Genomic DNA, 72,089 nt, shown 5'->3' with positions numbered 1-72,089 from the left:
TGTCCATCGTAACACCAGATACTGTGATAACCTGCGGGTAAGAAGACAGAGTTACCTGGCTAAGCTGCCCGTGATAATACCAGATACCTGGCTAACTTGCTGGCAATTGGATCAGTCACCTATCGAATCTGTCCATCGTAAGACCAGATACTATGATAACCTGCGGGTAATACGACAGAGTTACCTGGCTAAGCTGCCCGTGATGAGACCAGATACCTGGCTAACTTGCCGGCAATTGGATCAGTCACTTAGCGAACCTGTCCATCGTAACACCAGATACTGTGATAACCTGCGGGTAATAAGACAGAGTTACCTGGCTAAGCTGCCCGTGATAATACCAGATACCTGGCTAACTTGCTGGCAATTGGATCAGTCACCTATCGAATCTGTCCATCGTAAGACCAGATACTATGATAACCTGCGGGTAATAAGACCAGATTCCTGGCTAACTTTCCGGTAATCAGGTTAGTCACCTATCGAATCTGTCCATCGTAAGACCAGATACTGTGACAAATTTCTGGTAATGACACCAGATACCTGGCTAACTTGCTGGCAATTGGATGAGTCACCTATCGAATCTGTCCATCGTAAGGCCAGATACTATGATAACCTGTGGGTAATAAGACAGAGTTACCTGGCTAAGCTGCCCGTGATAATACCAGATACCTGGCTAACTTGCTGGCAATTGGATTAGTCACCTAGCGAACCTGCCCATCGTAAGACCAGATACTATGATAACCTGCGGGTAATAAGACCAGATTCCTGGCTAACTTTCCGGTAATCAGGTTAGTCACCTAGCGAACCTGTCCATCATAAGACCAGACACCGTGACAAATTTCTGGTAATGACACCAGATTCCTGGCTAACTTTCTGGTCATTAGACCAGTCACCTAGCGAACCTGCCCATCATAAAGACCTGACAAGGTGGTAACTTGCGGGTAATAAGACCTGGCTAAGACCCAATACCTGGCTTGCCTGTGGCGAAGACAGATTTTCCTGGCTAACCTGATGATAATAAGAGCGGACACCTGGCTAGCCTGTGGCGATGAAGGCAGAGTTACCTGGCTAACGTGATGATAATAAGAGCAGTTAACCGGCTAACCTGATGATAAGAGCAGTAATCTGGCTAACCTGATGATAATAAGACCAATTACTTGCAGATTTGTGATTCGTGAGGTTCGAAACACTGAGGTGGTGCCGCAGAGATCCTGGATTTTGATCTGGGTTTCCCAAGTGTGATGGTCTCAGCGCGAAAGCCAACGACTTCATATATTAGGAAGCCACTGGGAATAATGCCACTTTGAAATCATCTACATTGACAAACTCATTTATTTACAACTGCCCTGTTGTTGTTGTGTTTAGTTTGTTGTCTTTCCCCCCGCATCTCCGATTAGCGCGGTTGCTTACGTACGTTGCAAAAGAAGTTCAACATACATAGACTACACTATACACTACATACTACACTATGCTACACACTACACTATACACAACTATACACTACACTAGTATGCACTACACCACGACACTGAATTGAAAACTCACGTCTTTAGAGCTGCTGCTTGTTGTCGTTGTGTTTAGTTGTAGTTTGCGTCTCTCTCTCATCATCGTCGTCACGGTGGCTAGGAGATGTTAACTACCTCGCCTGGTATACAGGAGGTCGTGGGTTTGATCCCGACCCTGACGATGCCTGCTGCTGTAGATTTGGAGTTTGGTGGCGTGAAATTTTCCTCCGGGTTCCTCCGGTTTTTTTCCTTCCACATTTACAATCAACGTCTCGACGCGTTTAGAGTTCGTTGTCCGCTGCTATAACTTTCCATGCGATGATGATGAAAAGCCGCCACTTTCGTTTGCGCTGCTATCATTTGTGATAGCCCAGCGTCGCTTCTGAAGAAGAGCGACGACACAGCAGCTCACTTGGGGGCCTTTCGCCTGGCGAAATGAAATAAAAACAATAGTTTATAGTTTCCATAGTTTAACTGCTTGCATTACAATCTTGATTTGAAGCTTTTGTGACTGCAGGAATCCATACTCTTTGGTTCTTTCGGTAAAGCCAAGCAGGTAGAAAAATAATAGATCAGGACGTTTCGATCGCAACACAAGCAATCGTCATCAGGTGGGACAGTCTCACTCTTTGTATTTTTTTCCGGTAAAGTCACGTATAAATAAGAAATAGTAAAATAACATAATAGCGTACGACGTTTCGGTTGCAACACAAGCAGCCATCATCAGGTACAGAAGAGATAAATTTACGAGAGAGGGGAAACACATAACCCCAGATGTATACACAGACACCCAAGTAGGGGGAACTAACACAGATACAACAGGGGACACAGAGAGAGAAGCACACCAAATCAAGTCAGGTGGAACAGTCGTTTGTTTTTTTTTGCTGTGGTTGTCCCACCTGATGACGAGTGCTTGTGTTGCGATCGGAACGCCGTGATCTATTATGTTTCTACCTACGTGACTTTACCAAGAGAACCAAAGAGCATGCTTGCATTACCGTGCGTTGCCTCTCTCAGATTCTCAATTGGCTGGGAAGGAAGCGCTCACAGCGCCACAGTTCCTGAACATCAACAGAGCGATAGGTGAGTGACACTGCCGGGCATCTGTTGGGGAAAAAAAGAGCTTCATAGCTCATCGGATTTCTCCAGGATGGTGAAAGATAAAGATCGCGATTCTGAATGCTCTCTCAGTGACACACAAAGACAAAGATCCCCCCCCCTTCCCGTATAGCCTTAACAGACTTTTGGGGCAAGTGCTGTTAGCGAACTCCTATGAATGCTGGAACTGTGATAACACGAGGGGGTGGGTGGCCAGCACCACCATGCCTGGCCGCCTTTGTCTCCCCCAGTGCCACCACACACACACTCATTCATTAATTCACTCACTCATTCACTCACTCATTCACCCACCCTCCCACTCACCAACTCATTCACAGACAAAGCTCCCCCATCCGTTATAGCCTTAACAGACTTTTGGGGCAAGTGCTGTTAGCGAACGCCTATGAATGCCGGAACAGTGATAACACGAGGGGGTGGGTGGCCAGCACCACCATCCCTGGCCGCCTTTGTCTCCCCCAGTGCCACCACACACACACACTCATTCATTAATTCACTCGTTTACTCACTCAATCACTCACCCTCCCACTCACCAACTCATATACAAAGGTCCCCACCCGTATAGCCGTCACAGACAACAAACAGTTGTAAAGAAATGAGTTTGTCCATCTAGATGATTATTTAATAGTTGCATAGCTTCGGCGGCTTCCTAATAACGGAAGGAAGAGTGGATAGCAGTGCATAGTGTAGTGTATAGGAGTGTATAGTCGTGTACAGGAGTGTATAGTGTAGTGTATAGGAGTGTATAGTGTAGTGTATAGTGTAGTGTATAGGATTGTATAGTGTAATGTATAGGAGTGTATCGTGTAGTGTATAGGAGTGTATAGTCGTGTATAGAGGTGTATAGTAGTGCATAGTGTAGTGTATAGTGTAGTGTATAGTAGTGTACAGTGTAGCGTATAGTAGTGTAGTGTATAGGAGTGTACAGTAGTGTATTGTGTAGTGCATAATAGTGTATAGTATGGTGTATAGTAATGTAGTGTATATTAGAGTATAGTGTAGTGTATAGTAGTTTAGTGTATAGTAGTGTATAGTGTAGTGTATAGTAGTGTAGTGTATAGTGTAGTGTATAGTGTAGTGTATAGTAGTGTAGTGTATAGTGTAGTGTATAGTAGTGTAGTGCATAGTAGTGTATAGTGTAGTGTATAGTAGTGTAGTGTATAGTAGTGTAGTGTATAGTAGTGTATAGTGTAGTGTATAGTAATGTAGTGTATGGTAGTAAAGTGTATAGTAGTGTATAGTGTAGTGTATAGTAGTGTAGTGTATAGTGTAGTGTATAGTGTAGTGTATAGTAGTGTAGTGTATAGTGTAGTGTATAGTAGTGTAGTGTATAGTAGTGTATAGTGTAGTGTATAGTAATGTAGTGTATGGTAGTAAAGTGTATAGTAGTGTATAGTGTAGTGTATAGTAGTTTAGTGTATAGTAGTGTAGTGTATAGTAGTGTAGTGTATAGTGTAGTGTATAGTAGTATAGTGTATAGTAGTTTAGTGTATAGTAGTTTAGTGTATAGTAATGTAGTGTATAGTAGAGTATAGTATAGTGTATAGTAGTTGAGTGTATAGTAGTGTATAGTGTAGTGTAAAGTAGTGTAGTGTATAGTAGTGTAGTGTATAGTAGTGTAGTGTATAGTAGTGTATAGTGTAGTGTATAGTAGTTGAGTGTATAGTAGTGTATAGTGTAGTGTATAGTAGTGTAGTGTATAGTAGTGTATAGTAGTGTAGTGTATAGTAGTGTATAGTGTAGTGTATCTAGCATCTAAAAGCGCGCGATGCCGGTGACCGTCTTTGTTCGATGTCTTAGCGAGGTTGATGACTGCCCGAGTTGGCGTAACGACGGCTCCGTGCCCGTCCCTCTGTCCGTGTGCCTTGCAGCTGACTACGACGAGAATGCCGTGGAAGACGTGGTGAGTGGTCATCGTCATCATTGTCGTCATCATCATCGTCATCGTCGTCACGATCCATGGGGCAGAGAGCCCCCTAGTAGTAGGAGTGGTTGTTGTCCACTGCTACACTTTATATATTTGTTGTTTCCACTTTCCTCTCTGTCCGTTTTAGAGTGCCAATTTGACTCAAGTAGTCGCCACATCATAACGGTGTATTGTAGAGTTTAGTGTATTGTAGTGTAAAGTAGTATATAGTGTCATGTATAATCGTGTAGTGTATAGTATAGTGAATAGCATAGTGTATAGCTTAGTGTAAAGTGCAGTGTATAGCATTGAGTAAAATAGTGTATAGTGTAGTGTTTCGTACTACATAGTGTAGTGTAATAGTGTATATAGTGTAGTGTATCATCATCAGCATCATGATCCACGGGCAGATAGCCCCAGAGTCGTAGGAGTGGTTGTTGTTCACTGCTACATTTCGTCATTTGTTGTTTCTATCTTGACTTAAGGCTTCCGTGACTGCAGGAATTCATATTCGTGGGTCTTTCGGTAAAGTCGCGCTTGTGTTGCGATCGAAACGTCGTTTTTGTTATTTTTTTGTTATTTTGTTGTTTCCACTTTCCCCTCTCTGTCCTGTGGTGCCAATATGGCTGGAGTAGTGCGTCACGTCTTTTCCGGCCACCACTCTCTCGTATCAGTGTCGTCGTCATGCTATGACTCTGCTAGAGTCTTCCTCTCTTCTCTAGTTTCCTTTAAAAAAACACACGTTTCAAGTTTCAAGTTTCATTTATTAGGTATAGCCCTGTGAGCCACGCGGCTCTTAAGTCGGGTGCAACCGCAACAAACAAAATTTTGAACACAGAACATCTTAAAGGTGACAACGCGTAACAGAAACATCCTGGAATAAACCAGCAAATATTCCACGCAAAAAAAAACTTATTAAAACGCTGTGTGCAAGAATCAATGTGGTGCAAGCCAACAACAACAACCATAAGACAATTTAGATTTACCATATGTTTTCGAATCACCAAAACAAAGCTATAAAAACAATGTACCAATAGTAATCATAGGAACTGTGATTTTAAATTTAACAATAAATGATATACATAACACGTACGACGTGTTGTCCTCCCAACAACAACAACACACTTTAAAAATGCTTCTGTTGTCCATCCTACTACACACGAGTCTCCAAATGCAGTGGACGCTTTAACACTTCAGGAGCTTGCGATCGGGCACATCCTGCCTGATTGTGAGCTTTTTGGTTGTTAAATGAGACCTTTTTGTCAGTATCAAAGCATGAGAAAATAAGAAAAGGTTTTACCCTTTCCGGCAATAAAACAGGTGTGTTAAGATGTTAAAACACCAAACTCAAACCTTTTCCAAGGAATCATGTCACTGCATTAACCACATATAATTGTGGCGAACATACAAACAAAAAACATGCTCTGGTAAGGTACAGGATGCATTGTCTTTGAAACTGATTGGCCTACGCCAGAGACAGGCCTTCTTTAGGGCCTAGTCTCACCAGTGTCAGACCGGAGGACAACGCCAAAAGGCGAACAGTACAAAGACAATGCCACGATCAGAGAGAGCGAACGAGAGAACGAGCGAGAGAGCGAGCGAGAGAGCGAGAGCGAATGAGAGAGCGAAAGCGAGCGAGAGAGCAAGCGTGTGCACCTCGCCCATTGAGGTTTCAAACGCCGTGGCCATCCAATGGGGACCCGTCGAGAGAAAGAGATTTGAGTCCCTCTTCGAGGAGCCGGCATCACTGGGCCTCGCTCGCAGTAGATTTCCAGGGTTGCCTTGCTGGGCTAAATCCCACCCCCACCCCCCAACCTGCAACCAACACCAAGGGGTGGGGTGTCTCTGCAAGTGGGGGCCAGAGACTTGCCACTTACAATTTAGAAGGCTGACCAACAACAAAACGTTCCGACGGGAACACGTGGAAAGGCACCGTAGCTGGCTTCTCTCGTCCTGTGTCCCCTCCCGCCCGTTCCGCTCTCGACCTCTCCTAGTCCCCCCCCCCCATCCTTGTGTGCAATCCACCGCTTCCTCTCCGTTTCCCTACTTTTCTACCGCTGCAACTGGGACGAACTTCCCCTCCACGTGAAGCGAGAGGCGACCCTCTTCTCTCTCTCTCTCTATCCCCGTCAAGTTTCCGCTCCTCCCTCAAGACCCCCACACCTCTTCTCCCTGGCCCCATCCTTCCCCTCCATCCCTAGGTACCCACTGCAATTCCCCTACCCACTAAACCTCCCTCCCTCCCAATACCCCCCATTCATATTCACTGCATCACCTTTAGCTACCCTCATTGTACCACTTGGGTTTAGGGTCTTCTTCTTCTGCTTGTTCTTTCGCATGGATTGATAGCAGCAGATTAAAGATGCAATCGTCGACGGTGTTATCCGCTCAATTGTCTGTTATAGATGCAGAGTGGATCTCGCGCCTTCCTCCATCAAAGGAGTGAAGACGACAGCCAGCGGAGTGTTTATGACGCGGGCCGCCAAATCTTTGACGGAGCCACTCGTGTCGATCGTGCGGCCGCATCGGCCACGCGCCCCCCCCCCTCCCCAGTCCTCATTCGGTTTGACGGTCGACCATTGGTGGCGTGTAAGGTTGAACCCCGTGGAGGTTCGTTGGTGGTAGGGTCGCCGTACGAGACGTTTACGTTTTTGACATCGGCGCGCAGACTCGATTCCACCTCTCGCCTGCATTCGTATGTTTGCGGAGCGAGGCCGCTGCTGCGATCCAGAAGGGGGTGGCGTGACCTTGGGCGAACGGGCGGCACCGGGTTCACGTGCCGATGTGTCGGTGGGTGCGGGTTAAGGAGAATGTTTTGGTACTCCCGGACGGCCGCTGTTTCTTCTCATTGTGCCACTCTTGTCAAGCGTCTTGGATGAAGGCGCTCTATAAATATGAGATAAGAACACTGCCACCACCACGACCGCCACCGCGGGAGACCACGATCTAGAGCTGAGTCAAACAAAACCAACGCAAAAAAAATAACCCGGCGAGCCGAGTTCGATTCCCGCTCACGACGAGCAACAGCGACGAATATTTTCGACCGGTTACCTGTGCCTACCTCCCCTTGGTCGACTACAGCCTCAAAGGAGTACCCGGTGTGGTGGGTTAATAGCATCGCCAATGGGGAGACGAAGGCGGCCGGGCGTGGTGCTAGTCACCCCACCCCCTTGTGTGTCACAGTGTCGGCCTTCATAGGCGCTGCTACTCGCTAACAGCACCTGCCCCAACAGTCTGTTAAGGCTACACGGGCGGTGATCTTTGTCTTTGTTTATTGTTTCAGCCCGAACCTCGGGACAAACCTCAACCTTTCTCCTTCCGAATTCCCAAGTACCTCAAGATGATGTCTCGTGCCCGCAAGAGTGATGGAGGTAACAACATGGCATCCTCATCATCATCATCATCATCGTCGTCATCGTCATCATGAACATGACAGATGCACATGCTGTCCGATATCACCCTTGTCGAGGATGGTAATCAACTTTAAGACCAAATCTCCGTTGAGATGACTGCCTCGATGGGCCGCTGACTGCTGTTAACTGTCTGGGCTCAGCGGCACCAGCAAGGGGTTGAGGTTGGTTGTATGCCTTCATTGGCCAGATAAATAACAAATGAAGCTCGCGGCAGAGCATCGCTATGTATGTTTTATTTCATACTCTTTGGTTTCTTCCGGTAAAGTCACGCAGGTAGAAAAATAATAGACCGCGACGTTTTGATCGCAACACAAGCGATCGTCATCAGGTGGGACAACCGCTGCAGAAGAAAACTGCTGAAGTAGGCGAGAGATCATCTGCCGTGGCACGAGGTTATATAGTGTAGGCCTCGGCAGTAGGGGGGGAGGGGGAGAGAGAAGTGGGGGGGGGTGGGGGGAAGGAGGCGGGGCAGGAAGTGGACCAGGAAGTGGATCACCGCGGCAGCACCCAGGTCACTGGAGTGAGTGGATCACCGCAGCAGCACCCAGGTTACTGGAGTGAGTGGATCACCGCGGCAGCACCCAGGTCACTGGAGTGAGTGGATCACCGCAGCAGCACCCAGGTCACTGGAGTGAGTGGATCACCGCAGTAGCACCCAGGTCACTGGGAGTGAGTGGATCACCGCAGCAGCACCCAGGTCACTGGGAGTGAGTGGATCACCGCAGCAGCACCCAGGTCACTGGAGTGAGTGGATCACCGCGGCAGCACCCAGGTCACTGGAGTGAGTGGATCACCGCGGCAGCACCCAGGTCACTGGAGTGAGTGGATCACCGCGGCAGCACCCAGGTCACTGCAGTGGCACTGGAGAGATTGGCGGCACCAGGTGTAAGGCCCCAACTGAGCTGCTGTGTGGTAGCTCTTTATAGACAAGCGACTTGGCTATCACAAATGGTAGCAGCGAAAGGAAGTGGCAGTGGCAGCTTTTCATCATCATCATCATCATCACGTGGACATTTATAGCAGCAGCCAAATACTTTAAACGCGTGGTGACGTTGATTCCAAATGTGGAGGGGAAGAACCGGAGGACCCGAAGAAAAATCCACGAGACCATGGGGAGAGAGAGACACGCAGACTCCAAATCTACAGCAGCAGGCATCGGCAGGGTCGGGATAGAACCCACGACCTCCTGCACACCAGGCTAGGTAGTTAACATCTCATAGCCACCGTGATGGTGATGATGAGAGAGAGACACGCAGACTCCAAATCTACAGCAGCAGGCGTCGTCAGGGTCGGGATCGAATCCACGAACCTCCTGCACACCAGGCGAGGTAGTTAACATCTCCTAACACGGCAAAAATTAGGCCACACGTGTGCAGTTCTTTTGGAGCTGGTGGTCTGCGCAAGGCCGAGAGAGAGTTTGCGTGCACGCAATGCCGCGCATATGTTCTGCATGTTCTTTTTTAATTCTAATGATCACTTTGACACGTAGGAGGCTTTCGCGACCAATATCGACTATAAGTCGTGATTACTGGCGAAAAGTCGTACTCAGATTGTAAATTTCGATTTAAAGCTTTCGTGACTGCAAGGATTCATCTTCTTTGGTTCTTTCGGTAAAGTCACATAGAATGAGAATAAAATAATAAATTGATAAAATAAAATAACACAATAATATTCTCACGACGTTTCGGCCACAACACAAGCGGCCTTCATCAGGTGAAGGGACGAGACTGTCTGGTAGGACAGCGCTGGAGTGAAAAAAGCCACGTTCAGATCACGACCTTTAAGCTGTGTCAGAAGAAACAAAGCGCCTTGACAAAGGAATTAGCATATCATTTAGCATTGAAATGGCCGAGTGATTAGCTTGTGACTGGTCACAGAAATGGATTTGCTCTCCAACACACGCAACCCGGTTAGTGCTGTAACGAATTGGCCACGTTCTGTTCACGTGACAGACTTCACTAATTGTCTGTGTCACGGGGTGGCTGGTTTAACGACACCACATTTATATTTACGCGATCTAACCCAGCAAAACCTCTATTATGAGTAATATTTCATAATATAGGGATAGTTGGGTTCGATCGCGTCAATAACAATGTGGTGTCGTGGAACCCGCCACCACCCGACTCAGCCCAATTAGTTCCTGTGTTCAGCACTAACCGACTGTATGTTGCAGAGTAAACCCGCAGCAACATTTACGATTCGAGTGCCGCAACGTTTCGCTGGTGATTAACACAACCAGCATCATCGGGCGATTTCGCCAAAATTGGCAAAATCGATGCAATTAGCAGACACAAGCAATAACGGAACCAAACATGACGACATTATCACTAACAGCACCACCAGCACCATCATCATTAGCATCATTATCATAATTATTACCGGCAGTAATCATCATCATCTGCAGGAATCATCATCAGCACCGTCATCATCATCACCAGCAGTAATCATCATCATGGGACCTCCCTTGCCAGTATCAAAATTTAAGAATAGGTTTGACCCTTTCGCCTTTTGGCGCTGTCCTCTGGTCTAACAGCGTTTGAGACGAGGCTCTAAAGAAAGCCGTCTCTGGTGTGGACCAATCAGTTTCAAAGACAATGCATCATCATCATCATCTACTGTCAGAGCATGATTTTTGTCTGCATGCTCACCACAAGTATATGTGGTGAATGCAGATATGATTCCTTGTAAAAGGTTTCCAGTTTGGTGTTTTAACATCTTAACAGCTCTACTCTTTGGTTCTTTCGGCAAAGTAGACTGATGACGGACGCTTGTTGTGTTGCGCCCGAAACGTCACGTGATTTATTTTATATCTAAGTGACTTTACCGAAAGAACCAAAGAGTATGGGATTCCTGCAGTCACGAAAGCTTCAAATCAACATTAACACAACCCCTGTTTTATTGCCAGAAAGGGTAAAACCTCTTCTTATGGTAATCATCATCACCAGCAGTAATCATCATCAGCAGCAGTAATCATTATCAGCAGCAGTAATCATCAGCAGCAGTAATCATCAGCAGTAATCATCAGCAGCAGCAGTAATCATCAGCAGCAGTAATCATCATCAGCAGCAGTAATCATCAGCAGTAATAATCATCATCAGCAGTAATCATCATCATAATCAGCAATCATCATCACCAGTAGTAATCATCATCATCATCACCAGCAGTAATCATCATCACCAGCAGTAATCATCACCAGCAGTAATCATCATCACCAGCAGTAATCATCATCACCAGCAGTAATCATCAGCAGCAGCAGTAATCAGCAGCAGCAGTAATCATCACCAGCAGCAGCAATCATCATCAGCAGCAGTAATCATCATCATCATCAGCAGCAGTAATCATCATCCCCAGCAGTAATCATCACCAGCAGAAATAGTCACATTATTATAGACTGGCTAGATCACTGACCAGCTGGCACGTGTGACTTTACTCCTTGCAGCCTGCTTTTGGAAATACTGCGTCTGAAGACTCAGAGAGCCAGACCAGCAACGTGGACAGAAGATGGGAGAAGACACGACGCCTCTGCTGATACACAAAGACACCCGCACACATGCACGCACACACAAATACATACACACAAATACATACATACACACAAATATATACATTCACACAAATATATACATACACACAAACAACAGCAACTGGTATTTGCCTCAAAGTGGTGATGACATCGCTTTGGTGATTGTGCTAAGCTAGGTGCACACACCCACACACACTACATGCATACATACAAACACACATACACACATACTCTACATACATACACACACATACTCTACATACGTACAAACACGCTCACACACACACACAATCACGCACACCAACATACACACATACAGACACAAAGACCCCCATGCATATAATGTACACCAATCCAAGAAGTGCTCACAAGTGATGCCATCACATCTACCCCTCTAAGTAAGGAACGAAACAGGATTTCTACACAAATCTGGCTGTCGCCTGATGGAGCTAGTTGTAATTACTGGCGAAACGTCGTACTCAGATTGTAAATGTTGTGGCTTGGCTCTCCAACACACAACTGGTTAGTGCTGTACTAGTAACGAATTGTCACGTTCTGTTTACGTGACAAACCCCTTACTGATTGGCTGTGTGTGGTGGTGGTGGTAGTAGTGGGTTTAACGACACAACATTTATATATTTACGCGATCTAACCTGGAAAAAAAAAATCTGTATTTCACTACTACTATACGTTATTCACTACATTACTGCTATACACTACTAAACACTGTACACTACTATACACAATACACTACTACTATACATTATACACTACACTACAACTATACAATACTACTACTACACACTATATACTAAACTACTACTATACACTACTATACATTATACACTATAACTATATACTATTATAGCTGTCAATCCATACGATTTACCCCGTATTCTTGTACAGGGAAATTGAGTATTCAGGTCAAGACCACATACAGCCGTTTCAATACGGGCAACAAAAATAATAATGTGTCTATTTCATCATGAGACCTCCTTTGGCAGTAGCAAAGCATAATAATAGGTTTTTAACCCTTTTAATCTGGCAACATAACTGATAACTGTTTTTTTTTTACAAGAGATCATGTTTTGCATTAACCACAATACCTGCGGTCAAAATTCAAACAAAAAAACAACTCTGATAATGACTGCATCTGTTGCCAGATAAAAAAAGGGTAAAACAAACCCCTATTATTATATTTTGCTACTGGCAAAGGAGATCTCATAATGTAAATGCTTACCCCGAGCTCTCAATACTCTGATGGTGCGTTGTTGTCTTTGAGTCGTGCGCCTTTTGGCGTCATCTGGTCCAACATCGACGTGGGACTGGGCTCGAAGAAAAGCTGTCTCTGGTGTGGACCAATCAATTTCAAGGACACTGCATTACATTATCAGAGTGCTGTTTTTTGTTTGCATTTTAACCGCAGGTATTGCGGTTAAAATGCAAACATGATCCCTTGTAAAAAAAGGTATCAGTTCTTTTTTTGCCAGATAAAAACGGTAAAAAAAAACTATTATCATAATGTGTCTATTTGTTTGTGTTTGTCTCTTTGCGATGGGACTTTGTCGCACGAACGTTGAGATTTCTAAGGGACACGGGGTGACCGATACGGCCTCAATTGATAACCACCACGGTGAGATTTGTTATCAACGACAGCAGTGCACAAACAAACAACAACAAACAACTGACTTAAAAGGCGAAAAACTATTATCACCAGACGTGAATTTGATCAGGTGTACGCTCGCGTAACTTGTACGTAGCCACTCGGATATTGGAAGTGACGCAGTTTGTTATTTTAACCGTCAAGAAACGCAGTAAACCCCCCCCCCCCAAAAAAAAAAAATGTAAACGTCACGAAAGAGCAATGTGCTTTGAATGACCGCTGACCTTGAGCAAAAGGAGGTGACCGCCACGGGAGTCTGAATTGTGCAAAGAACGAGGGTCGCGCCCCCCCCCCTCCACCCAACGTTAAATGTTCGAGACCGTGAGCTGTGACGGAGTGGATGAATGTGAATTTGGGCAAGAGGAGGCCGCAGATAAATAATAATAATGATGAGGATGATGATAGCCTCCATGGTGCGATCTGTACGAGGAGAAAAATCGTAAACATCTACCCCTCGATTCAAGGAATGAAACAGGGGAATTTCCACACGAATCTGGCGGTCTGCCTGATGATCTGCTGGTTGTAATTACTGGCGAAACGTCGTAATCAGATTGTGAATGTTGTGGATTTGCTCTGCAACACACAACCGGTTAGTGCTGTACTAGTAACGAATTGGCCACGTTTTGTTCACGTGACAAACACCTTACTGATTGTCTGTGTCGGGTGGTGGCGGGTTTAACGACACAACATTTATTTTTATGCAATCTAACCCACAAAATCATATACTATGAAATCGTAAACCTGTCAACCCCGTATCAGTGCCCTACCTTATCACTGACCAATTCAGACCTTAATGGTCACCCCGTGCCCCTTAGAAATCTCAAAGTTCATCCTACAAAGTCCCATCATCACAAGGAGAGAAACACAAATACAAATTATTATTTTTTGACAGTATTGAAACGGCTTGTACGGCGCATGAACCTGAACTTAATTTCCCTTTACAAGAATACGGGTGAACCGTATGGGTTGACAGCTATGAAATTGCAATATTAGGGCCCTACCTGAACACCAACCCCCTGAGATGATAATGCAGTCACTATGCTACTGATAATGTAGTTACTATACCACTGATAATGTAGTCACTATGCAACTGATAATGTAGTTACTACACCACTGATAATGTAGTCACTATGCCACTGATAACGTAGTTACTACACCACTGATAATGTAGTTACTACGTCACTGATAATGTAGTTACTACGCCACTGATAATCTAGTCACTACATCACTGATAATGTAGTCACTACATCACTGATAATGTAGTTACTACACCACTGATAACGTAGTTACTACACCACTGATAATGTAGTTACTACACCACTGATAATGTAGTTACTACACCACTGATAATGTAGTTACTACGCCACTGATAATCTAGTCACTACACCACTGATAATGTAGTCACTACATCACTGATAATGTAGTTACTACACCACTGATAACGTAGTTACTACACCACTGATAACGTAGTTACTACACCACTGATAATGTAGCTACTACATCACTGATAATGTAGTTACTACATCACTGATAATGTAGTTACGACACCACTGATAATGTAGTTACTACGCCACTGATAATGTAGTTACTACGTCACTGATAATGTAGTTACTACGCCACTGATAATGTAGTTACTACGCCACTGATAATGTAGTTACTACGCCACTGATAATCTAGTCAGTACATCACTGATAATGTAGTCACTACATCACTGATAATGTAGTTACAACACCACTGATAACGTAGTTACTACACCACTGATAATGTAGTTACTACGCCACTGATAATGTAGTTACTACGTCACTGATAATGTAGTTACTACGCCACTTATAATGTAGCTAATATACCACTGATAATGTAGTTACTACACCACTGATAATGTAGTCACTACACCGCTGATAATGTAGTTACTACACCACTGATAATGTAGTGACTAGACCACTGATAATGTAGTTACTACACCACTGATAATGTAGTGACTACACCACTGATAATGTAGTTATTACACTACTGATGATGATGTCGTTATTACGCCACTGATAATTTAGTTCCAATGCCACTGATGTCGTTACTACCCCATTGCTAATGATGTCATTAACTACGCCCACACCGGTTAAAAACTGCGGATGGTTAATCGTTGTGACAAATTTGGATCCTTTGACTAGGACGCGTACAAGTTGAATGCACACTGCCGGCGCTGTATTAAACGAAACCATAATGCCGTTCTGCCATGCGCCTGTGAACCCTATAGGTGTTGCAGGTACCTCTCCTTCGATTGAAAGCCACACAACTGGAAAAATATTTGCGAGTGTCCGATGATGGCTCGTTGTGTCATTCAATTCTGACGCGGGTTTTCCCACGCGAATGAGGATAGCACGGTCACTGTGCTTACGACTGTGGCTTAATCTCGAGTACAAAGGTGATCGGTGATGAGGTCCAACTGGACCCCCATCATGCTGCGTTAGGTGGAAAGCCAATGCTATCCGATTTGAATTGGCATTCATTTGTTCTATTGAAGACGCTGGAGCCAATTCTCCGTTCGTTCGTTTCTCAATCCGCTTTGTCCTGGCGAGGGTCGCGGCGGCAGAGTGTTGAGTAGTGGCGGTCCACACCTCCCTCTCCCTGGCGACATCCTCTAGCTCTACATTACTATACACTATATACTACCATACACTACTACACTATACACTACACTTTACACTACAGCAGCGTGTTGAGTAGCGGCGGTCCAGACCTCCCTCTCCCTGGCGACGGACTCTAGCTCTACATTACTATACACTATATACTACTATACACTACTACACTATACACTACTCTATACACTACACTACTGTACACGATACTACTATACACCCTACATTACACTACTACACTATACATTACTATACACTACTACACTATACACTACTATACTATACACTACTTTACATTACACTACTATACACTACACTACTATACACTATACACTACTTTACACTACACTATTATACATTACTACACTATAAACAACTATACACAGACTCTAGCTCTTCCTGGGGAATTCCCAGGCGTTCCCAGGCCAGCCAAGCGACATCGTCCCCCCAACGTGTCCTGGGCAGGCCCTGGGGTCTCCGCCCAGTGGGACGTTGCTGCCCGGTAGAGTTCCAGAGGGAGTCTACCGGGGGGGGGGGGGCATCCTTACCAAGTGCCCGAACCACCTCGACTGGCTCCTCTCGATCCAGAGGAGCAGCGGCTCGACTCTGAGGCTCTCCCGGATTATCGGGCTTCTCGCCCGATCACTGAAAGGGAGCCAGGCAACCCTGCGGTGAAACCTCGTTTCGGCCCCTCGTACCCGCGATTTCAACCTACCCGGTCATTACCCAAAGCTCATGACCACCATAGGTGAGGGTGGGAACGGAGATCGACCTGTAAACCCAAGAGCTTTGTTCGAGAACTCAGCTCCCACGGAACGCTCCAGTGCCCCCATCGCTGCGGATGCCGCACCGATCCGCGGGCCGATCTACCCGTGAAGCCAAATCTAAACGTTGGGAACAATATCACAACCACTCGACCTTGACCGACGAAAAAAATAATAACATGCAAGCCAAGTACTCCGGCGCCGCTTGTTATTTTTTCTTGCGGCTGTGGATTCGTGACTTTAAACCGTGCCAGCAGATCCAGTGAGGGAGGTGGAAGCGCCGTGCGAAGAGTGCGGGGGGGTGGGGGGGGGGGGCAGATCCCGGCAACGAGACCCCTCGGGCCTGCAAGCAGTGCGGAAAAGTCACTTGGAGTCACCGCGCCGTGCACGACAGACGCCGGCAATAGGAAGAAGCCGCACGCGTGGGGCGAGTGCGGCAAGGGCTTCGGGCTACGTCCCACGTTGAGGGTGCACATGACGACGCACACGGGCGAGGAGCCGCACGCGTGCCGGGAGCGCGGCAAGGGCTTAGCGCAGCGTTCCAATTTGAAGGTGCACGTCAGGACTCACACCGGAGAGCGGCCGCACGCGTGCCGGGAGCGCGGGAAGCGATTCGCTCAGCGATTCGCTCAGCGATTCGCTCAGCCCTTCGCTCCGCGCTTCGCTCAGCCCTTCGCTCAGCCCTTCGCTCAGCGATTCGCTCAGCCCTTCGCTCAGCGATTCGCTCAGCGATTCGCTCAGCCCTTCGCTCAGCGATTCGCTCAGCCCTTCGCTCAGCGATTCGCTCAGCCCTTCGCTCAGCGATTCGCTCAGCCCTTCGCTCAGCCCTTCGCTCAGCCCTTCGCTAAGCGCTCAGCGCTTCACTCAGTGATTCGCTCAGCGCTCAGCCCTTCGCTCAGCACTTCGCTCAGCCCTTCGCTCAGCGCTCAGCCCTTCGCTCAGCCCTTCGCTCAGCACTTCGCTCAGCACTTCGCTCCGTGAATCGCTCAGCGCTTCGCTCAGCGATTCGCTCAGCCCTTCGCTCAGCGCTCAGCCCTTCGCTCAGCGATTCGCTCAGCGCTCAGCCCTTCGCTCAGCGCTTCGCGTTGAAGACGCATCCCAGGACGCACCGTGTAGGGTGGCCGCACGCATACCGGGAGTGCGGGAAGCCGCTGAGCGCGGCGTTCCCGATTGGAGGCGCGCGTTGGGACGCGCGACGGGTGCGGCGAAGGGCTTGCGGCGACGCTCTGACTTGCGGACACACGCAGAAGGGCGCACCGGTTGAGAAGCCGCGAGAGCAGGGGAGTGCTGGGCAAGGAGGTTTTTGACACGAGTGAATAAATCAACAATCCTGAGACAGAGATCCCCCGTGTAGCCTGAACGGGCTGTTGGGGCAAGTGCTGTTGGCGAGCACCTACGAAGGCCGGCACTGCACACGAATTGGGTGGGTGGCCAGCACCACGCCCGGCTGCCTTTGTCTCCCCGGTGGCGATGTTTACACATCGACACCAGGGTACTCATTTGAGGCCGAGTCGACCTAGGGGGTGGCCCAGGAACACGGGTCGCCAGGTTCGTAGCGCAGCGCGCTAACCGCTGCACTACCACTCCCCATTCTATGAGCACGCACACACACGCACGCGCATCATGCTCTTTTAATCGAGTTTTGTTTGGATCAGATCACTTAAGCGAAGTGTCAGGAACCCTATTGCACCCAAATACGGTGGAGTTAATAAAGTTGTCGCGTGAACTGAACGTGCCAATGTTGTCCCTGCTTGGGTGACCGGTGTGTTTGAGAGCAATCTGCAATATGTAACAATTTGGTATGGGGTTTCGTTGGTTAGTTAAACTATTTGAACGCTTTTTTTTCTTCTTTGGTTCTTTCGGTAAAGTCACGTAGAATGAGAATAAAATAATAAATTGATAAAATAAAATAACACAATATTATTATCACGACGTTTCGGCCACAACACAAACGACCTTCATCTGGTGACTTTACCCAATAGAACCAAAGAGTATTTAAAACATTTAGATTTAAAGCTTTCGTGACTGCAGTAATTCATATTCTTAGTTTTTTCGGTAAAGTCACGTTGAAGAGAAACAACAAAATAATAAAATATATAAAACAATAAAAAATTCTCACGACGTTTCGACCATAACTCAAACGGTCATCTTCAGGTGTGTTGGTTTGCATAAATTTATTTTTAAACGGCGCATTTATTAAAAAAAATAGATGGACTAGTCCTGGGCAAACTGCCAAATCGCTGCGCGTGACGCCAATGTTTTTTTTTAATAAATAAATAAATGCGCCGTTTAAAAATAAATTTATGCAAACCAACACACCTGAAGATGACCGTTTGAGTTATGGTCGAAACGTCGTGAGAATTTTTTATTGTTTTATATATATTTTATTATTTTGTTGTTTCTCTTCAACGTGACTTTACCGAAAAAACTAAGAATATTTAAAACATGTTTATTTATTTTTACCAGGCGTGTAAATCTCACTGCCGCGCTGCTGCGTAGTTACAGAAGCGAGCCTGGCGATTACAAATAATAGCAGCTTTGATGATGATGATAACATCATCATCATCAGAGCTGCCAACCCACGTGGTTTCAGTCCGTATTCTTGAAATTGAGTTCCCAGGTCCATGCGGCGTACGGCCGTTTCCAGACGGGGCAAAAAATAATAATGCAAAACTAAAATGTTCACGACGTTTCGGGCGCAACACAAATGTCGTGATTTATTTAATTTTATACCAACGTGACTTCACCGAAAGAACCAAAGGGTATAGAAAATAAAATAGTTTAATAGATTTTAACGCTCTGTCCTGCATCTTGTCGCCTCAGTCGTCTTAACCCGCGTCTTGTCGTCTTACCCCGCGTCTTGTCGTCTCAGTCGTCTTACCCTGCATCTTGTCGTCTTACCCCGCGTCTTGTCGTCTCAGTCGTCTTACCCTGCATCTTGTCGTCTTACCCCGCGTCTTGTCGTCTCAGACGTCGTCTTACCCCGCGTCTTGTCGTCTTACCCCGCGTCTTCGTCGTCTTCTTACCCCGCGTCTTGTCGTCTCAGTCGTCTTACCCTGCATCTTGTCGTCTCAGGCGTCGTCTTACCCCGCGTCTTGTCGTCTTAGCCTGCGTCTTGTCGACGTCTTACCCCGCATCTTGTCGTCTTGGTCGTCTTACCCCGCGTCTTGTCGCCTTCTTACCCCGCGTCTTGTCGCCTTCTTACCCCGCGTCTTGTCAACGTCTTACCCCGCATCTTGTCGTCTTGGTCGTCTTACCCCGCGTCTTGTCGCCTTCTTACCCCGCGTCTTGTCGCTCTCTCTCCCCCAGCGCGAGGCGCTGCAGCTGCGGGTGACGGCTCAGGGCACTTGGCCCGGCAGCTCGTCACAGGCTACACGGGGAACCTTTGCCTTTGAGTCGTCCTGATTGGTAAACGATGCATTTCGTGTTTATGACGTCGTTTGAACGTCGTTTTACGTCGTTTTTACGTCGTTTTTACGTCGTTTTTAACGTCGTTTCAACATCGTTTTCAACGTCGTTTCAACGTCGTTTTTAACGTCATTTCAACGTTGTTTTTACGTCGTTTTTACGTCGTTTTTACGTCGTTTTAGCGTCGTTCTCGCTACAAAGTCGCCACCACTGCGGCCCGCGGAGTGAGTGAGGCGGCTGGCTAGGGACTACTTTTTTTTGTTCAGGCTCCCCTCCGCATCGGGGCGACGCACAGCGACTCTGTAACCTTCCGCTCCGGGCCCGCCATTTAAACAACGTCGCGAAAGTCGCCTCAACGTTAGGAATCTCCTGACGCCCGCCACTCGCTCACTCATCCAGCCACCCACCAGTCACTCATCCAGCCACCCACCAGTCACTCATCCAGTCACCCACCAGTCACTCATCCAGTCACCACTCAATCATCCAGTCACCCACCACTCACTCATCCAGTCACCACTCACTCATCCAGTCACTCATCCAGTCACTCATCCAGTCACCCACCAGTCACTCATCCAGCCACCCACCAGTCACTCATCCAGTCACCCACCAGTCACTCATCCAGTCAACCACCAGTCACTCATCCAGTCACCCACCACTCACTCATCCAGTCACCCACCACTCACTCATCCAGTCACCACTCACTCATCCAGTCACTCACCAGTCACTCATCCAGTCACCCACCAGTCACTCATCCAGTCACCCACCACTCACTCATCCAGTCACCCACCAGTCACTCATCCAGTCACTCACCACTCACTCATCCAGTCACCCACCACTCACTCATCCAGTCACTCACCACTCACTCATCCAGTCACTCACCACTCATCCAGTCACTCACCACTCACTCATCCAGTCACCCACCAGTCACTCATCCAGTCACCCACCACTCACTCATCCAGTCACCCACCACTCATCCAGTCACCACTCATCCAGTCACCACTCATCCAGTCACCACTCAATCATCCAGTCACCCACCACTCACTCATCCAGTCACCACTCACTCATCCAGTCACTCATCCAGTCACTCATCCAGTCACCCACCAGTCACTCATCCAGCCACCCACCAGTCACTCATCCAGTCACCCACCAGTCACTCATCCAGTCACTCATCCAGTCAACCACCAGTCACTCATCCAGTCACCCACCACTCATCCAGTCACCCACCACTCACTCATCCAGTCACCACTCACTCATCCAGTCACCACTCACTCATCCAGTCACTCACCAGTCACTCATCCAGTCACCCACCACTCACTCATCCAGTCACCCACCAGTCACTCATCCAGTCACTCACCACTCACTCATCCAGTCACCCACCACTCACTCATTCAGTCACTCACCACTCACTCATCCAGTCACTCACCACTCATCCAGTCACCCACCACTCACTCATCAAGTTACCCACCAGTCACTCATCCAGTTACCCACCACTCACTCATCCAGTCACCCACCACTCACTCATCCAGTCACCCACCACTCACTCAACCAGTCACCCACCACTCACTCATCCAGTCACCCACCAGTCACTCATCCAGTCACCCACCACTCACTCATCCAGTCACCCACCACTCACTCATCCAGTCACCCACCACTCACTCAACCAGTCACCCACCACTCATCCAGTCACCCACCACTCACTCATCCAGCCACCCACCACTCAGAAGCGACCTGGCGAGCACAAATGATAGCTCAACCAAGTGGCTCATCATCATGATCATGTGTGAGTTTGTTAGTCTCTGTGTGAGTCTATGTATCTGTGAATTTATGTGTCTGTGTGTGAGTCTATGGGTTTCTGTGTGGGTCCATGGGTATGTGTGTGAGTCTGCGTCTCTGTGTGAGTTTATGGGTATCTGTGTTCATCGGTATCTGTGCGAGTTTATGGGTCTCTGTGTAAGTTTATGGGTCTCTGTGTGGGACTATGGGTCTCTGTGTGGGACTATGGGTCTCTGTGTGAGTCTAAGTGTGTCTGTGTGAGTTTATGGGTCTAAGTTTTTCAGTTTATTGCTGTTTTTTCCTGGATTTTTCTGTTGCGTGTAGTCACTTTAAGATGTTTCTTGTTCATGTTTTTGTTGTTGCGGTTGCACCCGATTCCAGAGCCGAATGGCTCACAGGGCTATACCTAATAAACGAAACTGAAAACTCATCCAGCCACCACTCACTCATCCAGCCATCCACCACTCACTCATTCAGCCACCCACCACTCACTCATCCAGCCACCACTCACCCACCACTCATCCATCCTCCACTCACCCACCATTCATTCACTTATCCGCCACTCGTCCATCCACCACTCATCCATCCACTCATCAATCAGACACCCATCCAAAATCGATTACCCACGATTTTTATTAAATCCGCGACCGTCTTCCCCATCCATCATTAAAGCGGATCATCTTGAACGTCTTTTGCAGCATCCGTAGCTAACCGAGCTAATTGGAGGTGCGGGGGAACAACAAACTAAACACAACAAGGACGACTAGTGATAAAGAAATGAGTTTTATGTCTGAACGTCTTTTTGTTTTGCTTGTTCCTCAGATGGCTTCATGCTGTGATCTCCCCCCAATCAACGAAGGAAATTAAGACAATCCAAGCTTTGGGATTGTGGTCTGACTTTATGATAATGATGATGATGATGGAACGTGAAGATGCAGATGCTGGTGGGATCATTTGAACAAAAAAGAATCTCGGACAATCACACTTCAAGCGTCCGTACAGCGGAAATTCTTCATTTGTATGCTGGAGAGTTCATCGGCAACATTTACAGGGGGGGGGGTGGGGGCGGTCCCCGATATTCGTCATCTCGATGTGCGTCGTTTCGCTGCGGGCCTTTTGAGGAACCCAACGTGAAATTTCCCCAACGTGAAATGTCCACCGCACGCGCGTCGCTTACGCCATTTCCCGCTCGGTTTAGCCGAGTCGGCAACACGTACCCTAACAACTCGTAAGAACGCACTGGCAACGCGTTGAAGCGCGCTGCAAGACAGCTCGTATTTCGCGCGCGAGCCGCCATCTTCTCGGCCCCATCGTGGTCTCCCCTCGCTCACGTTGTGCGTGAGCTACGAGGCGCCCCTCGTAGATCGGCGCGCGGACTTTCATCGCGAAACGCCGTCCCCGGCCCGTGCGACGATGAGCGGCAAGCGTGGCGCCGGCGCCGGCGACGGCGCGGGTGGCGAGCGTCGGAAAAAGCGCAGTAGCATCGCGCTTGACGTTAAAATGGAGGTGATAAAGCGGAGCAGGGAGGGCGAACGCGCGGTCGACATCGGGCGCCGTTTGAATCTTCCCCCAACGAGCGTGCGCACGATAGTGAAGAATGCCGACGAAATCGAGAGCAAAGCCAGGCACGTGCTCAAGCACTCGGAGGTGAAAATTACACGGCAGAGGAGCGTCCTCATGGAGCAAATGGAGCAGTTGCTGGCGTTGTGGATCGAGGATCTGCACAGCAAGCACGTGCCGATCAGCTTGTCCCTCGTTCAGGAGAAGGCCCTGAGCCTGTACGAGGACTTGAAAAGGGAGTTGGGAGAGGCAGAAGCGGCGAAAGAGAAGCCATTCAAGGCCGCCCGTGGATGGTTTTACAGATTTCAGGCACGGTATAGTTTCAAGGACGTTAATATACAGGGAGAGTCGGCCAGCGTCGACGCAGATGCTGCCGAGACGTTTCCAGAAAGACTTGAAATCGTTGAAGGAGGTGGGTATGATCCTAGACAGGTTCTTAATCCTCTCCCAACGCCTTCTCCAATCAAGCGCAACTCATCCACCCCTCGAGGTAAGATCGTAACAATGATTGGTTAAGGTAAAATATGTTTTTTTAAGATTCGAAAATGGTTTTCCGGTTGAGTCATTGCTTAAAAAAGTATTAAAACAATAGGAAAAGGTTTTAAAGTGTAGAGAGATGCTTCTAAACGCTTCTAAACGTCTTAAACGCTTCATTGGTTTTCAATTAAGTGTTTGAGACTTTTAAATGCTGTCTAAAGGTTCTTGAATTCAAAATCGGTGATAGATGTGTATATTATGTGTAGAGTATAGTACTGTACACGTACAGTATCTGGCTTTCTGTATATGTATAGTACATATTTTGGTTGCCAGTTATGAAACAACATTCCCCCAAGTTACGGTCCCTTTCCCTACCTTGTTCCATTGTTTCTTATGGGAGGAATTGCCCTCCTTTGCGTCACAGAGGCAATGTTTAAGCTCTTACGGTCCGTATCCCCCTCCCCCCCATTTTCATGTATTCCTATGGAGGGAAATGTCCCCATAATAAATCGTTTCGTTATAAGTCCCTAACCCCGACGTACAGGCGACCCCCGTACCTACGACCTAATTGGTTCCTGAATGACGGCCGCAAGTCGAGCCGTTGTAAATCGAGCCCCTTATTTCCCCTAGGCACAATGTTATATATTGGGGCTTCGTTCCTAGAAACCCGTTATGCAACGTAAAAATAACAACATTTACCAAGAAAATAGATTAAAATAACCCTAACCATTTATTGTAACATCGTGGCGTTATCTTCTGGGGTTGATCCCTGAGACAAATTACATGAGGCTCTATGCTGACTGTAGGAGTTCCACAGAGGGACGATTCCTCATGACGTGACCAACGAAACGCCACCGTAACATTTTTTTTGCCTAGTTATTCCGTTGTGTTATTGGTGTCGCAAAGATATTTACAGTTCACATCATTGCTCTGGGAAATTGAGACATGTTGGGGGAATTGCCGCGGAATGATTTTGCAAAACGATTTTTAAAGTAGCTTTAAAAGGCTTTTTTCACCATTCTGTAGCAACCATTTTACGTGCCCTAACACGTTCGTTTTTCCATGTATCAATAAAATAAAACATTCTAATTTGATAAATACACTCAGTAGAAAAACATGTAATAGGATATTTTATTTTGCATCAATTGGTGGCTGGGACAATCAACATTTTAGCTCAGATTAAATCGCGTGCAGTTTAAACCCAGATTCATAATCTAAACTTGGTGTTTTTTTTACAGCATTTTATATCTCGAGCTGGTCAGACACCTCTAGATCGTGCCACTTTTTTCGAAGATCATCTGTCATTTTATTTTTAATGGATATGTGTAGGAGCAGTCACGAAGCAAGAAGATGAAGGGAGTCTGGGCACCGAGAGGCTGAGGATTGTGGTGAAAACTGAAGTGGAGCAAGACGGTAAGAGGCCTGCCTACGCATGAAGTTACCCCGCGTCAGACTCGCGCAATAAATCAGGAATTCTAAGAGCATGAGGACAAACACGTCCTTAGCAGGCCAGCTTGGCAGTCTGATTATTGTCTACTGATTGTTGTGTTCAGTTTGTTGTCCTTCCCCCGCACGTCCGATTAGCACGGTTGGCTAAGTACGGTGTGAAATAAGCTGAACATGCATACAATTTACTTGCCATAAAAGACAGTGGTGCATTGTCTGAATCACAGCTCCAGATCTGAACCGTTTCAAAGTGGAAGAATCCAGTGGGTGGCCAGAGGAGACCGGGAATTCCCTCGAATGTTTGGTCACTGCAGACCAGAACTTCATTGAGGTGGAGTTGTCAGAAGAGGACTTTGGTGGAGGTGAGTCCCAGTTCACCACACCTCTCTTCAAGTCCAGCTCCCTTACAAAGGTCCTGACGGGTCCACCATCTTCCATCGCGTCCTCCTCCACTATTGGCAGTCGTACATTCCAGTCCTTACTCCTGCGGCTCTTCTCGGTCCATAATTTTTCTCGGCCATCCTCTGCCTCTTTTACCGTCCACCATAATTGCCATTGGTCCCTTAATCTCCCTCTCCATAACCACCGCCACCATTATTGTTCCCTCTTCATATTCTCATTATACATCTATCAATCATTAATAATAATTATTTTCATTATACGGCTATCACTCATTAACCCCATTCATGCTATCCACTCATCATCATTGACTGTCAGAATAAGAATTATTCTCATACGACTATCCCTCATTAACCCCTTTCATTCAATCCACTCATCATTTACTGTCATCAATTTCGCTTTCACCAAATTTACGCATCACAGATTCTTCCCCCCATTGCTTCCGCTCATCTATTTAAGGCACGATATACATTCAGTTAAGATAAGATTCCTGTTTGGTGCCAATCTTATGACATGACCATACCAGAGAAGTCTGCATTATTACAGCATGGGGGAAACATTGTATCTTGTTAAATTACTAATGCTGCTTACTATAATAACGGAAAGGTGAAAAATAACTTCATAGAAGTCATCCAAGTCCGTGTAATCCCACATCATGTCAGACAATGGGCACAGCTAGAATGCCCTATTGTTCACGCTCAAATAACCAGCAAAAGTAACTCACACCCCGTTACCATCCTTAAATGAAAAGAGTTGCGATTCAATCTCTGACTCACTACCCCTCCCATAGGAACAGGTTAACAGATTTAACTCGTCAGCCCAGACAGCTGCAAAGCCTTAACTAATGGCAGGAAAAAGCTAACCCCCCTGTGCGAGTGGCTGCCTGGCTGGCTCGTGGGCCATTTGCTAAGAAGCTTCAAAGAACGATCCGGAACTTGAGACTAAATGACCTCCCAAATGAACTGCTTGAAGGGAGGGTGGGCACGTGTACAGGTTACCCTACACTGCACCATAATTACAACTGCCAGGAGCACAATACAGGCAGTCCCCGGGTTACGGAAGGGTTAGGTTTCCAAGAAATATCCGTCACCCGAATTTTCCGTATGTTGGAAACTGAAAAAGTTTCCATATCCGGAAATAGTTGTGCCTCCCCTACCATATTCTCTCAGTTCTGTATCACGCTGCCGTGCTTTTGCTATAGCTACCCGTATCGTTTGGCGAGGGTTTGACTTAGAAGTCACCAGCCGCCACTGTTTTTCACACAAGGCCATGGGTCCAAGGATAACATTGGGCTTCTCAGGTATGATGCGCACCGTAGACTCAAGGTTATCCACGCTAATGACGGGGAGAACGGCCGCGGACAATTCAAAATTGCGGATGATCCAAAAATGTAACCATTTTCCACGGATCTCTATGCCAAAAACCACTCAGTTATATTTAAGTTTCTCTGCTGTCACACAGTTTCATAAATTAACACTCGAATACAAACAATCGAAATCGAGTGCTTAGCGGTAACTCTTTCCTGCTCCCGCCCAGCAGACGAATAACAATGTGTAACCGTTTTTAAATAATTATTTTGGGCTTAAGGGAAACTCCATGAGTTATTAATTCATGTCAAAATTTAAGATGCGCGGTTAATCCACAAATCGGATAAACCGCACGCGCATAATCGAAGGTCTCCTGCACGTAGCCAACCATGTGAATCGGAGGTGCGGGTTGAAGAACATTAAGCTGAACGCACAAAAAGCAGTTGTAAAGAAATGAGTTTTCTATCTAGATGTTTTAAAAGTGCATGGAAGTTCCCCCTCGCCCGCTGATTCCCGCTCTGCTTGGCCTTGTCAATAGTTGGTGCCGCTGCTGGAGAGTTAGAGAGAAGCTGCCCAGCCTCCTCGCTTAAAAGCTCCCCTTGTACGGTGAGTCCTCTACCTATGTCGCTCCCGTTTTACGTCGTTTCAATGTAACGCCACCGACTGAATTGGGGGACGTAATTCGATAAAAAAAAATATGCGTCGATTCACCACGACGTTTTGAAGAATAGAAAGACGCGCTACGCCCAGACGCCCCCCCCCCCTCCAACCCCCCAAGCGGGCGCTCAAGCCTCGGTGTTTACAACATCGCCACACTGTACACGGCACAACATTGCCACTCTGTACAACACCGCCGCATTGTGCAACAGCGCCATACTGTGGACCGAACAACGTCGCCATACTGTGCACTGTGCAACATCGGCACGCCGCAACACCGCCACGCAGAACAACACTATAAAATTGCCATACTGTACACTTTGCGACATTGCCACACTGTACATCATCACTGTACCGCGCACTGTACAATATCGCCATACTCCACACTGTACATCATTGCCATTTAGTACACTCCCTGACATTTCCACACTGCACAACATTGGCATTCTGTGATACTTTCATCTCACGCGCATTAATTGTGAGTTTTCACCTGCCAACATTTTTCGCAGAACTACGTGAAAAGGAGTGGTAAACGACCGGCAAGTGACATTGCTGCCTCGTCGTCGAAGAAACCGAGGAACACCATCAGTTTCGAGGTGAAATTGGACGTGCTGAACCGGTTTGATGCTGGAGAGCGCGCCGTGGACATCAGCTCTGAGCTTGGCCTGCCACCCACGAGCGTGAGGACAATCCGTGCCAACGCTCACAAGATAAGGGAGTACGCTCGAAGCGTGACCACGTTAAACGCTGCCAGGATAATCAGGGGCAGGGACAAGGTGAAGGATAACATGGAGAGGTTGTTAAGCCTTTGGATCGAGGATCAAGGACAGAGGAACGTGCCCATGAGTTTGATGATGATACAGGAGAAGGCCAAGTCACTATTTCGGGAATTAAAGAAGGAGCACGGTGAGATTTCAACCATGCCAAACTTTTCCGCAAGCCGTGGTTGGTTTGATCGGTTTAAGCGTCGTTGCAACCTGCATAACCTCAAAATGACCAGTGAGGCCACTGTTGTCGACTTGGGGGCGGCAAAGCGATACCTGGAACAGTTTAAATTAATCGTAGAAGAAGGTGGCTACTCTCCCCAGCAGATTTTCAGCGTCGACAAGACCGACTTGCATTGGAAGCGAATGCCTTCCCGCGCGCGCATCTCCGAAGGGGAAAAGGCGGCCGCGGGCTTCGAAGCCGCTAAAGACCGGCTGACCCTCCTTCTCGGCGGCAACGCTTCGGGGGACGTGAAGCTCAAGCCCCTGCTGGTGTACCATTCGGAGCATCCGAGGGCCCTGGCTGGCTACTGCAAGAACAGCCTCCCCGTCATTTGGCGGGCAAACAAAGAGGCCCGGGTGACGACGGCCGTGTTCCAGGATTGGTTCACGTCGTGCTTTTGCCCTTTCGTGAGGGATCACTGTGCCAGAAACAAGCTGGAGCACAAAGCGTTGCTCGTCTTGGACTCTGCGCCCGAGCACCCCGCGAACCTGGACGACCTGGCCGAAAACGTGCGGGTTGTCTTCCTGCCGCCGAACGCGACGTCGCCGCTGCAGCCCGTGGGCAGGGTCGTGACCGCCACGCTCAAGGCGTACTACTTGCGTCGGCTCGTGGGCCAGCTGGCCGCTGAGACGGACGGTGAGGGAAAGCCAACGTTCGGGGAGTTCTGGCGCGGCTACGACATCAGGAAGGCCGTCGATAACGTCGGGGCGGCGTGGCGCGAGGTGACGCCGGCGCACATGAACGGCGCGTGGAGGCAAATCTGGCCCGAGTGTGTCGACGGGTCGATGGGTTTTGCGAAGACGGTGCCGGAAATTCGACGGGAAATCGTCGGGCTAGCCAGGCGAGCCGGGTTTGACGGAGTCGACGAGGGCGACGTTCGGGAGTTGCTCGAGTGGCGCGGCGAGGACCCGTCTCGCGAAGACCTGCTTCAGTTGAAACGACGACGACGACGAGCGGAGGAGGAAGAGGACGAAAGCCTCCGTGCTGCAACGCCGCCCCCTAAGCAGCTGACGGCAAAAAGGCTCTCGGAGGCGTTCGGCCTTTTCGAGGCGGGAATGGACATCCTGACGGAGGATGACCCCAACATGGAGCGAAGCTGCGCACTTAAGTGGGGCTTTGAAAGTCTCGTTCGCTGCTACAAGGAGCTGTACCAGCAGAAGAAGAAGAAGGAGGAGGAGGCGGCGGCGGCCGTCCAGATGTCCCTGCAATCGTTTTTCGGAGAAGGGCGCTCCGGAAAAGACTCCTGATAGCGGCGCAGAAACAACACCAGGAAAGTTCCCAGAGAGGAGCCCCTGCAACGGGCCCTAGAAGGAGGGAGCCCGAGGGAAGAGCCAAGAAGAATCTGAATCAGAATATTTATTTATACTGGAGGAATCCGATGAGCTATGAAGCTCTTTTTTTTTTGCACAGACGTCTTAAGAGGACCCAGGGATTTTGTTCGCCCTCGGATGAAAAGGTGGACAGATCCTGCATTTTTCTCCCGAGAACCTCCTTAAAATCCTCCCCTTCACCCCACACCAGGCCACAAGATGCAATCTCCATCGCCGTCTCTGGTGAGTACTCTGCACTCACTCCGATTAGCACTGTTGGCTACGCACGGTGCGAAAGAAGTGCAACATACGGTCGATCTTCCATTATCCAGCGCGCAATTACCCGGCTTCCAACATTATCCGGCGGTACCGTTCCAAAGGCTGTGCCAGTCCGTCGATCGGCACCGTGTGTGTGACGGGAAAAGTATCTTTGCTTGATTTCAGTGTTAAACATAAACAGTACATTGTACACTACATACAACTTAAGTAATGAAAATACTACATGTATGTGCACCAGAAAATGTACAGTGCGATCCTCCGAAAAGTCACGTTGTGTAATTCGCCGTTCGCATCGGTCCGGCGATCGTCAAAACATATGTTGTTGAAATCAGGGCATAGTAGTCGTAGTACGTACATCACTCCATGATGCAGACTCCTCAAGATTGGAGTGGTAAGTATAGTCCAGTAAATACGGTGACTTTTTACTGTAGGGTATTTATTGCCGTCTATTTGTACGTTTATTTACGCCAATTTCATATCGTAAACACATTTAAAACACAAAAATATATGGATCTGAAAACAATGTTATGCAAGAATGTGCAAAAATAAGCTTTTTTTAAATAATGATGATTTGGTGATTATCTGGCGTTTTTGAAAATGCGGCGCCGCCTTCGCCTGCTGAAGTCGCCAGATTATCGACGATCTGCCGTGTTATTTATTTTTGTCATGCGACATCTATTTGGGTATCTCATGTTATCTTTTTTAGTACTTGATAGTTTTTTCTTCTGCATAGTTTTGACCAAAAGAAAATTTACCCCACACGAACGCCTCCTAAATTCGTATCGTTCCCGTCAATGGTAAACAAAAATACGCTTCGATTTACCCGTCATTTCTCCGTCCCATCGGTGGGTTTTATTTGTTTTATTTACGAGGATGCATCCCCCGAACGTAAATGGGAGGACTTTACCAGGAGACTTCAAAAAAAGACATGGTGGTGTTATTCCAAAGAGCTCTTTTCTGCGTGTTATTTGGCGCGGATCGTCACTGTTGGACTGGCCACACGATGAGAGTTGCACGGCAGCAAACATTCAGACTTTTAACATACCCGGACCCCGGAAGGAACGGCAACTTGGCTTCGCACATCAGCGTGCAGCTCTGTCTGTGGCTGTTCCACTGCGTCCACGTAGTTTAGTGGTCGTTGAATTGAAGGTGGGGGGGGGGGGGTTAACAGCTGACTGGCACCTGCCCAGAGCCCCCATTTGGCTGCTGGGGTGGCTACATGTGCCATGAGGAGTATAGCTGATTTGAATCAGCCTTCCCTCCATGGCATTGTTCAAATTCACGACAGCGTTACCGTCTGGCACCAGTGAGGAGGTAGGGGGTTGTTTTTGGCGGACGAGCGTGGACTCGCCGTTGACCGGTACCAGCGGTGTCAAGATCGGCCTTGGTGGAGGAGGCTCGTGAAGGACGCCACTGGGCAGTTGGAGGCAGTCGCCCTCCAACAACAAACGGAGGGCGGAGGAGCGACGCTCACAACAACGGGCGGGGCGCCGGGTGGCTAAAACACAGCAAGTTGGTACAGTAGGGGGCACAGGTGGTGCATCTGCCAACCCATGGCTCCTGCTGGGTCTGTCACATGGCCTCCTACCAGCGGGTATTCGACACTTCACGTAGCCTTTAAGTGCACATAGCCTGGCACAAGTGCCGTGGTGACATCACCGCCACTTAGTGGCGAATGGCAGTTGTTCTTTTGTGTAGATTCCTCTTGCCTGAACTTTGCCTGATTTTCACTACTTGTGTAGTGATGAGCGTTGCTTAAATAGGTTTATATGATTACGCGTTGCATGCGTTGTCACCTTCTAATTGGAAAGGTGGCATGGACACCCAACGTGCTGAAACATCACTGCTTCACTACTGTTCTCAAATTGGGAAAAAAAGCAAGAGTACGGTAAAGATCCTATGATGTGATTTGCAGGAGTAGGTCATCCTGCATTGGCATTATTCATGCAAACTCCAGGTCATCCTCGCAGCAGTGGCTTTTTAGCTCACCACATCGAACACCGCATCGCGCGGCGCCTTCAGACGCGCTTCCGCGCCGTCTGGAACGCTCTTCCCTCCGATATTAGGAAGCCAATGGGAGCTATGCCGCTTGTCAATGATCATCTAGATTTACAAACTAATTTCCTTAGAGCTGCTTTTTGTGTTTAGTTTGTTGTCCTTCCACCACCCCGCCGCATCTCAGATTAGCACGGTTGGCTACATACCGTGCGAAAGAAGTTCAACGTACTTAGAGCCAATGTGGTATCACCGACTCACCTCGTGTGTTTCTCTGTGTCTATCTGTCTCTGCCTGTCTTCATGTCTCTCTCTGTATTTGTCTCTCTGTCTATGTCTCTATCATTTTAGGACCAGTGTCCCACTCCATGTGCTTCTGTCTCTCTCACCATCTCTGTCGTTGTGTCTTACACTGTCTGTGAAATCTCGATTGGCAAACTAATTTCGGTTGTCTATGTACGACGCAAAAGAAGTTCAGCATATATATGTAATGACAGGGTGCCATCTGTTGACCAGGAGGGATAATCACGAGTATGGGTGCTCTTTATAATAACCGACTAGAAGAGGGGCGTAACTGGGTTCAAGGTTAAAGGTCGGGGTCAGTCGGGAATCTCCGGGAACCTGCTCGAAGGTTCTAGAAGTGGGCGTGGCCGGAGGCGGGGCCTGGCCACGCCGGGAAGTATATAAGGGGGACGTGACCGAAGGTTCGGGGCTGTCGTGGGGTCCAGAGTCTTGGCTGCCACCGCTGTCTTCGCCGTGATCTCTCTCTCTTCAACGTCCGGCCGCGTGGCCGATGCTCTGCACGGCTCCCATCGTCGTCGTCGTCGTCGCTATATTAGTCAGCCAGCTTTAGAGTTAGACGCCGACGATGGGGCTGTGTAGATGGGTCAGCATTGCGTAGCCGTGTGTGTGTGTATATATATGTCGCCCAGTGATGGAGCCTGAAGTGTGAGAATAAATAAGAAGCCCTCTACACGTTGTGTCTCTGAAGTCGCCCCCTACACATACATAAATTATGGTCCGAAATTTCAAACTTAGAAATGTTTTCCTGCAAATGTCTAAATTGGAATGTACATTGCAAACATCACCACCCCCTTCTGCAAAAAGAACTTCTCAGGATCCCCCTGTGAAAGAGTTTATTGAAACTCCCAGAGTCTTTGCCGGGAGAAGAAATGCATCATAATAATTGAAATGAAACAAACTTTAGAAAACAGTTCATTACTATAATATCTTAACGGAAACAGAATGTGCCAATTCGTTACTAGTACGGCACTAACCGGTGTGTTGCAGAGTAAATCCAAAATATGTACAATGTAACGAATTGGCACGTTCTGTTTACATGACAAACCTCACTAATTGACTCTCAGGTGGTGGTGGGTTTAACGACACATATTTACGTGATTTAAATATTGGTCGCAAAAGCCAACGTGTTAAAGGGTCATAACCGTCAGCCCTCATATGTATAGCATTGCTAGTTGTGATAATATAGGTTTATATACAGTGGTACCTCGGTATACGACTGCTTTGGAATACGTCGAATTTGGTACACGTCGTGTTTTGACGAGAAAAAAATGTCTTGGGATACGACGTCTTGCTTGGGATACGACGCGCTTGCTAGAACTTGTTTGGGTCGAGATGAGTCCCCGCGTAGACCCCGTTCACGACTGAAACAAAGCGCCGCTCCTCAGTCTGCCTGTAGTGCACAACCCTTGCTATAACTCTGTGAATTTTCAATTTAACGTGAGATTTTTGCAAATTTATTCAACTCCTCTCAGCAAGGTAAAGTGATGTTACATTTTATTTTCATTTAAATTTATTTAAATGTCTTTATGAATTTATTTTAATTTATGTATGCATTTTAGTAATAAGTAGTGGCTAAATTATTTTATACACCCCCATGAATGTATAATATGCCATATAAATATCATTTCTTATACTCTGGAACGGATTATTTAGTCTCCCTTTATTTCTTATGGTAAAAATTCGTTTTGTAGACGTCATTTTCTGTATAAGTCCTCCTACCTTCGAATTAACGACGTATAACAAGGTACCACTGTACAGTAAAACCTTGGATTGCGAGGAGCATAATTCGTTCTGGAAACGCGTTTGTAATCTAAAGTACTCGTATATCAAAGCACTCGTATATCAGTTGTGATCACGTGACGCACGGCAGACAAAGCGTACACGTACACTACTCGTATTGCAAGACCCTCGCTCGTTTATCAAATTAATATTTATTTAAAAAAATTGCTCGTCTTGCAAAACACTCGCAGACCAAGTTACTCGCAATCCAAGGTTTTACTGTACATGTAAAAAGTTGTGCTCTGGTGAATTTTGCGAAGTTATCTTTTGACCAGCGATACAATAGCACAGCCACCATGCTTACGAGTGTGGTTTAATCTCGGGTGACTTCTACTTAAAGATGATCAGTGAGGTCCAACTGGAATCCACCATCATGTTGTGTACGATTCCATGCCAATGTTATCCACTTTGAATTGACTGAGATTCATTTGTTTGATTACAGAAGTCGGAGCTGATTCTACATATTGAAAAAATATAATTCGCTTGAGCAAGATCGGGAAAATAATGCAAACCTTTTTTTATTTCTTACCGGTGCCATTTCTGGCGATTGTCGTTACATTTCTTTTCCTGCATCGGTTTGACGGAACCATGAACTTGTTATTGTACAAATAAAGCGGCAGAAGAAGTGAAAGAAATGGAGCTCCCTTGAAAACAAAGAGGGACGAAGCGGAACGCACCACCGGCAAGGTCCCCCTGAACAAGCCTGCAAGCGATGCGGGAAGGCGCTTAGGCCTTTACCGCGTTGTGCACGACAGTCGCTGAAGATGGAGAGGCCGCGAGAGGAGTGTCGGACGGGGTTTGCAACGCGTTCTTCACATTCTGTGTCGCATGGGTGGCGAGAGGCCGCGCGTGCGTTCGAGGGCTTTTGGGCGACAGTCCACATTGGAGTTTACACACTGGATCGCACGCTGGCAAGAGAAGCTCCGTGCGTGCAAGGCATGCGGAAAAGGAGCCGTGCGTTACATAATGGTTTGGAGGCGCACGTTGGGACACACGCGTTGGCGAGAGAAGCCGCCGCTTGTGCCCGAAGGGTTTTTATCAACGTTATGCAGTAGAGTCGATTATCCGCGCTAATAATGGGAGAGGACATCCACGGATAATTAAAAATCGCGGATAATCCAAAAATGTAACTATTGTCCGCGGATCTCTATGCCAAAAACCACTCATCGGTATACGTTTTAAGTGAAGAGAATTTAATTTTTTAATGAACAAAACAAACATTCATAGTAAAGATTGTATTGATCTTGTTTTATTCCAAAAGTCCATTTCGATTTATAACAGAATACAGTAAAACCTTGGATTGCGAGTAACTTGGTCTGCGAGTGTTTTGCAAGACGAGCAAAAAATGTAAATAAATATTAATTTGATAAACGAGCGAGATGGTCTTGCAATACGAGTAGTGTACGTGTGCACGCTTTGTCTGCCGAGCGTCACGTGATCACGACTGATATACGAGTGCTTTGATGTACGAGTGCTTTGGATTACAAACACGTTTCCGGAACGAATTATGCTCCTCGCAATCCAAGGTTTTACTGTACTAGCGATCGACCGATCGGTGCACGTTCTCAGTGATAACACTCAGCCCATTGAGTGGATGGCAGCAGCAGAGCCTCGCCAATCAACGTCAATCAAACTCCGCCCCACTGTTGTAAATATATGGCAACTACTGTACTGTAGAGTTGATCGTGTGGATTTGGGATTAACCGGAGCAACATAATTGTTTCGGTTTAAGCACCACGTGAATTTTAATAAACATTTCCAATAATGTATAACTGTTTATAGATTATTCATTTGGGCTTGAGGGAAAACCCACAAGTTATTTTTTGTCAAAATCTCAGGTGAGCAGTTAATCCGAAAATCTGATAAATATCACGTGGGTAATCGAGAGTCTACTGTACTTTAAAAATGCATTCTGGATCACGTACTGGAACGTGAGTGCATGCATGCATGCAATGAGTGTGAGAAAGGGGTTTTCACAGTTGTAAGTGTAATGACCGAGGCAACAGACCACTTGCCTGACGTACGTGTGCGAAGGGATAGCCAGGAAGTCAATCAAGGCCTCTGATTGGTGCAGGGCGGCCTCAAAGATGAATGGTCAGGCGATGAGATTCAAGGGGATTGGAGGAGAGATTCAAATGTAAAAGGCGGGGAAACGAGGGTTGACTGTAGGGGGCGACGGTTGGCAACCGCTGGAGATGGAGGATTGGCTGAAGCGAGTCGGGTGAGCGAAGCTTCCAGAAAGGCGGCTCGGGGGGGGGATATAAAAGGGGACGGCACAAGCGGAGGGGGACGGTTGGAGAGAAAGACGAAGTTCAGGCACCAAGGACGAAGCCCGTGCCTAGATAAAGTGCCGTGTCCGAATGAAGGGTCACTTCACAACTGGTTATGTCTCAAATGAGGTTTAGATCGTGTAAAGAAAAGACGTGTGTTTTATGGGGGGCCGTCCACAAATGACGTCACGCGATTTTGGCCGATTTTTTACCTCCCCCTCCTCCCCTCGTCACACGGCGTCATAATAAGTCAGACCCCCATCAAATATGACGTCACAAAGCTCTGCCCCACCCCCCCCCAAACCATATTTCCATTTTGAAAATAAAACATGCTTCAAGTCACTTTAAACTATTGTCATTGTAGTGCTTATTTAATGTGGCGCTGGAAAGATGAAATTTAGCATAAAATTCACTTGAAAAGTTTCAACGTCTAACTAAAACTGCAGATGTTCAGAATATTACATTGAATTTATCTTATAATTATGAAATATTAAAAGTAATTCTAACTATAAAATACTTGAAACTTTGTAGTAGAACGAAGCACAATGGAGAGTACAATTAAATATCACATTCATTCCACAGAATGAACAGCCCTGGTAGAATCATTAAAATAAAAATGTTCAATAACATTCATTCAAAAAAATGTACAAAATGTATGCTTCTCCATTCTGCCATGGAGAAGCAAAATGCTCCTTCATGGAATAAATAAACGGTGACCTTAGTACATTTTAATAATGAAATAGTTAATAATGAAAATGTATCGAAATTAGTGTTGTTATAACAATTATATTTTATTAATACTCTTTGGTTCTTTTGGTAAAGTCACGTAGGTAGAAAAATAATCGATCACGACGTTTCGATCACAACACAAGCAATCGTCATCAGGTGGGACAACCACAGCAAGAAGAAACTGCTGAAGTAGGCGAGAGATCTGCCGTGGCACGAGGTTAAAGTCTTAATTAATAACGTTAATAACCTTTGGTTCTTTCGGTAAAGTCACGTAGAATGAGAATAAAATAATAAATTAATAAAATAACAATAAAATTCTCACGACGTTTCGGCCACAACACAAGTGGCCTTCATCAGGTGAAGGGACGAGACTGTCTTGAGGACAGCGCTGGAGCGAACACAGCCAAGCTCCAGCGCTGTCCTCGAGACAGTCTCGTCCCTTCACCTGATGAAGGCCGCTTGTGTTGTGGCCGAAACGTCGTGAGAATGTTATTGTGTTATTTAATTTTATTATTTTATTATTTTATTCTCATTCTACGTGACTTTACCGAAAGAACCAAAGAAGATTAATCCTTGCAGTCACGAAAGCTTTAAATCGTAATTTAACGTTAATAACGTTATTAACCAGGTAAAGTCTTAACTAACTGCTTGGACCCGGCGTGCATGCATGATGTTGTGTGGATGCGCCAATGCCGCAACAGCGTGTTGGTAATTACAAGGCCATGGGCTGCACTCCAGGACAAGTTGGAGCGCGCGTGTGTGGTTGGTGCATCACAAAGAGGGCTTCGCGCACCGTTTGCCTCCGGAGAAGCACGGGACGACGCGCATGGAGCGCATGGGCGTGCGACGCCGCACGTGTTGCGGTGAGTCCGTCACAAAATAAATACACATTCGAATAATCGATGATCCGCTTTAATATTGTGCTCAAAATCACGCGCTGCGATGGCTGTAACATACATGTTCGGATTATAATCGACGGTCCGCTGTAATATTGTGCTTAAAATCACGCGTGTTAATGGCTGCAAAATAAAATGTACATAATTCTGTATATAAATTGTACATTTTGATGTAAAGCTTTCGTGACTGCAGTAATTCATATTCTTAGCTCTTTCGGTAAAGTCACGTTGAAGGGAAACAACAAAATAATAAAATATATATAAAACAATAAAACATTCTCACGTTTCGACCATAACACAAACGGTCGTCATCAGGTGTGTCGGTTTGCATAAACGTCGTGATAATTTTTATTGTTTTATATATATTTTATTATTTTATTGTTTCCCTTCAACGTGACTTTACCGAAAGAGCTAAGAATATAAATTGTACATCTTTGTTTGTTTGCACAGCCTCTGGGTATGTAGCAAGTCAACTTTACTTTACGTGGGCAGAAAGATTGCCCATGAGAGTGGCAATATTGAAATGACACTGACACACGGAGCACGCGGAGCACGCGTGTCGGTGTGACACAGCACCGACTCTGGGCCCGGCTTCTTCTTGTGTCTTGAAAGCTCGTGCCTTCTCCCGAACGTCGCCTCCCCTTGTGCTCTCCCCTTTTATTCCTCTCGAGCTTCCCGTCACTGCCTTTCGACCAGCCAATCCCTGTCCTCTCCTAACGGTTCTCAACCGTCGCCTCCAGGTTGGACTTCCGCTTGCCGCCTTTCCCCGTTTGAACCTTTCTTCCAAGACCTGCAAACCTTGTCCCCCGACCAACCATCCCGGAGGCCTCTTTTCGCCAATAGGAGGCCTTGGCCTACTTCCTGTAAGTCCGTTTCGCTGTGCATTTGCTTTGGGTGAGTGCTTCTTAATTTCGGTCCTTACACTATGCAGAAGTCTGGATGTGCTACTACCCACCGCTGAATTTGAAAAAAAAAAATTGTGACAGAACAGCCTGGTCAACGGATAAAACCCAATCAACGATAACATGTAATGCTGGTAGTAGAGTTGTGGCCCATCACATTTAAAAATGTTATCCCTCGGCCACAGAACCATTAATCTGCTTGGCAAACACCTGTAGTGACACGAACACACGTTCTTTCTTTACCAAGAGCCTTTGTTGTGGACACCGCTAATTCCTTGGCCCGGGCTTCGGTTCTTGATGCTTGAACTTCGTCTTCTCTCCGACCATCCCCTATCCAATCGTGCTCTCCCCCTTTCACATACCGTGAGCCCCCCCTTTTCTCGAAGGTTCGCTCAACCCCATTTCCCTCGGCCAATCCTCGTCGTTCTCTCCAATGGCTGTCAACCGTTACCCCCGACATTCCACCCTCGTTTCCCCCGATCATTTAACATTGGCATTTCGCAACCAAACAGCTTCAATTCTCTGGCCCTAACCAATCCTCATTGAGGCCTCCCTGCACCAGTCAGAGGCCACTAACGCACTTCCTCACTGTCCGTCTGCGGACGTACCCAGTCAGCCAAGTGGTCTATTGTTTCGGTCTTTACAGTAGTGTATAGTGTCGTGTATAGTGTAGCTTATAATAGTGTCGCATATATAGTGCAGTTGTGTATTGTGTTTAGTGTGATGTCCTTCCCCCCGAACCTCCGTTTAGACACGTACGGTGCGAAAGAAGCTCAACATGCATAGTAGTTTTGATTTAAAGCTTTCGTGACTGCAGGGATTCATATTCTTGGTTCTTTCGGTAAAGTCACGTAGAAGGGAAACAATAAATTAATACAAATATAAAACAAAATTCTCACGACGTTTCGACTGCAACACGAGCAATCAATGACACCCACCCACGTTTTCGCTTCACTAACAGCCGTTATTTTGGCGATGCTATTCCTAGGCTCGGGCTTCGATAATTATTGATGCTCGAACTTCGTCTTCTCTCCAACTGTCCCTTGCCCCCCCCCCCCCATTGTGCTCTCTCCCTTTTATATCCCTGGAGCCCCCCCTTTTACCTCGAAGGTTCGCTCACCCCCATTTCCCTCGGCCAATCCTCGTCGTTCTCTCCCAACGGTTGTTGCCCGTTACCCCCCTGACAGTCCACCCTCGTTACCCCCCACCCACCCACCCGGCCTCTCCACCAATCAGTTCAATTCCTCCGGCCCTAACCAATCCTCTCCACCAATCAGTTCCATTCCTCCGGCCCTAACAAATCCTCTCCACCAATCAGTTCCATTCCTCCGGCCCTAACCAATCCTCTCCACCAATCAGTTCCATTCCTCCGGCCCTAACAAATCCTCTCCACTAATCAGTTCAATTCCTCTGGCCCTAACCAATCCTCTCCACAAATCAGTTCAATTCCTCTGGTACCCTAACCAATCCTCTCCACCAATCAAGAGGCTTGACATACTTCCTGGCTGTGCATCGCAACGCGTACCATGTCAGCCAAGTGGTCTGTTGTTTTCGGCCTTTACACATTTGATCCTTATGGCGGTACCCCGGGGTACCGTAGTTCATTACTAATGTAGCCAATGTGATTTAAGAGAGGTAGCCACGAGGATCGATTGCCAACTCCGCATTGATATCATCAACTTCAAATGGTCTTCGATCCCCAATCAATTCTGAAGCACGTGTCTAGGAGATGTTAACTACCTCGCCTGGTGTGCAGGAGGTCGTGGGTTTGATCCCGACCCTGACGATGCCTGCTGCTGTATATTTGGAGTTTGCGTGTCTCTCTCTCTCATCATGATCACGGTGGCTAGGAGATGTTAACTACCTCGCCTGGTGTGCAGGAGGTCGTGGGTTCGATCCCAAACCTGACGCCTGCTGGCTGTCGCCTGATGATGCTGGTTGTAGTTACCGGCGAAACGTCGTACTCGAATTGTAAATGTTGTAGTGGGTTTACCCTGCAAAACACCGGTTAGTGCTGTGCTAGTAACGAATTGGCACGGTCTGTTTACGTGACAAACTCTTTACTAATTGGCTGTGTCGGGTGGTGGCGGGTTTAACGACACAACATTTATATTTAACTAAACCAACAAAACCTCTATTATGGATAACATTTCTCGCGAAAGCCCACCACTACTGCTAGTGTAAATTTCGATTTAAAGCTTTCATGACTGCAGGCATTCATCTTCTTGGTTCTTTCGGTAAAGTCACGTAGGAGGGAAAGAATAAAATAATGAAAATAAAACAGAATAAAATAAAATTCTCACGACGTTTCGGCCACAACGCAAGCAGCCGTCCTCAGGTGAAGAACAGAGCTGTCGGAAAGACAGCGCTCCTAATGAACACCGCGCTAAGCTTGGCAGCGTATTTTAAGTTGAGTTGGAGGAGGAGGAGAGCGCCTTGACAAAGGATTTTACATATCAACAGAGGAATTCAGCATATTGATGACATGCAGCTATGGGGTTAGTCACTCTCATTGTGTTTAACTGTACATTTGGATTCTGCGCGTCTCTCTCTCGCCATGGTCGCGTGGATTTTGTCTCCGGATCCTCCGCCGGTTTTCCCCTCCACATTAAGAATGGACATCACCCCCCACGCGTTTAGAGTTATTGGGCTGCTTGCTGCCGCCGCTGCTGCTGCTGCTGTAGATTCCACCACACGATGATGACGATGGTGATAAGCCACTCGATTTGAGCTACCACTTGTGTCGATTTGAGCTACCACTTGTGTCGATTTGAGCTACCACTTGTGTCGATTTGAAGCTTTCGCGACTGCAGAAATCCACACTATTTGGTTCTTTTGGTAAAGTCACATAGGTAGGAATAAAATAAAATAAATCACGACGTTTCGATCGCAACACAAGCGACCGTCATCAGGTGGGGCAACCACAGCAAGAAAATGATGCCGTTGTCCCACCTGATGGAGTTCGCGTGTGCTGCGATCGAAACGTCGTGATTTTTTAAAATGTTATTTCTACCTCCGTGACTTTACCAGTTGTGACTTCTGAAAAGAAGCTCATAGCTCGGTGAGGCTTCACCTGATACAATAATTTGTATATTTGTAAGTGATTGGTTTACCTTGCCAATACACTGCACCAAGGCCGTAGCCATGGAGGCAACATTGGGGGGGACCAAATCTTCCAGTGGGTCTGGGGTCCCCCCCCAGAAAAAAAAAAAGAATCTAAATTTGAAAACGAATTTCCTGCCTAAAATATTAAAAAAATTCACTAACACATTGGATGGACTTTATTTTTTTAACAATAATGTCTAATAGTGTTATTGTATTCTTGGTTCTTTCGGTAAAGTCACGTTGAAGGGAAGCAATAAAATAAATATAAAACAATAAAATTCTCACGACGTTTCGACCATAACACAAACGGTCATCATCAGGTGTGAAAACCATGATGATGACTGTGTTACAGTCGAAACGTCGTGAGAATTTTATTGTTATATATTTTATTATTATTTTATTGTTTCCCTTCAACGTGACTTTACCGAAAGAACCAAGAATTTGAATCACTGCAGTCACGAAAGCTTTAAATCAAAATTTAGTGTTATTTTATTTACATTGCTGTTTTTACTTTTTTTTTACCATTTCTTGTTTCATTGTATGTAACGGCAGAGATGAGGGATTAATAAAGTACAACCATAACCACAATCATATAAACAGAAATCTATTTTATAGCGATATATTGGGGGGACATTTTGAGCATATTTGAATATTGGGGGGGAGGGGTGTGTGCCCCCCCCCAATATTTATTATAATTACGGCCTTGTACTGCACTCCTATAGTCTTGTTGTTGTTGTGATGCTATGACAGAGTGCCCCCCTAAGTGGACATCTGTGAAAAAAGAGCTTTACAGATCTTCAGATTTCTACCTCCCAGTATCAGTCGCGATTGTGACGAAGGCGTCGGTGTCACTGAAAGATTCGTCCAAAGGCGTCTTGCGTCGCATCTTGTCGCTCGGTGGGGCAGAGGCCCAGAGGCGTCTCGCGCCGCATCTTGTCGCTCGGTGGGGCAGACGCCCAGAGGCGTCTCGCGCCGCATCTTGTCGCTCGGTGGGGCACAGAGGCGTCTCGCGCCGCATCTTGTCGCTCGGTGGGACACGCCCAGAGGCGTCGGGCACTCGGAGAGACACAGAGACACAGAGAGAGACAGAGACACAGAGCGAGACAGAGACACAGAGAGACAGAGACACAGAGAGACAGAGACACAGAGAGACGCAGAGAGAGACAGAGAGACAGAGACACAGAGAGACGCAGAGAGAGACAGAGACACAGAGAGACAGAGACACAGAGAGACACAGAGAGAGACAGAGACACAGAGAGACAGAGACACAGAGACAGACACAGAGACAGACACAGACAGAAACAGAGACACAGAGAGACGCAGAGAGAGACAGAGAGACGCAGAGAGAGACAGAGAGACGCAGAGAGAGACAGAGAGACAGAGACACAGAGAGACGCAGAGAGAGACAGAGACACAGAGAGACAGAGACACAGAGAGAGATACAGAGAGACAGAGACACAGAGACAGACACAGATACAGAGACAGAAACAGAGACACAGAGAGACACAGAGACACAGAGACAGACATAGAGACAGAGACACAGAGAGACAGACACAGAGACACAGACACAGAGACACAAAGAGAGACAGAGACACAGAGACACAAAGAGACACAAAGAGACACAGAGACTGAGAGACGACACAGAGGGAGCCAGATATACACAGAGATACACACAGAGACAGACAGATAGACACAGCTAGAGACACACAGAGAGACAGAGCGAGATACAGAGACACTCAGACACAGAGAGACAGAGAGAGACAGAGATACGGAGGGAGATAGAGACACAGAGAGACACAGGGAGAGACAGAGAGATACAGAGATAGAGATAGACTCAGAGAGACAGACAAAAAGCTACAGAGAGCCAGATTGACAGAGAGACAGTGTGAGATAGACAGTGAGAGACACAAGGAGACAGACACAGAGACACAGAGAGACAGACACTGAGACACAGAGAGACAGAGACACAGAGAGACAGAGACACACAGAGACAGAGCCACACAGAGACACACAGAGACACAGAGAGAGACAGAGAGAGACAGACACACAGAGACACACAGAGACACAGAGAGACACAGACAGAGAGACAAAGAGACAGAGACACAGAGAGACACAGACACAGAGACAGACAGAGAGACACAGAGAGAGAGACAGCCAGAGACAGAGAGACAGACAGAGAGACAGACAGAGAGAGAGACAGAGAGACACAGAGACAAACACAGACACACAGAGACACACAGTGAGACACAGACACAGAGAGACAGACACAGAGAGACAGACACAGAGAGACACAGAGAGACAGACACAGAGAGACAGAGACACAGATAGAGACACAGATAGAGACAGAGAGGGAGACAGACAGAGACAGACAGAGACAGACAGAGACACAGAGAGAGACACACATAGAGAGACACAGAGAGACACAGAGAGAGACAGAGACACAGAGAGACAGACAGAGAGACACAGAGACAAACACAGACACACAGAGACAGACAGAGAGACACACAGAGACACAGAGAGACAGACAGAGAGACACAGACAGACAGAGAGACACAGAGAGAGAGACAGAGACAGAGAGACAGACAGAGAGAGACAGACAGAGAGACACAGAGACACACAGAGACACAGAGAGACAGACAGAGAGACACAGACAGACAGAGACACACAGAGACACAGAGAGACACAGAGACAGACACACAGAGACACAGAGAGATACAGAGACAGACACACAGAGACACAGAGAGACACAGAGAGACAGACAGAGAGACACAGACAGACAGAGACACACAGAGACACAGAGACAGACACACAGAGAGACACACAGAGACACAGAGAGACAGACAGAGAGACACAGACAGACAGAGACACACAGAGACAGACAGACAGACAGAGTGACAAACAGAGACACACACACAAAGAGACAGAGAGAGAGACACAGAGAGACAGACAGAGAGACACAGAGACACAAGCGAGGTAAGTTGGTGCAGTGACGGTGGCTGCTACTGTACATTTAACTTCTTTTGCACCGTACGTAGATCGACAAACTCTTTCCTTTAGAGCTGCTTGTCGTTGTTGTGTTAGTTTGTCGTTGTTAGTTTGTTGTTGTTGTATTAGTTTGTTGTTGTTGTTGTGTTAGTTTGTTGTCTTTCCCCTGGACCTCCGATTAGCGCGGTTGGCTACGTATGGTGCGAAAGAAGTTCAACATACTACACTATACTATACACTACACTATAATATACACTACAATATACACTATACACTACACTATACAACTACTATACACTACACTATACACTACAATACACACCACTACACTATACACTACACTATAATACACACTACACTATACACACTACACTATACACTACAATACATACTACACTATACACTACACTATAATATACACTACAATATACACTATACAACTACTATACACTACACTATACACTACAATACACCACTACATTATACACTACACTATAATACACACTACACTATACACTACAATACATACTACACTATACACTACACTATACACTACTATACACTACACTTTACACTACAATACAACTGCACTATACACTACAATACACACTGCACTATATACTACAATACACACTACACTATAAACTACTATACACTACACTTTACACTACAATACAACTGCACTATACACTACAATACACACTACACTACTCGATACACTATACACACGAAACTGTACACTACACTAGACAGTACAATACACACTACACTATACACTACTATACACACTATACACTACAATACACACTACACTTTACAGTGAGGGAAAAAGTATTTGATCCCCTGCTGATTTTGTACGTTTGCCCACTGACAAATAAATGATCAGACTATAATTTTAATGGTAGGTTTATTTGAACAGTGATAGACAGAATAACAACAAAAAGATTCAGAAAAACGCATGTCAAAAATGTTATAAATTGATTTGTATTTTAATGAGGGAAATAAGTATTTGACCCCTCTGCAAAACATGACTTAGTACTTGGTGGCAAAACCCTTGTTGGCAATCACAGAGGTCAGACGTTTATTGTAGTTGGCCACCAGGTTTGCACACATCTCAGGAGGGATTTTGTTCTACTCCTCTTTGCAGATCTTCTCCAAGTCATTAAGGTTTCGAGGCTGACGTTTCGCAACTCGAACCTTCAGCTCCCTCCACAGATTTTCTATGGGATTAAGGTCTGGAGACTGGCTAGGCCACTCCAGGACCTTAATGTGCTTCTTCTTGAGCCACTCATTTGTTGCCTTGGCCGTGTGTTTTGGGTCATTGTCATGCTGGAATACCCATCCACGATCCATTTTCAATGCCCTGGCCGAGGGAAGGAGGTTCTCACCCAAAATTTGACGGTACATGGCCCCGTCCATCGTCCCTTTGATGCGGTGAAGTTGTCCTGTTCCCTTAGCAGAAAAACACCCCCAAAGCATAATGTTTCCACCTCGATATTTGATGGTGGGGATGGTGTTCTTGGGGTCATAGGCAGCATTCCTCCTCCTCCAAACACGGCGAGTTGAGTTGATGCCAAAGAGCTCCATTTTGGTCTCATCTGACCACAACACTTTCACCCAGTTGTCCTCTGAATCATTCAGATGTTCATTGGCAAACTTCAGACGGGCAAGTATATGTGCTTTCTTGAGCAGGGGGAGCTTGCGGGCGCTGCAGGATTTCAGTCCTTCACGGCGTAGTGAGTTACCAATTGTTTTCTTGGTGACTATGGTCCCAGCTGCCTTGAGATCATTGCCAAGATCCTCCCGTGTAGTTCTGGGCTGATTCCTCACCGTTCTCATGATCATTGCAACTCCACGAGGTGAGATCTTGCATGGAGCCCCAGGCCGAGGGAGATTGACAGTTCTGTTGTGTTTCTTCCATTTGCGAATAATCGCACCAACTGTTGTCACCTTCTCACCAAGCTGCTTGGCAATGGTCTTGTAGCCCATTCCAGCCTTGTGTAGGTCTACAATCTTGTCCCTGACATCCTTGGAGCGCTCTTTGGTCTTGGCCATGGTGGAGAGTTTGGAATCCGATTGATTGCTTCTGTGGACAGGTGCCTTTTATACAGGTAACAAGCTGAGATTAGGAGCACTCCCTTTAAGAGTGTGCTCCTAATCTCAGCTCGTTACCTGTATAAAAGACACCTGGGAGCCAGAAATCTTTCTGATTGAGAGGGGGTCAAATACTTATTTCTCTCATTAAAATGCAAATCAATTTATAACATTTTTGACATGCGTTTTTCTGGATTTTTTTATTGTTATTCTGTCTCTCACTGTTCAAATAAACCTACCATTAAAATTGTAGACTGATAATTTATTTGTCAATGGGCAAACGTACAAAATCAGCAGGGGATCAAATACTTTTTTCCCTCACTGTACAATATTCTATACACTATACACGACTATACACACTACACTATACACTACTTTATACACTACTATACACACTACACTATACACTACAATACACACTGCACTATACACACTACGCTTCCCACACTACATTATACACTACTATACACACTTCACTATACACTACTCTATACACTATACACTACTCTATACACTATACACACTACCATACACACGACATTATCCACTACACTATACACTACTATACACTACACCACTATACTAAATTGAAAAGTAATTTATTTACGGCGGCTTCTTGTTGTTGCCGTTGTGTTAGTTTGTGTTGTCCTTCCCCCGCCTCTTCGATTAGCGCGGTTGGCTACGTACGGTGCGAAAAAGAAGCTCAACTTCGTGCACGCGGCACATCAACAACAACAACAACGTCGACTTTCTTTCTCAACGTTAGATGGAGTCGCGCTTTCATTTCCCATTCATCAAACAAGAGCGTGAAGAAGACCCCAGCGCTGGGACGTGGTTGGACCCGGCGATGGGACGTGAAGACGCTCGCGCCGGTGAGATCCCTCGAAAACATCTCCCAAGGACATCTCCCGACAGCCGCATTCGAAATCGCCGTCCGTACGGCGGAAGTTCTTGTTTCGTTTTTGGTGCGGCGGGGGGAGTTCTTCGGCAAACGTTTCAACACGTTGGGGGGCTTAGATCGCTGTGAGTGTAAATGTGCCGTAGAACCTCCAACCACCCGGCAGGTTGGGTCTCGGACAGTCAACCCCGCTGGTTTTCCGCGTTGTCGATCTCGAACGTTCGGCACCTCGATGTCGTCCACCTCCGGTCGTCGATCAGTCCCCGAGTGAGCGCCCCGACCGCTTGGCCTCGCTCCCCCTGATGTACTCGCCCCGCGCCTACCGGACAGTGGGCCCCCCAGTGAATTGTCACGCGTGTGCTGACGGTGCCTTCCGGCCACCCGTTTTCAACCATCTCAGCTCGCCCTTCCGGAAAATTTCTCTTGCACGCAGCCTCCGACGCAAGGATGTCCAACATCCGTGGCGAGAGTGAGCGAGACAGTGGACAGCTTCGGGAGGGGCGGGCTCGTGAATATCTCGCCAACGTCGGCGGGTTTGTTGTTGCCATTGTCGTCGTTGTCGTCCACTGGAGCATCCATTTTAGCGTGACCCCAACAAATTCTTTGGGTCTTTCGGTAAAGTCATGTAGAAATAGGTTTAAAGAAAATAACAAAAAATAACAAAGAAACTACGACGTTTCGATCGCAACGCCAGCGTTCGTCATCAGGAACGATGTTATTTTCTTTGAACCTATCTATGTCACTTTACCGAAAGACCCAAAGAATATGAATTCCTGCAGTCACGAAGGCTTTGAGTCAAGATTTGCCCCAAACAAGTTTGTATTGCCAAATGTCAATGCAATAAAACGTTTTTAAATCTCAGTGGTGAATTAAGCTAAATAAGCTCGTGCAGAGAAAAAAAATGTACGGGGATGTTTTATAGCGCGCCAACTGTGTGCGTGCGTGTGTGTCGGGTGGTGTTGGATTTCACGTCGCGTTTATATTTACGCGATCTAACCCCACAGCCAAACAACCTTTATTACGAATCGTCTGTTAGAGTTGATTGTTAATGGATGTGTGTTGGAGCAGTCACGAAGCAAGAAGACGAAGGGAGTCTGGGCACCGAGAGGCTGAGGATTGTGGTGAAAACTGAAGTGGAGCAAGACGGTAAGAGGCCTGCCTACGCATGAAGTTACCCCGCGTCAAACTCGCGCAATAAATCAGGAATTCTAAGAGCATGAGGACAAACACGTCCTTAGCAGGCCAGCTTGGCAGTCTGATTATTGTCTACTGATTGTTGTGTTCAGTTTGTTGTCCTTCCCCCGCACGTCCGATTAGCACGGTTGGCTAAGTACGGTGTGAAATAAGCTGAACATGCATACAATTTACTTGCCATAAAAGACAGTGGTGCATTGTCTGAATCGCAGCTCCAGATCCGAACCGTTTTAAAGTGGAAGAATCCAGTGGCTGGCCAGAGGAGACCCGGAATTCCCTCGAATGTTTGGTCACTGCAGACCAGAACTTCATTGAGGTGGAGTTGTCAGAAGAGGACTTTGGTGGAGGTGAGTCCCAGATCACCACACCTCTCTTCCCGTCCAGCTCCTTTACGAAGGTCTGATGGGTCAATTAGTCGGTGCCATGGTGGCTAGGAGGTGTTGACTACCTCCCCTGGTATACAGGTCGTGGGTTCGATCCCGACCCTGACGATGCCTGCTGCTGTATATTTGGAGCTTGCGTGTCATCATCACGGTGGCTAGGAGATGTTAACTACCTCGCCTGGTGTACAGCTGCTGTATATTTGGAGCTTGCGTGTCATCATCACGGTGGCTAGGAGATGTTAACTACCTCGCCTGGTGTACAGGAGGTCGTGGGTTCGATCCCGACCCTGACGCCAATTCTTTACTAGTACAGCACACCGGTGTGTTGGAGAGTAAACCCACAACATTTACATTTAGAAAAAAATTGGCATGCTTTGTTTACGTGACAAACCTTACCAATTGGCTTTGTCGGGTGTTGGCGGGTTTAACGACACATTTTGATTTCCACAATCTAACACAAAAAACTCTCATGGATATTGGTCGCGAAAGCTTACGTGTCAAACATATCCAAATGTTATAAACTATCCCAGAAACAACTTCTATTTTCATCGCCAAAACACTGATCATGTTCCAACACCCATTATGTCTATTGATTCCAGTTGGATTGATCAAAATAAACAAGTTATTAACACTCGTAATAATAACAAAGTAACTCGCCACAAAGTGCAATGCTATCTTATAATTAGATTTCCCGTGCCAAAACGGCAAACTCAATCTAACACAACTCAAAAAACAAGTGAACATCTTGGGCCTGCAATGGCGATCAGAAAAACGCTCCACGTCACAAAACCGCTTCTCAATTCCTCTGTTCATGGGATTGACATTCAAGTAATATAAATTTGACGCTTATATATTATTGGAGCTAATGTAACGCGCAGCTTACCAGCGCCGAATCCGCCCAAATCTAAATTGCGGGGAATGCTCGGGATCCAATCCCTGATCACCGTCGCATTCACTTAAACATTTATATATTTAAAAAAAAACACACCTGGCTACCCATAGCTCTGCAAATAGTGTCCTAGTTTCCCATGTGCTACAGAGTGCACAACTATACGTGTGAGCAATCACGGGTGAGCTCACACCGGATACACTAACATACTCTGGCACCCGTCGTTTTATCTTTCTTGCATCGGTTAGTCAAACTATGAATCTGCGTGTTTCTTCTTAAACGCGCAGATGATGAAGCAAAAGAAACGGGACTGCTGTGCGAGGAGTGCGGGAAGGGCAGACGCTTCAACGCAAAGACAGACGAAGCAGCGGAACGCACCACCAGCACCACCAGCACCACCACCACCACCACCAGCACCACCAGCACCACCAGCACCACCAGCAACAAGACTCCGCGAGCCTGCAAGCGGTGCGGGAAGGCCCTTGGAATCTCCGCGTCGCGCGCGACGGCCGCCGGCGACAGGAAGAAGCCGCACGCGTGCGCGGAGTGTGGGAAGGCGTTCGCGACGCGCTCCTATTTAAAAGCGCACTCCGTTTCGCACACCGGCGAGAAGCCGCACGTGTGCAAGGAGTGCGGCAAGGGCTTCGTGCGTCTTTTCGATTTGGAGAGGCACGCGATAACGCACACCCTTGAGAAGCCGCACGTGTGCGAGGAGTGCGGCAGGGGCTTCGCGCAACGTGCCAAATTGGAGCTGCACGCGAGGTCGCACACCGGCGAGAAGCCTCACGTTTGCACGGAGTGCGGGAAGGGCTTCGCGATACGTTACAGCTTAGAGGCGCACATCCGGTCGCACACGGGCGAGAAGCCGCACGCGTGCGCGGAGTGCGGCAAGGGCTTCGCGCAGCGTTCCGATTTGAAGGCGCACGCGAGGACCCACACGGGCGAGAGGCCGCACGCGTGCGCGGAGTGCGGCAAGGGCTTCGGGCTCCGCTCCACGTTGAAGGTGCACGCGAGGACGCACACGGGCGAGAGGCCGCACGCGTGCGCGGAGTGCGGCAGGGGCTTCGCGCAGCGGTCCACCTTGGAGGCGCACGTCAGGACGCACACGGGCGAGAAGCCGCACGCTTGCGAGGAGTGCGGCAGGGGCTTCGCCCAGCGTTCCGATTTGAAGGCGCACGTCAGGACCCACACGGGCGAGAGGCCGCACGCGTGCAAAGAGTGCGGCAAGGGCTTCGCGCAGCGTTCCCAATTGGAGGCGCACGCGAGGACGCACACGGGCGAGAGGCCGCACGTGTGCGAGGAGTGCGGCAAGGGCTTCGCGCTGCGGTCCACGCTCAGGCTGCACGTGAGGACGCACACGGGCGAGAGGCCGCACGTGTGCCAGGAGTGCGGCAGGGGCTTTGCCCAGCGCTACACCTTGAAGACCCACTACAGGACGCACAGTGGAGAGTGGCCTCACGCGTGCAACGGGTGCGGGAAGGGCTTCGCGCAACGCTCTGACTTGGAGAAACACAAGAACACGCTGGTGAGAAGCCGCATGTGTGCGGGGAGTGTGGGAAGGGGTTTTCTCAGCGCTCAAAACGTAGGGAAATCGTAGGAGCACGCTGGCAGGATGCCGCACGTGTGTAAGGGGTGTGGGAAAAGTTTTTTTTTTTTTTACAATGTTCATAACAATTAATAGATCCACATCCTTTGCAAATTGGATGCAATGGTCGATCAAAAAATCAGGAGGTGCGGGACCAGAGTTCAAAGTTCTTCATGCGTCAGTGTTCTGTCCTCGTGCAGCGCGACTATACAGACGGTTAATCACCGTCCCAACAATGTGCGTTCAAGACAAAATTACCTTCTGCACTTCCTTGTATTCATTGAAACAACCGTTGAAAAGTTACATTCGAAGCGGCAAATACATCCAGTATGAGTCGACAACGGTGCGAAACTGAAAGAAAGGAACTTCAATGCAGCGTTCTTTACGCGTGTAGATTGACACAACAATCCCACAATGTGCAATGTATACGTAGGCGGTGTGAGCTCGCCTGTAATTAATCACGCGTATCGTTGTGCACCTTGCTAATTTGCTACGGAGAGCCAGGTGCAGTTTTTAAAACGAATAATATAAGAAGGCAATGATGAGCAGAGATAGGACCCCGAGCATCACGTGCCCAGCAGAGTTCTGAGCGATTGAGCTGCGGTGTTGTGACGTGGAAGGTGATAGGCGGTGCCATGGGGGGGGAACCAATTTCGATTGGCTGTTCCCCTTATGGCGTTTATAGCCACCACAATGGCCAGTGGGGGCTCTGGGTGGGTGCAAGGAGCTAGTAACCCCCCCCCCCCCACCTTCAATTTAATTACCATTATACTACGTGGAAAAAAAAATCTAAGCTTGTGCCAGAGGCTCTGGGGGGGGGGGGGGGGGGGGGGAATAGGCATCTATGATATCTTCTGGACATTCCTCCAGAAATGGCAAAAAGCTACTGCGAGTGGCCACGTGGAATGTTCAAATTCTCACTGCGGAGGAGAGACTGAAACTCCTCTCTCGGGAGCTGAAACGGTACCGCCTGGATCTCTGGAATTTAGGAGGTCCAGTAGACCGGCTCTAGTTCCAGTCACCATGAGGGGTGGACAGTCCTCCACTCGGGGCAAGAGACCGCTAAACAACAGGGAGTGGCTCTTCTTCTGAACAAAATAATGAACGGGGTGTGAGAGCGTTGCGTTAAGGTGTGGGAAGCTGTAGGCCCCAGGCTACTGTGGGCTCGCCTCCCCATCAACAGGAGGCAAGGAGTGGTGGTGGTTGCTTACACCCCACCGAAGTTAAATATCAGTGGAGGGAGTGAGGTGCCTTCTATGACCTCCTGTCACAGGTGCTAGCTAAAGTGGCCCCTCGGGACAGAGTCATCCTGTTGGGTGATTTTAATGCCCGAGTTGGTCGTGATGCTGGCACCTGGTCTGGAGTGATTGGAAGGCATGGGCCAGATCAGCTTGATAACAATGGTAGATTGCTAGACTTCTGTGCAACCCATGAGCTTATAATTACCAACACGCTGTTCCGGCATCGGCGCATCCACGCAACATCATGGATGTGTTGCACACTCGAAATGAAGGACATGGGCAAGTGCTCCAAATCGAGGGCAAGCACATTTATTGTGGTTAATCTGTAATTTTGTGAAGAACATCACCGTCACTCTGTAAAATGCACCAACACGTGTGTCACACAGCATTTCTTCCGAGTCGCCATTAATCATGTGGCGGGTTTACAAGCGCGGTTAATCATTAACCCTGCCAGCCACCTACAGGCCCAACTCAGTCATCACATGCTGCTGTACACACACGCACTAATGGACCGCACAGCACATCAGGACGTTCATAGAACCACGCTTTTACTCCCTTGCTGCACAAGGATATAATTAAAAGAGTGGTCCCTTCCTAATGTGCCACAGATGCATGCCGGGTCCAAGCAAAAACATCTGCCAGACTATATAGTGATGGAACAGCAGATGCAGGCCCATGTCCTTGACATCATGGCCTACCATGGAGCTGATTTGCCCACTAACCATTGGCTTGTCATCTTTAAGATGCACCTGCCATGATTCCACTACGGTGGTGGGTGTCCATCTTGGACCCCATTCAAACCCACAGTGGCCTGGCCTCAGCTAGCTGATGAAAGTTGCAAGTAAGAATTTAATCATCGCATGCACCTGGGGTTGGCATCCCCCCCTCCTGATGTCGAGGGTAAATAGGCAAGATTTAGGACTGTGGCTCATGCAGCTGTAATGGCTGCTTTGGATACACGGTCCAAACCTGCCAAGAGACCCTGGCTGACAGAGGAGGCTGAGAAAAAGCAACAGGCCCATCCCCACCTTCTGCAGCATTCCACATCCGAGAATGAGGAGGCTTACTGCAGCCTTCGCTCGGAGGTTCGGAGAGTCGTACGGCGCTGCAAGGATGAGTAGTCATGGGTTGCTGAGGAGATGGAGTCTGCCTCAGCAGCTCACGATTACAAATCACTTTAATTTCATCAAAAAAGTAACTTGCAGTGCCACACCTATCACCATTCTAAGGGGAAAGAATGGTGATGTGATCTCTAAACCCCAGGAACAAGTTTGAAGATTTGCTGGGCATTTCTGTGAGGCTTTCGAGGGGAAATCCCTCAGCCCAGAAAATAATGAGGGAAAGTGGGGATAACCCTGCTGAGGCTGTGGTACCTCACATTGGATGTAGTCACCCTCTGTGAGTGGCTGGCTGAACTGCCATCTGTTGAGGAAGTATGGAAGGCGATCTAGGTTTGAGACCAAGAAAAGTGCTGGGCAGAGATGAAGAGATGATCTCCCAAGCGAACTGCTGAGGGTGGTTGGTTTTTATGTGCAGACTACCCTATACAACATAATAATAGTCTGGACCGCTGATCGGATTTCGTAGGATTGTAAGGATGCCCTGGTGGTCCCCCTCCTTTAAGAGGGTCCCCCTCTTTAAGAAGGGGGACCGCACAGACTGTAACAACTACAGGGGCATCTCCCTCCTCAGCATGCCAGGAAAGTTCCTTGGCAAGTATTATTCAACATCACCTTGCCAGGCATGCTGAGGAGAGGCTTGCGGAACCCCAGTGTGGTTTCAGGCCAGAGCAGTTCTCCACAGATGCCATATTTTCTATCTGTATGCTCCACTAGAGGTGTAGGGAATTCAAACAGGACCTACACCTCGTCAAGGCCTGTGATACCATTAATAGTCCTGAGCTCTGGGTTGTTCTTTGTGCTTTCTGAGTCCCTGACTCTGCTCACAATCAAGGACATTCATGATGGTGGGTGGGCCCGGGTAAAGCTATGTGGCCGGGAGTACGAGCCATTCCCTATTCACCTTGGGGTGTGGCACGGATGTCCTCTGGCACCTACATTATTTAACATATTTTTCGATCACGTAGTTCAAGAAGCTTTCCATGGCTGTACCGGATGAATTTTCATTTGGTACAGATACAATGGGAGGCTGATCGATGCTTGGGTGCAGTGTAGGGATGGCTCCCTATTGGTGAACCATGTTATGTATGCTGATAATTATAATCTGGTGTTTGCTGCTCACTCTCTGAAGGAGTTGGAGGCGCTGCTGCTGAACCTGTTTAACATCAGCCCCTCCAAAACCCTGCCTGGGTATTTTGAGTGGAGAGGTTTCCATACCTGGGTAGTGTGCTTATGACTAGCTCTGGTTTGACAGCAGAGGTCTCGCATTGAATCAATCAAGCAGTATATTTTCATCCGCTGTGTAATGCTGTGTGGAAGCTACCTGGTCTGTTGCTCCACATGAAGCTTCGGGTCTTCTCGGCCACAGTCATGCCCTCTCTTCCTTTTGTTTGCAAAACGTGGACCCCCCAAATGGAACATCTTCGCTTGTTAGAAACATTCAGGCTTTCATGCTTACGATCCATCCTGGATTTAACCAGGCTGGATTGTGTGAGGAGCTTAGAAATCCTCTAAAGATCTGGGCACAGTCCTATCGGTGAGCTGCTCTGGCAGGCAAGGCTGCGATGGCTGGGTCATGTAACCCGCATCCCCAGCCACCGCATGCCCGAACAGCTTTTGTTAAGCTAGATAGAGGGGACTAAACGGACGCGGCTTGAAAAGAGATGGAATGATGTGGTACGAGAGGATTCGGAGCTGAGTGGACTTGCCAATAACTGGTACCAGCGGTGTCAAGATCGGTCTATGTGGAGGAGGCTCCTGAAGGATGCTCCTGGGCAGTTGGAGGCAGTCGCCCTCCAGCAGCAACGGAGGGCAGAAGAGTGATGCTCACAACAACGAGCAGAGCGCCGGGCGGCTAAAACGCAGTACATTGGCATAGTAGAGGGCACAGGTGGTGTATCGGCCAGTCATCTCAGTCAACCCATGGCATCTGCTGGGTCTGTTCCGTGACCTCCTGCCAGCGGGCATTTGAAACTTAACGTGGCATTAACGTGCCACTTGGTAGCTAATGGCGGTTGTTGTTGTGTCTGGTCATCATTGCAGGCACGCAAATGCACTTGGGAAAAATTGTCTCGGCCTCGCTGTGCGCTGCGTTGCACCACTATCCGAGTAGATAACCTCGCATTCAATAAACCTTCAGAGCCAGCGTGAACATCCGACTCCAAACGTATTTAATGAATTGAACACAGCACAAATACAGCATCTGTTAATACTTGGAAATATCAATACAATGAATGAACACTACAGCATCATAACATTATCTTAGATAACATGAATCTCAACAATAGATCATGGATGGACCAGGCACCTACATTAGTAATGAATAGCTATACAAGAAAATAAGCTACTGTGTTAAGGGCACATCGTGTGATCACCATGCTGCAGCCTAAATGTACAGCACTACACATAACACTGAACTGTGGATGAGATATTTCGTCATCCTTGCTCTAAAGATCGCAATAAGGTTACATGGTTACAAGTCTGACTCGACTTATTCAATTACAAGTAACATTCATAATAAGGCAAGTGGCAGGCTTCGTTGTTAACTAGGCCTTATTTATCATAACAATTTAATGGCATTACAAAGGCATTTACAGCATTATAACGGTAATTCTAACATTATAACAGCATTCCCAGCATTGTAAGAATATAAACAGACTTACAGACAATGCTTCTTAAAGTCCCACAATGGACAGTTACAGCTGTACTCTTTGGTTCTATTCGGTAAAGTCACGTAGGTAAAAAACAAAACAACAAAAAATCACGACGTTTCGGCCACAACACAAGTGGCCTTCATCAGGTGAAGGGACAAACTGTCCAGAGGACAGCGTTGGAGTGAAGAAAGCCAAGCGCAGGTCGCCTCCTTTAAGCTGTGAGGGGGTAAACAGAAAACGCCTTGACAAAGGAATAAGCATAAAATGTACTATTGTGAAAGCTTGGACATTACTCCACCGTGAGAGTTTGGAATGCCACTACTTGAATAAATATACGGTACTAGAGTATGAATCCTTGCAGTCACGAAAGCTTCAAATCTAGTTACAGCTGTCTTCACGGAGACGTTATTTGTGCCACCATTTTGTACTCTGTGCAATGACTGGCACCCTACCGCGTGGCTTAGAGGTCACGTGATCAAACTCAAACTCCAAACAGGAAATTCCTATTCTTGGTTCTTTCGGTAAAGTCACCACGTAGAAGGGAAACAGTAAAATAATACAAATATAAAACAATAAAATTACCATGACGTTTCGACCGCAACACGAGCAGTCATCGTCAGGTGTGAAAACCACGGCAAGGAAATTCCTGTGTACACACCACCTCCACGCCTGCCGTGAGGCAGAACAAGAACACTTTTGAAATACACCGTTGTTGCTGTTCCGCAAGCCTCTGTTGTGCTCAGCTGTTGTGCAGTCGCCCCCACTTCTCCGGAGGACAGAACACAAAGCGGAGTGTATATACTCCGAGGTTTGTTGTTGTCTATTTAGCCCACTGTCCCAACCTTGTTCGGATCCGCGGGAGGAGAGCGGCAGGGTGGTCCGGCTACATATACAACTTTACAACTAAGCCGCACAATGACTGCAGTAGTTCATATTCTTAGCTCTTTCGGTAAAGTCACGTTGAAGGGAAACAAAATAATAAAATATATATAAAACAATAAAAATTCTCACGACGTTTCAACCATAACACAAACGGTCGTCATCACGTTGAAGGGAAACAATAAAATAATAAAATATATAAAACAATAAAAATTCTCACGACGTTTCGACCATAACACAAACGGTCGTCATCACGATGAAGGGATGACCGTTTGTGTTATGGTCGAAACGTCGTGAGAATTTTTATTGTTTTATATATATATTTTATTATTTTATTGTTTCCCTTCAACGTGACTTTACAGAAAGAGCTAAAAATATTATTTACAATACTTTACTAAACTCGTAAATCACCAGACTGTATCTGTACAACACGGCAAACTTTTCGACAATTAAGACTCCTGATATTGCAGCGAATGCTAACCGAGGCCTCTTGTTGTCCCCATCTTCAACACGGGTGCAAGTGCACAGACTTGTGTCAGTAAGTCTCGAGGTGAAGACAGGGTGTCGGCGAGGCTGGCTGCAAAGAGAAGGCGCCACCAGCAAGACTGGGGGATCTTGGTTGGGGAAATTCCCCCGGAGAATCCACGGGGATAAAAGCAGGACGAGAAGGGATGTTTGGGGCCGGCGGAGAGGGATTCGGGCCGTCGTAGCTATCTTCACGTCGTAGCTGTCTGACTCGGTCGTACGATCTCCACGTCGGCATTATCCCATGACGACGTGGTCCTAAGCCACGTCACGTGCAATAAAATAAACCTCAAGTTCGAGTCATAGTTTAGTTCATAGTTCCATTTATTTGGTATAGCCCTGTGAGCCATTCGGCTCTTGAATCGGGTGCAACCGCAACAAACAAAAACACATCAATAAGAAAAACATCTTAAAGTGACTTTGTGTGACTGTGCAAACAGAAAATCCAGGAAAAAAACATCAAAATATTCCTGAAATAGCACCGTACACCAACGCTGTGTGCAAAAATCCCAGTGGGATGCAAGTCAAACAACAACAACAAGACAACTAAGAGTCCGGAGCCATTACACAAGTAGTCCTGCACACGGTGACGTCAATCACCGAAATCCTGTCTTGTTAGAGGCGTCTTGTGCTGGATCTTGTCGTTTGTAGTGTTGAGTCTTGTTAGAGGCGTCTTGTGCTGGATCTTGGCGTTTGCAGTGTTGGGTCTTGTTAGAGGCGTCTTGTGCTGGATCTTGGCGTTTGCAGTGTTGGGTCTTGTTAGAGGCGTCTTGTGCTGGATCTTGTCGTTTTATGGGCAGACAGCGGTGGAAGAGAGAGACACACATAGAGACACACGGAGAGACAGAGAGAAAGACAGAGAGAGACACACACACATAGAGACACACAGAGACACACATAGAGACACACGGAGAGAGAGAGAAAGACAGAGACACAGAGAGACAGAGACACAGAGAGACACACAGACACAGAGAGACAGACACAGAGAGACAGAGACCTGAAGAGAGAGAGAGAGAGCGAGAGACAGACACGGAGAGACACACGGGGAGAAAGAGACACAGAGACACACAGAGAGACAGACACACAGATAGAGACACACGGAGAGACAGAGAGAGACACATAGAGACACGGAGACAGAGAGAGACACATAGAGACACAGAGAGACACATAGAGACACGGAGACAGAGAGAGAGAGAGACAGAAGTTCTTCACAGTCAACACATTTCGCGTCGATTGTCTCACGTGCGAGATGGCCTCGTCCTTTGATCTCCCGTTCGCCAAACGAAAGGAGGAGGATGCTGAGGATCAGCAGCAGCATCATCAGCATCATCATCAGCAGTATCATCAGGAGCATCATCAGCAGCATCATCAGCACCAGCATCATCATCGTACCGGGTTCGGGGCGCGCTCTGACTTGGCCGTGAAACGCGAAGATGCTGACACCGCTGGTGAAGATCACTTTGAGAACACAAAACAATGAGCACACAGCACCATCATCATCACTATCATCACCATCATCATCACCATCATCACCACCATCATCATCACCATCATCATCACCATCATCATCTCCACTACCACCACCAAGCACCATCATCAGCTCCAGCACCATCACCATCAGCACCACCACCTCCACCATCAGCATCACCACCATCATCAGCACCACCATCATCAGCACCACCATCAGCACCACCACCATCAGCACCACCACCACCATCATCAGCACCATCAGCACCACCAGCACCACCACCACCATCAGCACCACCACCATCAGCACCACCACCACCATCAGCACCTCCACCACCATCAGCACCACCACCATCATCAGCAGCACCACCACCACCAAGTTTGAACCAAAATCTGCACGGCGAGAATCGTTGTTGTACCCCTCCCCCCCCATACCGTGGGGTAAGATTGCCTTCTGGTGAGGTTTGTCGCTTACACAAAACGTGACAATTTAACACGTAGGAGGCTTTTGCGGCCAATATCCATAATATCGTTTTTTAGGGTTAGATCTAACCCATAATACAGATTTTTAGGGTTAGATCTAACCCATAATACAGATTTTTAGGGTTAGATCTAACCCATAATATAGTTTTTTAGCGTTAGATCTAACCCATAATACAGGTTTTTAGGGTTAGATCTAACCCATAATATAGTTTATTAGGGTTAGATCTAACCCATAATATATTTTTTTAGGGTTAGATCTAACCCATAATACAGATTTTTAGGGTTAGATCTAACCCATAATATCGTTTTTTAGGGTTAGATCTAACCCATAATACAGATTTTTAGGGTTAGATCTAACCCATAATACAGATTTTTAGGGTTAGATCTAACCCATAATATAGTTTTTTAGCGTTAGATCTAACCCATAATACAGGTTTTTAGGGTTAGATCTAACCCATAATATAGTTTATTAGGGTTAGATCTAACCCATAATATATATTTTTTTAGGGTTAGATCTAACCCATAATACAGATTTTAGGGTTAGAGCTAACCCATAATATAGTTTTTTGAGGGTTAGATCTAACCCATAATACAGATTTTTAGGGTTAGATCTAACCCATAATATAGTTTTTTAGCGTTAGATCTAACCCATAATACAGGTTTTTAGGGTTAGATCTAACCCATAATATAGTTTATTAGGGTTAGATCTAACCCATAATATATTTTTTTAGGGTTAGATCTAACCCATAATACAGATTTTAGGGTTAGAGCTAACCCATAATATAGTTTTTTGAGGGTTAGATCTAACTCATAATGCAGTTTTTTGAGGGTTAGATCTAACCCATAATGCAGTTTTTTAGGGTTACATCTATCCCATAATACAGTTTTTTAGGGTTAGATCTAACCCATAATATAGTTTTTTGAGGGTTAGATCTAACCCATAATACAGTTTGTTAGGGTTACATCTATCCCATAATACAGTTTTTTAGGGTTAGATCTAACCCATAATACAGTTTTTTAGGGTTAGATCTAACCCATAATACAGTTTTTTTAGGGTTAGATCTAACCCATAATACAGTTTGTTAGGGTTAGATCTAACCCATAATACAGTTTTTTAGGGTTAGATCTAACCCATAATACAGTTTTTTGAGGGTTAGATCTAACCCATAATACAGTTTTTTAGGGTTACATCTATCCCATAATACAGTTTTTTAGGGTTAGATCTAACCCATAATATAGTTTTTTGAGGGTTAGATATAACCCATAATACAGTTTGTTAGGGTTACATCTATCCCATAATACAGTTTTTTAGGGTTAGATCTAACCCATAATACAGTTTTTTAGGGTTAGATCTAACCCATAATACAGTTTTTTAGGGTTAGATCTAACCCATAATACAGTTTGTTAGGGTTAGATCTAACCCATAATACAGTTTTTTAGGGTTAGATCTAACCCATAATACAGTTTTTTAGGGTTAGATCTAACCCATAATACAGTTTTTTAGGGTTAGATCTAACCCATAATACAGTTTTTTAGGGTTAGATCTAACCCATAATACAGTTTTTTAGGGTTAGATCTAACCCATAATACAGTTTTTTAGGGTTAGATCTAACCCATAATACAGTTTTTTAGGGTTAGATCTAACCCATAATACAGTTTTTTAGGGTTAGATCTAACCCATAATACAGTTTTTTAGGGTTAGATTTAACCCATAATACAGTTTTTTAGGGTTAGATCTAACCCATAATACAGTTTTTTAGGGTTAGATCTAACCCATAATACAGTTTGTTAGGGTTAGATCTAACCCATAATACAGGTTTCTTGGTAGTGTACCGGTTAGCGCTACGCTGCGCTACGAACTCCGGCTATGATCCGAGTTCAATTCCCGCTCACAGCCACCAAGACCGGTGACGATTATCCGAACTGGTTCTGGTTCTCCTCTAGGCTGACTCAGCCTCAAATGAGTACCTGGTGCGGTGTGTAAACATCGCCATTAGGGAGACAAAGGCGGCCGGGCGTGGGTGCTGGCCACCCGCCCCCTCGTGTGCCGTGCCGGCCTTCAAAGGAGCGACTCGCTAAACAGCACTTGCCCCAACAGTCTGTTACAGGCTACACGGGGAATCTTTGTCTTGTTGTGCAGGAGTGGTCGTGAAGCAAGAGGAAGACGAATGGATGAGTCTGCACGCCGAGACGCTGAGGATTGTCGTGAAAACGGAAGTCCAGGAGGATGGTAAGAGACCTACACCACAGGTGCAGTGAGACCCGAACTGAAGGCAAGATCTCAAGACATCTAAGAGTAGCACAGTCTGGTTTTCCTACAACGCCGCGTGTTGTTTTCACAACGCGATTGGATATGCAATGCGATGAATGTATTAGGGAACACGTTTTTACTTGTTATAACGTGGACGCAAATTGGATTTACAGGTGTGGAGGATCCATACTCTTTGGTTCTTTCGGTAAAGTCGCGTTGGTTAGAAAAGTAAATGAAACTAAAACAAATAAAAATTAAATCACGACGTTTCGGGGCGTTAGCAACACAAGCCCCCGTCATCAGGTGGGACCACCACAGCTAGAAACAACTGCTGGGAATGGGCAAGGGGGCTACAGTTAAACGTCGTGATTATTTTTTTAAATCTATTTTATTTATTTATTTTCTCTCCCTACGTGGCGACTTTACCGAAAGAACCAAAGAGTATGGATCCTTGCAGTCACGAAAACTTCACATCTAGAAGGTGTAGAGGGGTAATATGGAGACGTGACATCATGCACCCTGTCCAGTGCAATGACGTCATGTGACGTGACGTCATGCGCGCTTGGTGGGGCGATGGCGTCATGTCTCACCGGGGTACTTTAGGGGGGGACCCCGTGACGAAAGCGGGGTCGTTGTGGGAGCCCGGGATGGAGAGCGGTTGAAGAGACAGCCACGGGCAGAGGTCAGGGAGTCTGGAGAGAAGCCGGCTGTAGTCACAGCAGGTGCTGCTTTCCCCGGTCGGTCGGTGTTGGCTGAACCCCCGATCCGACTCGAGGGAGAGAGCCCTGGAGCTAGCCGTGCTAGGAACAGACAGGGTGAAGGTCCTCCTCTAGGACCCAGTGTGGGGCACCGATCCCTGGTGGAGTTTATTTAAACCCTTAATAAATAACCGGCGCAAGCCCTTAACCAAAGACCTGCCTCAGCATCGTCATTTGCGCCTTAACACAGGGACTCTTCTATTTACGAACGAGTTAGGTTCCAGAGGTCTGTTCGTAAGTCGATTTGTTCAACTTTACTCCTTTCGACTCCAAACACGTTGTACGACGTGTACGCTAAACAGGGAATGGCTAAGTTATATAATGTCCTGCAGATGTAGATGCCACTGGTTCTTAACGTTTCGCAGATATAGATGCCACTGGTTCTTCACATTCCGCATATGTAGATGCCACTGGTTCTTCATGTTCCGCAGATGTAGATGCTGCTGGTTCTTCACGTTCTGCAGATGTAGATGCCACTGGTTCTTCATGTTTTGCAGATGTAGATGCCACTGGTTCTTAACGTTCCGCAGATATAGATGCCACTGGTTTTTCACGTTCCGCAGATGTAGATGCCACTGGTTCTTCACGTTCTGCAGATGTAGATGCCACTGGTTCTTCACATTCCGCAGATGTAGATGCCACTGGTTCTTCACGTTCTGCAGATGTAGATGCAACTGGTTCTTCACGTTCTGCAGATGTAGATGCCACCACCACTGCCATGTATTGCACAGTGATTGAACTTATGACTCTCCGTCCGAACAGGCAACTGGACATACGGACCGGGTTTGTTCGTACCTCTTGGTAGAGGAGTCCCTTTATAACGCGATCGAGTGAACGGAACTATGTTGCTGCAAGTAGGAATAAGCCGGTGGTTGTAACGGCAGCCTCGGCGTAGCATCGTCATCGCACATGAGGCATTGGCGATGATGCTGGATGCTTCTCGACGCTTCCCACCATGCGCCTCGGTCTTTATTCAGTCCCCTGCGTTATGCATCTCGCGTGTTATCGCGGACTGTTGCTTTACCCCCTACATTGTATATGTGATTTAATCGCGATTTTTTTTCTTCCATAACGTGGTGTTCTTTAGGAACGCAACTACTACTATTACCCCGCTATGGGATCAGACAGATGGTGTAAGGGTTAAAGGGTTTAAATTTCGATTTAAAGCTTTCGTGACTGCAAGGATTCATCTTCCTCTAGACAGTCTCGTCCCTTCACCTGATGAAGGCCACTTGTGTTGTGGCCGAAACGTGAGAATTTTATTGTGTTATTTTATTTTATAAATTTATTATTTTATTCTCATTCTACGTGACTTTACCGAAAGAACCAAATAAGGTTAAAGGGTTTGTCGCCGACCATCTTGGCCGCGTGTCTTATCCCCCGTGACGCGCGCTGATAGCTTCCCTTCAGCGGCCGTGGGTGCGCCCCTTCCCCAATTACAGCTTCGGATCTGAAGACCGTTAAAGTGGAAGGAGGCAGCGAGAGGCCAGAGGAGACGACAGAGACCCGTGGGTGTTTGGTCACCGGAGACGAGAACTACATCAAGGTGGAGCTGTCGGCAGAGGACATTGGTGAAGGCGAGTCCATCGTTTTTCATTTCACTCCGCCCCGTCCAGAGACCCCTCTTATAGAGGTCACTGACTTGGTCCGTGACCTATTTTTTTATTTTTTTTTTGCCTTTGCTTAACCATCGAACATCGAGACAGGGCGGTCACCGCCTCGCGGGGCTTTGCGGATGCGCTTCCGCGGCCGTCTGGAATGACTCTTCGTTCCGACATGAGGAAGCCACAGCATTTACATTTCGGGTGCTGGGTTTACTCTCCAACACACAACGGGTTAGTGCCGTACCAGTAATGAATTGGCAAGTTTTGTTTGCGTGACAAACCTTTACTTATCGGCTTTGTTGGGTGGTGGCGGGTTTAACGACACATTTATTTTTTTATATTATCAGAGCATGTTCGTTTGCATGTTCACCACAAGTACCGTGTGGGGTTAATGCAGTAACTTGATTCCATGAAAAAGGTTTCTATTTGGTGTTTGAACATCTTAACACAACTCCGGTTACATTGCCAGAGAGGGCAAAACCTATAATTATCGTTTCATGCATTCATATTCACGCGGTTTAACCCCCAAAAAACCTCTGCAGTGGATAATGTTGGACGCGAAAGCCTACTTAAGCTAGTCTTCCACCGTTGGCGATCGGTGGCGTTTGTCACGGTACATTTTTTTCTGCATTTCCAGCTCCGGTTCTGAAGGCCGTTAAGGTGGAAGGAGGAACCAGCGAGCGGCCGAAGGTGACGGCGGAGTCCCGCCGGTGTTCTGTCACCGAGGACAAGAACTTCATCGAGGTAGAGTTGTCGGAGGAGGACGTCGGTGAAGGTGAGCCGCGTTTTATCCGCAACTCTCTCGCCGTTCAGCCCCCCCCCCCCTTTTACACAGGCCGGTTGGTCCCCCCCCCCACCCTCCCCACCCGCCCCACCCACATCCTCACTTGTTGGCGATCGTACGTTACACAGTAGACTCTCGATTATCTGCGGTGCGGTTAATCCCATTTGCAGATTAACCGCGCACATGAGATTTTGACGTACATTAACAACTCACGGATTTTCCCTTCGGCCCAAATAAATAATCTAAAAAACAGTTATGCACCAATCTTATTCTTGGAATTTTTTTTATTCAGGTTAAACCGAACAAATATGTTGCTCCGGTTAATCCGAAATCCACGCGGTCGCCTCTGCAGTTCAGTAGTTGCCATATCTTTACAACAGTGGGTGGGGCGGAGTTTGATGGATGCTGATTGGGCGTGGCTCTGCTGCTGTCATTCACTCAGTGGGCCGAGTCTTCTGCGTGGGAGCAGAAAAGTGTCATCATCACTGAGCTCGCGCATCATCGATCGTTTCGTTTTTGTATGGACTTTGGCAATAAAACAAAAGCAATACATTCAATCTTGATTTGAAGCTTTACATCACTGCAGGAATCCACACTCTTTGGTTCTTTCGAATTGCTGGATTCTTTTTTTTATGCCTTAGGACGACCGTTTGTGTTGCCATCGGAACGTCGTGATATATTATTTTTTTTAAATTTAATTTAATTTTTCTACCTGCGTACCTTTACCGAAAGAACCAAAGAGTATAGCAATACATTCATTACGGATTTTTATTTTTATTTTGCCAATTAACAAACTCACTTTTCTTAACTTATACATAATTAACACCTAATATTAGTGGCTTTGGCATGGGCCATCCGCCAGGGAAATTACGGACGGTGAACCAGAGCTTGAGGATCAGATGACCTTCGTAGCAACGGTCAGGACCACAATGCCAGTTCCCCAGGATTGTAAATTGCCCCCAGCGAGTAGAAGAGTGACTGCATCGATCATAACACGAGACTGGGGCATCTTGCTCATCATTGTCCCGTGGAAACCAACAATGCATACACTGCTAACGCCGTGGAAATTATCACTTTATCTTCCTTGCGTCTGTTAAGCGAACCCTGAATGGTTGTTCTTCTTCTTCTTCGTTCAGCAAATCACGACGCAAAGGAAACGGAACTCCCGTGCGAGGAGTGCGGGAGGGGCGGACGCTTCGATGCACAGACGGACAGAGCGACGGAACGCAGCAGCGGCGGCAGCACCAAGACCCCTCGAGCCTGCAAGCGGTGCGGGAAGTCACTCGGAACCGGTGCGCCGTCACGCACGAGAGTCGCCGGCGACAGGAAGAAGCCGCACGCGTGCAAGGAGTGCGGGAAAGGCTTCACGCGTCTCTCCAACCTGGAGAGGCACGCGACGACGCACTCCCTTGACAGACCGCACGCGTGCAAGGAGTGCGGGAAGGCTTTCGCGCAGCGTTGCACGCTGGAGGTGCACGCGAGGTCGCACACCGGCGAGAAGCCGCACGTCTGCGTCGAGTGCGGCAAGGGCTTCGCGGCGCGCCACATTTTGGAGGCGCACGCGAGGTCGCACACCGGCGAGAGGCCGCACGCGTGCGCGGAGTGCGGCAAGGGCTTCGCGCAAAGCTCCACGTTGAAGGTGCACCTCAGGACGCACACGGGCGAGAAGCCGCACGCGTGCCAGGAGTGCGGCAAGGGCTTCGGGCAGAGCTCCGATTTGAAGGCGCACGTCAGGACGCACACGGGCGAGAAGCCGCACGTGTGCAAGGAGTGCGGCAAGGGCTTCGGACTGGGCTCCACGTTGAAGGCGCACGCGAGGACGCACACGGGCGAGAGGCCGCACGTGTGCAAGGAGTGCGGCAAGGGCTTCGCGCAGCGGTCCACTCTTGAGGCGCACGGCAGGACGCACAGCGGCGAGAAGCCGCACGTGTGCCAGGAGTGCGGCAAGGGCTTTTCCCAGCGCTACACCTTGAAGATACACTCCAGGACGCACACCGGCGAGTGGCCCCACGTGTGCCAGGAGTGCGGCAAGGGATTCGCGCGACGCTCTGACCTGGAGAAACACAGGAGCACGCCGGTGAGAAGCCGCATGTGCGCCGGGAGTGTTGGGATCGTTTTTCTCAACGTCATACTGTGACGGCAAAATTCCAGGACACACGCAGCACTCGACTTAACCCTTCCCCCCCCCCATTCCGAGACGTCTGCTCGTAGTCAGGGTTGGCGTTGATTTTACTTAGAGAGAGGCGTAGTAGCGGTGGCGCCGTTGTTTTTTTTATAGAGACGTCCTTACTCACCGCAGAGAACCGTAGCGACACGACCGCCGCCGCCACTCTACGATGGCCGGCGCCAAAACTGTGCCACGCTCCTTCCCCGCACGGCCTTGTGAGAGCCTCGGTGTACCAATAAAGTTACTTCAGTATATTTTTCGGGTGTCGCTTTGACTATGTACACGTACGTCATCGGAATGGAATCGGGGGGGGAAAAAAATCGATGGCGTACACACGTACGTACACGTGTGTACGTCATCGCCAACGGGGGTGGGGAGGCACACACATTACACACACACATGGGTAAGAAGCGGCACGTGCGTGCTAGGAGTGTGGGATAAGGGTTTTTTTTTTAATCAACAGTCAACACTTTCCGAACACACCTGAAAACGCAGACCGGGCGGGGGGAGTTGTGACCCGTTGACGCGTCCACACATCCGGTCCCGTGCCCGCGAGATCCGTTTGGGAGACCAGCGCGCGCGCGTTTTGGGGGACTTGCTCCCGTCGAGCATTGCGAGGCAGCGCGAGGCGAGAATCGGCAAGCGAAGGAAACGGAGCTCCCGTGAAGGGGCTTTTTGTCGCTTTGGGAAGCAAGCAAAAGATGTGTCGTGTGAAGACGACGTCACGAGTGTTGACGACGTCACGGGTGAAGACGACGTCGCGAGTCGAGGAGACGCGAGGCGCGGCGATAGATACATTGGGATAGAGCCACAGAGGGACACGCAGATAGATACGTAGATGGACTCGGGACATCCAACGTCGGATATGAGGACCTTTATTGTAGCACACCGAGTCGCACGCCTCCAGCCACCATTCCTCCCAGCCCCCTTCTCGACGCTCTCCTTGTATCCCTGCCCCCCTCCCTCTCGTCCCCCCTCTTCCTCCACCAATCCCATCTCTCTGCCACCCACCCAACCGACTCCCCGCTGTCTCCTCCCCCATATTCCACTTTCCCCGACCCCGAGGTGTAATCAAGTGCGAGGATAATATGCAAAGTAAGAATAGATCCTCATCCGGGGAAGGAAACCCGTGAGCCATCCTCGGCCCAGCATAGTTACCAACAAACCCCTTTGATGGCCAAGGAATTGGCATTTGTAACCACAACAACAACTGTGTAGGAGAACTGCAAGGAGAAAGTGATGAAGTGTACGCGTTGAGATGATTGCGAAGAGGTGGCTGAGGGACGCTGTAAAGAGGGACGGCAAAATGTTCCACGTTGACGTGATTGAAGACACTCGCCCTAAGTGGGGTGAGGGGGGCAACTTCGATTCGGAGGCGGGGCCGAGAGGGAATATACAGGGTGTTTTAAAAAGATGGACCCGATTTGAAATTGTTATATCTCTGCAACCACGAACCGCCCATGAATGAAACTGACCACTTGAAAGAGCGGGGCATAGAGTTTCAAATGATTACCGCGGGATGCCTCTCCCAGCGCACAAACAGCCCCTAGCCTCAGTCATTCGCAAGATCGCGACCCCGCAAAACGCCTCGTTTTGCGTTCTTCAGTTCGGCAAGACTGAATCCGTAATTGCGGTGCAGTGTGCGTTTCAATGGCGTTTTGGCATCGATCTGCCAATGTCAAAGAGCATTCGTCGTTGGTACCAACAATTTGAGGACACGGGCTGCTGTTGATGTAAGGGGAAGAGCACAGGGCAACCACGCACCTCAGAGGAAAACGTGAGAAGAGAGGCGTTTGGGACGAATTCAACTATCGTCTCGATGTCCGTACAGCAGGTGGAGGGCACATCGAGCATTTATAAAATGGTTAGTAAAAGTTGATAGCTCATTAAACCGTTTGTAACTTTTTGTGTAATTGTAACATGTTGCCCTCGTGAAATATACTGCTTTGAAATTTGGTGAATCATTTTAAAACACCTTGTATAAGGGGAGCGAGGCCCATCAGTTGGGGCCCAACATGCTCCCGAGGTGGACGACTTCGGGGCTCACTGTTGGCGGAGCGACGAAGTGGAAACCGTCGGGGCTGACTGTTCGCGGAGCTGTATAACACGTTATTCTTTGGAAATTAAAGACTTCACCTTTTTAGAATGGACGTCTCCAAAGAGCATCTTTACGACTGCAATGTAGAATGATAATTTAGGAACGAACACGTCTCACGTCTATTATAAGTATCAACAATCGTAATGTAATGGGTTTTTTTGGGGGGGGTTAGGTCGCGTAAATGTATAAATGTGTCGTTAAAACCTGCCACCACCTGCCACAGCCAACTAGTAAGGGTTTTAACGACACATTTATATATTTATGCAATCTTAATCCCCCAAAAAACCTCTTATGGATGTTTTATCTTAATCCCCCAAAAAACCTCTTATGGATGTTTTATCTACGATAAGGTGCGTGTGTCATGAGAGGTGGGAAATCGCGTCATCTTTTGTGTGTGTGTGTGTGTATAGCAGGGGTGATGTAAGCCCATTGTCTCATCATACCTGTCAACACCTTATCAGTGTCCTGCCTTATTACAGACCAATTCAGACCTTACTGGTCACCCCGTGCCCCTTATAAATCTCAACGTTCAGCCTACAAAGTCCCATCACAAGGAGAGAAACAAACACATAGTAGGCCTCGGCAAGGTAAACTAAAAGGTAAAATAAACGTGCCTACCTTTACCCTACCTTTTACCTTACCACAATACAATCACTCTACCCTACCTTTTACCCTTCAGCAGGTAAGGTAAAAGGTTAAAAGCAACGAGCCTAACTTTACCCAACCTTTTACCCTTACCCCATACAAATTACCCGATTACAGAGTAATTACTGGGGTACTACACATGAAAAAGGTTTATAACAGGTAAATGCTAGGTAGAGCGCTTTATTCATATAGAATACTCTCAATTATTCCAATTTACACGCTTTCTTTTAACTCCGTCTGTTGTTGATGTATCCTAAAATCTTGTAACTGAATTTAAACCCACTTCACAATGTGGTTTCGACTGCAAACTTGGTATACGTATGTCATACTGATGACTACTATATTTTATCATTAAAAATAAAATAAAAATCTTTTAAAACATTTTTTATATGTTATGTTTCGGCTTGGGTCTAATTATCCACGGTCAACTGACGTTAGCTGTAATTGGCCACGGCCCCTTACGTTGTGGCGAGCTTCGGGGCCACTTCCTGGAGTCATGGAGTTCTGAGATTACTCGGAGATTTCATAAAAGCGTGTTTAAAAAAAAGTTTTGTTTAAAATATTACTTATTAAATGGAGGCCACGGACTGCGCCACGCAGCTTTTAGCGGTAAACAAGGCACTGTATTTACCGGGTAACACTTCGCGCTACCTTTACCCTACCGGGTAATTCTTCCGCGCTACCTTTACCCTACCCTTTACCTTACCCCTTGGCATGTCGACACCTTTACCCTTTTACCTTTACCCTTTTACCTGGCAAAAAGGTAAATTACCTTACCTTGCCGAGGCCTACGCATACACAATATTTTTTGCCAGTATTGAAACGGCTGCACGCACGTATGGACTTGAAAATAAAATTTCCCTGTACTAGAATACGGTTAAACCCAATAGGTTGACAGGTATGTCTCACGATTTCTAGAAAGTGGCGTATTTTGGTTTCTCCTTCAACCACGACGACCCCTGTGTGGAGGCATATGTGAATTTGCCCTGTAATAAACAATAACCTATACAGTCAATCCGTTTTCTGCTTTGTATGTATTTGGTTTTCCCTGATATTCCGGGCTCGTGCATGGCTGATCGGCCCTTCGTAATGACTTTGTCACCGTAGTTCTTGGGGTCCAGGCGCTATCGTCGGTCCTGAAGAAAGAAAATTCTGGGTTAGGTCGAGACGAGCGCACGGGCGGCAGCGGTGTGTTTTGTGTGCATGGCTGGTTTGTTGACTCGGGGAAGGCAGGGTTTCAGCCTCGACAAGGTGAACAAACCATACTCTTTGGTTTTTTCGGTAAA

At 47.3% G+C, this 72,089-nt stretch overlaps 1 pseudogene; it reads left to right on the top strand.

The window, feature by feature from the left end:
- Positions 1-44,935: 44,935 nt before the first annotated feature.
- On the top strand, positions 44,936-71,818 carry LOC116956670 (uncharacterized; annotated as a pseudogene).
- The last annotated feature ends 271 nt before the right edge of the window (positions 71,819-72,089 follow it).

Source organism: Petromyzon marinus, chromosome 66, assembly GCF_048934315.1.
Source record: "Petromyzon marinus isolate PM22_M1 ecotype Great Lakes invasive population chromosome 66, UKy_Petmar_22M1.pri1.0, whole genome shotgun sequence".
In the NCBI taxonomy this organism is placed as follows: domain Eukaryota; kingdom Metazoa; phylum Chordata; class Hyperoartia; order Petromyzontiformes; family Petromyzontidae; genus Petromyzon; species Petromyzon marinus.
This window is presented reverse-complemented; position numbering and strand designations above follow the sequence as displayed.